General features: G+C 43.3%; 1 protein-coding gene across 1 annotated transcript; it reads right to left on the bottom strand.

The window, feature by feature from the left end:
* Positions 1-61702: 61702 nt before the first annotated feature.
* Positions 61703-66002, bottom strand: LOC123190274 (auxin transporter-like protein 3). Its single transcript, XM_044602889.1, has 4 exons — positions 65492-66002; positions 64990-65384; positions 63400-63865; positions 61703-62388 (listed from the first exon to the last, which is right to left on the bottom strand). The coding sequence occupies exons 1-4, from the start codon at positions 65849-65851 to the stop codon at positions 62032-62034; spliced, it is 1578 nt and encodes a 525-aa protein (XP_044458824.1). The 5' UTR covers positions 65852-66002; the 3' UTR covers positions 61703-62031.
* Positions 66003-72089: the final 6087 nt, after the last annotated feature.

Genomic DNA, 72089 nt, shown 5'->3' with positions numbered 1-72089 from the left:
GCTCTTCGAGTATCGGGTATCGAGGTCCCGGGTGAAAACCATAGGACCTTCATTGATCTCATCTGGCAATGGCGGTGTGTATACTCCATGTTTTCTAGGAAGGCATTGCTTTGGAGATTGCTCTGACGTGCTCTCTGAGGTGAAAACTTATGATATGGCCTTCAGTGGTTAGATCTTAAGATGGCGGTGCTTGCCCATCATTTTCTTCCAGGATGCATTACATCCAGGGAAATTTCTTGTAATTTGTGTATTGTCAAAGACGATGAATAATGTTGTTGTCTATTTGATTTGCATGGTTGGTTGTATCTACTTTTGTTGGTTCTTCTTTCTTCAATTTAGCTCTTTGGTTCTGTGCATCCCCAATGTCTTGACTACATCTTCTATTTAGCTCTTTGGTTCTGTGTAAGGTTACTTGTTGCTTAGTTTTATGTCCCGTCTTTCTTTAATTTTTTACAGGTTTTAATTCATGGGTGCTTATTAAAATTCGTGAACATTAAAAAGAAAAAAAATACATTTTTAGCTTCATTAATATTTATTACATCCATGAATATTTTGTAGTTCAAGAACATTTTTAAAGTTTATGATTTTTTTTAAATTTGAAACTTGTTTAATTTGCAAACATTTTTAATCCATGAATATAATTTAGATTCATGAACATTTTCTATAATTCAAGGTTTTGTAAATTCACAATATTTTTTAAAAATACTTGAATATATTTTAATTAAACTAATCCATTTAAAAATATTTCATTTTTCTGAGCGAGCAGTGGGGCGAGCGGAAAAAAAACTAACCGGCCAAGAGGAATAGGGAGTCAAGCTAAGCAAGTAAGAGCTTGTGGGCTGATCCATGTGAGTGTTATAGCAGCAATTCAACGATTTTAGCGTGGAATAAGACCTCTCAACAGGCTCAAACGACAACCACCAGCTGGCACCAAGACCGACACGTGTAAGGACACCACAACGACGCACCAAAAAGCTTTAGATACTAAGCTCCCATGATTTGAAGCTCTCTGGTGCTTCGGGGATTGTGGGATCACTGTGGAACACGCATGTAAGATTATTTGTTGCTCAGTTTTATTTCATGTCTCTCTTTAATTTTTCATAAGTTTTAATTCATGAGTGCTTATTAAAATTTGTGAACATTAAAAATGAAAAAAATACATTTCTACCCTCATTAATATTTATTACATCCATGAATATTTCGTAGTTCATGGACATTTTTAAAGTTTGTGAACATTTTTAAAATTTGAAACTTGTTTAATTTGCAAACATTTTTAATCCATGAATGTATTTTAAATTCATGAACATTTTCTATAATTCATGATTTTGTAAATTCACAATATTTTCTTTAAATACTTGAACATATTTTAATTAAACTAATTCATTTAAAAATATTTCATTTTTCTGAGCTAGCAGTGGGGCGAGCGGAAAAAAGCTAACCGACAGAGGAATAGGGAGTCAAGCTAAGCAAGTAAGAGCTTGTGGGCTGATCCCTGTGAGTGTTATAGCAGCAATTCAACAATTTTAGTGTGGAATAGGACCTCTTAAAAGGCTCAAACGACAACCACCAGCTGGCACCGAGACTGACATATGTAAAGACACCACAACGATGCACCAAAAAACTTTAGATACTAAGCTCCGATGATTTGAAGCGCTCTGGTGCTTCGGGGATTGTGGGGTCACTGTGGGACCCGCATGTATGGTTATTTGTTGCTTAGATTTATTTCCCGTCTCTCTTTAATTTTTTACAGGTTTTAATTCATGAGTGCTTACTAAAATATGTGAACATTAAAAAGAAAAATAAAATACATTTTTATCTTCATTAATATTTATTACATCCATGAATATACTATAGTTCACGGACATTTTTAAAGTTTGTGAATATTTTTAAAATTTGTAACTTGTTTAATTTGCAAACATTTTTTAATCCATAAATATATTTTAAATTCATGAACATTTTCTATAATTCATGGTTTTGTAAATTCACAATGTTTTTTTAAATACTTGAACATATTTTAATTAAACTAATCCATTTAAAAAATATTTCATTTTTCTGAGCGAGCAGTGGGGCGAGCGGAAAAAAAAGCTAACCGACCAAGAGGAATAGGGAGTCAAGCTAAGCAAGTAAGAGCTTGTGGACTGATCCATGTGAGTGTTATAGCAGCAATTCAACGATTTTAGCGAGGAATAAGACCTCTCAAAAGTCTCAAACGACAACCACCAACTGGCACCGAGATCGACACGTGTAAGGACACCACAACGATGCACCAAAAAGCTTTAGATACTAAGCTCCCATGATTTGAAGCGCTCTAGTGCTTCGGGGATTGTGGGGTCATTGTGGGACCCGCATGTATGGTTATTTGTTGCCTAGATTTATTTCCCGTCTCTCTTTAATTTTTTACAGGTTTTAATTCATGAGTGCTTACTAAAATATGTGAACATTAAAAAGAAAAAGAAAATTCATTTTTAACTTCATTAATATTTATTACATCCATGAATATTTTGTAGTTCACGGACATTTTTAAAGTTTGTGAATATTTTTAAAATTTGTAACTTGTTTAATTTGCAAACATTTTTTAATCCATGTATATATTTCAAATTCATGAACATTTTCTATAATTCATGGTTTTGTAAATTCGCAATTTTTTAAAAAAATACTTGAACATATTTTAATTAAACTAATCCATTTAAAAAAATCATTTTTCTGAGCGAGTAGTGGGGCGAGTGGAAAAAAATCTAACCGGTCGAGAGGAATAGGGCGTCAAGCTAAGCAAGTAAGAGCTTGTGGGCTGATTCATGTGAGTGTTATAACAGCAATTCAACGATTTTAGCGTGGAATAGAACCTCTCAAGAGGCTCAAACAACAACCACCAGCTGGCACCGAGACCGACAAGTGTAAAGACACCACAACGACACACCTAAAAACTTTAGATACTAAGCTCCCATGATTTGAAGCGCTTTGGTGCTTCGGGGATTGTGGGGTCGCTGTGGGACCCGCATGTAAGGTTATTTGTTGCTTAGTTTCATTTCCCGTCTCTCCTTAAAAAAATTTACAGGTTTTAATTCATGAGTGCTTATTAAATTTTGCGACCATTAAAAAGATCCTTTTTACATTTTTAGCTTCATTAGTATTTATTACATCCATGAATATTTTGTAGTTCACGGACATTTTTAGAGTTTGTGAACATTTTTAAAATTTGCAAACATTTTTTAATCCATGAATATATTTTAAATTAATGCACATTTTCTATAATTCATGGTTTTGTAAATTCACAATATTTTTTTAAAATACCTAAACATATTTTAATTAAACTAATCTATTAAAAAATTATTTCATTTTTCTGAGCGAGCAGTGGGGCGAGCGGAAAAAAAAGCTAACCGACCGAGAGGAATAGGAGTCAAGCTACGCAAGTAAGAGTTTGTGGGCTGATCCGTGTGAGTGTTATAGCAACAATTCAACGATTTTAGCGTGGAATAGGACCTCTCAAGAGGCTCAAACGACAACCACCAGCTGACACCGAGACCGACACGTATAAAGACACCACAACAACACATCAAAAAACTTCATTCCCATTTAGAGAATATATTGTCTCCAACAAGAACGTGACACGACATACAAACGAAAAAACACCTTCATAACGTAATTAAAACACAAGTCAGCACGGATAAAATCCAAACAAAACAACCGACCATAACAATCACTAGACAGATACTCCCTTCGTTCCTAAATATTTGTCTTTTTAGATATTTCAAATGGACTACCACATACGAATGTATATAGACATATTGTAGAGTGTAGATTCACTCATTTTGCTTCGTATGTAGTCATTTGTTGAAATGTCTAGAAAGACAAATATTTAGGAACAAAGGGAGTATAGAAGAATTAATCCCACGAGTGAAGAACGGCGCGGCGAAGCGCGCGTTAGGCTCTAGACACAGTTGATGGTCCACCGGACTGAACCACGGATAGAGATTACACCCTGGATCCGAGATCTTAAGCATCATGTAAGCTTAGCTAGGGGACCCCATGGATTTTGCTAATTGATGGAACCCAACAAGTAGTTGCATACCATCATGAATTCGCTACGTCGAATGTGTAGAACACCCTTCAATAATTCTCCTCATGACCAAATGCCAGGGCAAGTGATCTAGCCTATTGGACAACGGGTCACCCCCTAGATGACTAGTTTTGAGATCAGTTTGATGATCGAGGGTCCTTGTTGTAATAATGTTAAATGAGCTTTGGGCATTGACCAAGAGGAGGTGAACCTACGTATTGTGAATGATTGGTGACACTAAGAAAGGATAACACGCGGGGTGAGCGCAATTCTATGGGCGATGGCTCTCGTCAAAACTGAAGGAAATATGCCCTAGAGGCAATAATAAAGTTATTATTTATTTCCTTATATCATGATAAATGTTTATTATTCATGCTAGAATTGTATTAACCGGAAACATAATACATGTGTGAATACATAGACAAACAGTATGTCACTAGTATGCCTCTACTTGAATAGCTCGTTGAATCAAATATGGTTAAGTTTCCTAGCCATAGACATGAGTTGTCATTTGATTAACGGGGTTACATCATTAGAGAATGACATGATTGACTTGACCCATTCCGTTAGCTTAGCACTTGATCGTTTAGTATGTTGCTACTGCTTTCTTCATGACTTATACATGTTCCTATGACTATGAGATTATGCAACTCCCGTTTACTGGGGGGAACACTTTGTGTGCTATCAAACGTCACAACGTAACTGGGTGATTATAAAGGTGCTCTACAGGTTCTTCCAAAGGTACTTGTTGGGTTGGCGTATTTCGAGATTAGAATTTGTCACTCCGATTGTCGGAGAGGTGTCTCTGGGCCCACTCAGTAATGCATATCACTATAAGCCTTGCAAGCATTGTAACTAATGAGTTAGTTGCGGGATGATGTATTATGGAACGAGTAAAGAGACTTGCCGGTAACGAGATTTAACTAGGTATTGAGATACCGACGATCGAATCTCGGGCAAGTAACATACCGATGACAAGGGGAACAACGTATGTTGTTATGCGATTTGACCGATAAAGATCCTCGTAGAATATGTGGGAGACAATATGAGCATCCAGGTTCCGCTATTGGTTATTGACCGGAGACGTGTCTCGGTCATGTCTACATTGTTCTCGAACCCGTAGGGTCCACACGCTTAAAGTTTGATGACGATTATATTATGAGTTTATGTCTTTTGATGTACCGAAGGTAGTTCGGAGTCCCGGATGAGATCGGGGACATGATGAGGAGTCTCGAAATGGTCAAGACGTAAAGATCAATATATTGGACGACTATATTCGGACATCGGAAAGGTTCCGAGTGATTCGGGTATTTTTCAGGGTACCGGAGAGTTACAGGAATTCATATTGGACCTTAATGGGCCATACGGGAAAGGAGAAAAAGGCCTCAAAGGGTGGCCGCACCCCTCCCCATGGACTGGTCCGAATTGGACTAGGGAGGGGGGCACCCTCCTTCCTTCCTTCTTCTTTTTTCCTTCCCTTCTCCTACTCCAACAAGGAAAGGAGGAGTCCTACTCCCGGTGGGAGTAGGACTCCCCCCTTGGCGCGCCCTCCTTGGCCGGCCGCCTCTCCCCCCTTGCTCCTTTATATACGGGGGCAGGGGGCACCTCTAGACACAACAATTGATCAAGTTAATCTTTTAGCCGTGTGCGGTGCCCCCCTCCACCATAGTCTACCTCGATAAAACTGTAGCGGTGCTTAGGCGAAGCCCTGCGTCGGTAGAACATCAACATCGTCACCATGCCGTCGTGCTGACGAAATTCTCCCTCAACACTCGGCTGGATCGGATTTCGAGGGACGTCATCGGGCTGAACGTGTGCTGAACTCGGAGGTGCCGTAGGTTCGGTACTTGATCGGTCGCATCGTGAAGACGTACGACTACATCAACCGCGTTGTGCTAACGCTTCCGCTTTCGATCTACGAGGGTACGTACACAACACTGTCCCCTCTCGTTGCTATGCATCACCATGATCTTGCGTGTGCGTAGGATTTTTTTTTGAAATTACTACGTTCCCCAACAGTGGCATCCGAGCCTGGTTTTATGCGTAGATGTCATATGCACGAGTAGAACACAAGTGAGTTGTGGGCGATACAAGTCATACTGCTTACCAGCATGTCATACTTTGGTTCGGCGGTATTGTTGGATGAAGCCGCCCGGACCGACATTACGCATACGCTTACGTGAGACTGGTTCTACCGACGTGCTTTGCACAAAGGTGGCTGACGAGTGTCAGTTTCTCCAACTTTAGTTGAACCGAGTGTGGCTACGCCCGGTCCTTGCGAAGGTTAAAATAGCACCAACTTGAAAAACTATCGTTGTGGTTTTGATGCGTAGGTAAGAACGGTTCTTGCTAAGCCCAGTAGCAGCCACGTAAAACTTGCAACAACAAAGTAGAGGACGTCTAACTTGTTTTTGCAGGGTGTGTTGTGATGTGATATGGTCAAGACATGATGCTAAATTTTATTGTATGAGATGATCATGTTTTGTAACCATGTTATCGGCAACTGGCAGGAGCCATATGGTTGTCGCTTTATTGCATGCAATGCAATCACCCTGTAATGCTTTACTTTATCACTAAGCGGGAGCGATAGTCGTAGAAGCATAAGATTGGCGAGACGACAACGATGCTACGATGGAGATCAAGGTGTCGCATCGGTGACGATGGTGATCATGGAGGTGCTTCGGAGATGGAGATCACAAGCACAAGATGATGATGGCCATATCATATCACTTATATTGATTGCATGTGATGTTTATCTTTTATGCATCTTATCTTGCTTTGATTGATGATACGTCTCCAACGTATCTATAATTTTTGATTGTTCCATGTTGTTATATTATCTGTTTTGGATGTTTATGGGCTTTATTATACACTTTTATATTATTTTTGGGACTAACCTATTAACCTAGAGCCCAGTGCCAGTTTCTATTTTTTCCTTGTTTTAGAGTATCACAGAAAAGGAAAATCAAACGGAGTCCAATTGACCTAAAACTTCATGGAACTTATTTTTGGACCAGAAGAAGCCCATGGAGTACCGGAGTTGCACGAGGAGACTCCCGGGCTGCCCACGAGGGTGGAGGGCGCGCCCCCCTACCTCGTGGGCAGTCCGGAAGACCACCGACGTACTTCTTCCTCCCATATAAACCCATATACCCTAAAACGATCAGGAATCACAATAGATCGGGAGTTCCGCCGCCAGAAGCCTCCGTAGCCACCGAAAGCCAATCTAGACCCGTTCCGGCACCCTGACGGAGGGGGGAATCCCTCTCTGATGGCCATCTTCGTCATCCCGGTGCACTCCATGACGAGGAGGGAGTAGTTCTCCCTCGGGGCTAAGGGTATGTACCAGTAGCTATGTGTTTGATCTCTCTCTCTCTCTCTCATGTTCTTGAGGTGATACGATCTTGATGTATCGCGAGCTTTGCTATCATATTTGGATCCTATGATGTTTCTTCCCCCCTCTACTCTCTTGTAATGGATTGAGTTTCCCCTTTGAGGTTATCTTATCGGATTGAGTCTTTAAAGATTTGAGAACACTTGATGTATGTCTTGCCGTGCGTATATGTGGTGACAATGGGATACCACGTGATTCACTTGATGTATGTTTTGGTGATCAACTTGCAGGTTCCACCCACGAACCTATGCATAGGGGTTGGCACACGTTTTCGTCATGATTCTCCGGTAGGAACTTTGGGGCACTCTTTGAGATTCTATGTGTTGGTTGAATAGATGAATCTGAGATTGTGTGATGCATATCGTATAATCATACCCATCGATACTTGAGGTGACATTGGAGTATCTAGGTGACATTAGGGTTTTGGTTGATTTGTGTCTTAAGGTGTTATTCTAGTACGAACTCTAGGGTTGTTTGTGACACCTATAGGGATAGCCCAACGGATTGATTGGAAAGAATAACTTTGAGGTGGTTTCGTACCCTACCATAATCTCTTCGTTTGTTCTCCGCCATTAGTGACTTTGGAGTGACTCTTTGTTTTATGTTGAGGGATAGTTATGTGATCCAATTATGTTATTATTGTTGAGGGAACTTGCACTAGCGAAAGTATGAACCCTAGGCCTTGTTTCAACACATTGCAATACCGTTTACGCTCACTTTTATCAATAGTTACCTTGCTGTTTTTATAATTTCAGATTACAAATACCTTTATCTACTATCCATATCGCACTTGTATCACCATCTCTTCGCCGAACTAGTGCACCTATACAATTTACCATTGTATTGGGTGTGTTGGGGACACAAGAGACTCTTTGTTATTTGGTTGCAGGGTTGCTTGAGAGAGATCATCTTCATCCTACGCCTCCTACGGATTGATAAACCTTAGGTCATCCACTTGAGGGAAATTTGCTACTGTCCTACAAATCTCTGCACTTGGAGGCCCAACAATATCTACAAGAAGAAGGTTGTGTAGTAGACATCAAGCTCTTTTCTGGCGCCGTTGCAGGGGAGGTGAGTGCTTGAAGGTATATCTTTAGATCTTGCAATCGAGTCTTTTAGTTTCTTATTTTATCACTAGTTTAGTTTATAAAAGAAAACTATAAAAAATGGAATTGAGTTTGTCTCATACACTTCACGTTTCTAATATCTTTCGTAAGTATGATGGAAAGGATAATTGTGCTCAAATGCTAGAAGAAGAAATCTATAAAATGTTTGGCACTAAATATTTGAATGATGAGCATGATTGCAATGTTGTTTGTATGAATTCCTTGAATATCCATGATGCTAATGATATGCAAAGCCACAAGTTTGGGGAAGCTATGTTTGATGAAGATGATATTTTTGTTCCCCATGTTTTGATGAACAAATTTATTATGATGAAATCATGCCTCCTATTTATGATGATTATATTGATGAAAGTGGATTTGGAGAGGTCATGACTTTATTTTGTGATGAATCCACTATTTCGGAAGAGGTTCCAATTGATTATGAGAACAAAGTTGCTATCTATGATGATTATTGTGATGACTTGTATGCTATAAAGAATAATGATATCCATGAATCTTGTCATCATGATTTTAGTTTTCAATTGGATTATGCCTCACATGATAATTATTTTGTTGAGTTTGCTCCCACTATTATTCATGAGAAGAATTTTGCTTATGTGGAGAATAATAAAATTTCTATGTTTGTAGATCATTAAAAGAATGATTTAGGTGTTGGTTATATTGTTGAGGGAGGAACATATGCTTGTAGGAATTGCAATAATATCAAGTTTCCTCCCTATGTGCTTAAAGTTTTGAAGTTATGCTTGTTTTACCCTCCTATGCTAGTTGATTATTGTTCCCACAAGTTGTTTGCTCACAAAATCCCTATGCATAGGAAGTGGGTTAGGCTTAAATGTGCTAGTCATATTCTTCATGATGCTCTCTTTATGTTTCAATTCTTATCCTTTATGTGAGCATCATTGAAATCATCATGCCTAGCTAGGGGCGTTAAATGATAGCGCTTGTTGGGAGGCAACCCAATATTATTTTTGTTCCTTGCTTTTTGCTCCTGTTTAGTAATAAATAATTCAGCTAGCCTCTGCTTTATTCTTTTAATTAGTGTTTGTGGCAAGTAGAACCTTTGGGAAGACTTTGGGAAAGTCTTGTTGATCATGCTGTAAAAAACAGAAACTTTAGCACTCACGAGAATTGCTGTCATTTTTATTTGGAGAGTGTTATTTAGTTAATTCTTTTTGAATATGATTAATAGATAAATTCCTCAGGTCCAGGAATTTATTTGAGAATTTTATGAGTTCAATAAGTATACGCTTGATCCAGATTACTACAGACTGTTCTGTTTTTGACAGATTCTGTTTTCGATGTGTTGTTTGCTTATTTTGATGAATCTATGAGTAGTATCGGAGGGTATGAACCATAGATAAGTTGGAATACATTATATATTACACCAATATGAATTTAAAATGAGTTCACAACAGTACCTAAGTGGTGATTTATTTTCTTATACTAACGGAGGTTACGAGTTTTCTGTTAAGTTTTGTGTTGTGAAGTTTTCAAGTTTTGGGTAAAGATTCGATGGACTATGGAATAAGGAGTGGCAAGAGCCTAAGCTTGGGGATGCCCAAGGCACCCCAAGGTAATATTCAAGGACAACCAAAAGCCTAAGCTTGGGGATGCCCCGGAAGGCATCCCCTCTTTCGTCTTTGTTCATCGGTAACTTTACTTGGAGCTATATTTTTATTTACCACATGATATGTGTTTTGCTTGGAGAGTCAATTTATTTTGTTAGGGTTTGCTTTATGTTATTTATAAAAATGATTTGCATCTTTTATTTCAATAAAAGTGGCATTGATAGCCTTTACTATGCCTATTTTAGAAGTCCACATGTTGCTGTTTGAAAACAGAAAGTTTACCGCTGTTGCAATAATTCCCTAGAAAAGTAAGAATGTGATAAAATGTTGAAACATTTTGCATATTAAGCTATAATAAATTTACTACAGTGGGAATTTTATTTCATAATTTTTGGATTTAGGGAAGTATGGATCTTGCTGCACTCTCTACAGACTATCCTGTTTAGGCAGATTGCTGTTATGTTTGCATTGTTTGCATATGTTTGCTTCTTTAATGATTCTATTTGAGGATAGGACTATTAAATATGCAGAGGCATTTAGTATGCAATGTTGAATAATAATTTTAGTGATTTTCTACAGTAGAGTATGATAAGGTTTTGGCAATGGTTTATACTAACTTATCTCACGAGTCCTTGTTGAGTTTTGTGTGGATAAAGCTTTTGAGATTTAGGGAGACCGTGATATGAGAGGAATTAAGGAGACACAAAAGCTCAAGCTTGGGGATGCCCAAGGCATCCCAAGATAATATCTCAAGAAGCCTCAATCGTCTAAGCTTGGGGATGCCCCGGTTGGCATCCCACCTTTCTTCTTCAACAACTATTGGTTAGTATCGGTTGATCCTAAGCTTTTGCTTCTTCACATGATGTTTGCTATTCTTAGAATGCCATTTTCTTTTGCTTTTCCCGCTGTTTGAATAAAATACCAAGATCTGAAATTATTAAATGAGAGAGAGTCTTCACATAGTTGCATAATTATTCAACTACTCATTGATCTTCACTTATATCTTTCGGAGTAGTTTGTCAATTGCTCTAGTGCTTCACTTAGATTATTTTGAGAGTCTTAATAGCATGGTAATTTGCTTAAAATCCTAATATGCTAGGTATCCAATAATAATAAAAACTTTCATATAAAGTGCATTGAATATTATGAGAAGTTTGATTCCTTCTGATTGTTTTGAGATATGAAGATGGTGATATTAGAGTCATGCTAGTTGAGTAGTTGTGAATTTGAGAAATACTTGTGTTGAAGTTTGTGATTCCCGTAGCATGCACGTATGGTAAACCGTTATGTGATGAAGTCGGATCATGATTTATCTATTGATTGTCTTCCTTATGAGTGGAGGTCGGGGACGAGCGATGGTCTTTTCCTACCAATCTATACCCCTAGGAGCATGCACGTAATACTTTGCTTTGATAACTAATAGATTTTTGCAATAAGTATGTGAGTTCTTTATGACTAACGTTGAGTCCATGGATTATACGCACTCTCACCCTTCCACCATTTCTAGCCTCTCTAATACCGCGCACCTTTCACCGGTATCATACACCTACCATATCCTTCCTCAAAACAGCCACCATACCTACCTATTATGGCATTTCCATAGCCATTCCGAGATATATTGCCATGCAACTTTCCACAGTTCCGTTATTATGACACGCTTCATCATTGTCATATTGCTTTGCATGATCATGTAGTTGACATCGTATTTGTGGCAAAGCCGCCGTTCATAATTCTTCCATACATGTCACTCATGAGTCATTGCACATCCCGGTACACCGCCGGAGGCATTCATGTAGAGTCATATTTTGTTCTAAGTATCGAGTTGTAATTCTTGAGTTGTAAGAAAAATAAAAGTGTGATGATCATCATTATTAGAGCATTGTCCCAGTGAGGAAAGGATGATGGAGACTATGATTCCCCCACAAGTCGGGATGAGACTCCGGATGAAAATAAATAAATAAAAGAGGCCAAAGAAGCCCAAAAAAGAGAAAAGAGGCCATAAAAAAGAAAAAAGAGAAGGCCCAAATAAAAAATGAGAGAAAAAAAGAGAAGGGGCAATACTACTATCCTTTTACCACACGTGTGCTTCAAAGTAGCACCATGATCTTCATGATAGAGAGTCTCCTATGTTGTCACTTTCATATACTAGTGGGAATCTTTCATTATAGAACTTGGCTTGTATATTCCAATGATGGGCTTCCTCAAAATGCCCTAGGTCTTCGTGAGCAAGCGAGTTGGATGCACACCCACTAGTTTCTTTTGTTGAGCTTTCATACATTTATAGCTCTAGTGCATCCGTTGCATGGCAATCCCTACTCACTCACATTCATATCTATTGATGGGCATCTCCATAGCTCGTTGATACGCCTAGTTGATGTGAGACTATCTTCTCCATTTTTGTCTTCTCCACAACCACCATTCTATTCCACCTATAGTGCTATGTCCATGGCTTACGCTCATGTATTGCGTGAATATTGAAAAGGTTTGAGAACATCAAAAGTATGAAACAATTGCTTGGCTTGTCATCGGGGTTGTGCATGATTTAAATATTTTGTGTGGTGAAGATAGAGCATAGCCATACTATATGATTTTGTAGGGATAACTTTCTTTAGCCATGTTATTTTGGGAAGACATAGTTGCTTAGTTAGTATGCTTGAAGTATTATTGTTTTCATGTCAATATTAAACCTTTGTCTTGAATCTTATGGATCTGAATATTCTTGCCACAATAAAGAGAACTACATGGATAAATATGTTAGGTAGAATTCTACATCAAAAATTCTGTTTTTATCATTTACCTACTCGAGGACGAGCAGGAATTAAGCTTGGGGTTGCTGATACGTCTCCAATGTATCTATAATTTTTTATTGTTCCATGCTATTATATTATCTGTTTTGGATGTTTATGGGCTTTATTATACACTTTTATATTATTTTTGGGACTAACCTATTAACCTAGAGCCCAGTGCCAGTTTTTGTCTTTCCTTATTTTAGAGTATCACAGAAAAGGAAAATCAAACGGAGTCCAATTGACCTGAAACTTTATGGAACTTATTTTTGGACCAGAAGAAGCCCACGGAGTACCGGAGTTGCACGAGGAGAGTCCCGGGCTGCCCACGAGGGTGGAGGGCGCGCCCACCCCCCGGGCGCGCCCCCTACCTCGTGGGCAGCCCGGAAGTCCACCGGCGTACTTCTTCATCCCATATATACCCATATACCCTAAAACAATCGGGAAGCACAATAGACCGGGAGTTCCGCCGCCAGAAGCCTCCATAGCCACCGAAAGCCAATCTAGACCCGTTCTGGTACCCTGTCAGAGGGGGGAATCCCTCTCCGGTGGCCATCTTCATCATCCCGGTGCACTCCATGACGAGGAGGGAGTAGTTCTCCCTCGGGGCTGAGGGTATGTACCAGTAGCTATGTGTTTGATCTCTCTCTCTCTCTCTCTCTCTCTCTCTCTCTCTCGTGTTCTTGAGGTGATACGATCTTGATGTATCGCGAGCTTTGCTATCATATTTGGATCCTATGATGTTTCTCCCCCCTCTACTCTCTTGTAATGGATTGAGTTTCCCCTTTGAGGTTATCTTATCGGATTGAGTCTTTAAAGATTTGAGAACACTTGATGTATGTCTTGCCGTGTGTATCTGTGGTGACAATGGGATACCACGTGATTCACTTGATGTATGTTTTGGTGATCAACTTGCGGGTTCCGCCCACGAACCTATGCATAGGGGTTGTCACACGTTTTCGTCGTGATTCTCCGGTGGGAACTTTGGGGCACTCTTTGAGGTTCTATGTGTTGGTTGAATAGATGAATCTGAGATTGTGTGATGCATATCGTATAATCATAGCCACGGATACTTGAGGTGACATTGGAGTATCTAGGTGACATTAGGGTTTTGGTTGATTTGTGTCTTAAGGTGTTATTCTAGTACGAACTCTAGGGCTGTTTGTGACACCTATAGGAATAGCCCAACGGATTGATTGGAAAGAATAACTTTGAGGTGGTTTCGTACCCTACCATAATCTCTTTGTTTGTTCTCCGCTATTAGTGACTTTGTAGTGACTCTTTGTTGCATGTTGAGGGAGAGTTATGTGATCCAGTTATGTTATTATTGTTGAGGGAACTTGCACTAGCGAAAGTATGAACCCTAGGCCTTGTTTCAACACATTGCAATACCGTTTACGCTCACTTTTATCAATAGTTACTTTGCTGTTTTTATAATTTCAGATTACAAATACCTTTATCTACTATCCATATCGCACTTGTATCACCATCTCTTCGCCGAACTAGTGCACCTATACAATTTACCATTGTATTGGGTGTGTTGGGGACACAAGAGACTCTTTGTTATTTGGTTGCAGGGTTGCTTGAGAGAGACCATCTTCATCCTATGCCTCCTACGAATTGATAAACCCTAGGTTATCCACTTGAGGGAAATTTGCTACTGTCCTACAAACCTCTGCACTTGGAGGCCCAACAATGTCTATAAGAAGAAGGTTGTATAGTAGACATCAATTGATGGTAGCATTATAAGATGATCTCTCACTAAAATTTCAAGATAAAAAGTGTTCTCCCTAAGTATGCACTGTTGCCAAAGTTCGTCGTGCCCAGACACCACGTGATGATCGGGTGTGATAAGCTCTACGTCCATCTACAACGGGTGCAAGCCAGTTTTGCACACGCAGAATACTCGGGTTAAACTTGACGAGCCTAGCATATGCAGATATGGCCTCGGAACACTGAGACCGAAAGGTCGAGCGTGAATCATATAGTAGATATGATCAACATAGTGATGTTCACCATTGAAAAAATACTCCATTTCACGTGATGATCGGTTATGGTTTAGTTGATTTGGATCACGTGATCACTTAGATGATTAGAGAGATGTCTATCCAAGTGGGAGTTCTTAAGTGATATGATTAATTGAACTTTAATTTATCATGAACTTACTCCTGGTAGTATTAGCATATCTATGTTGTAGATCAATAGCTCCCCTGTTTTATTTTTGATATGTTCCTAGAGAAAACTAAGCTGAAAGATGTTAGTAGCAATGATGCAGATTGGATCCGTGATCTGAGGTTTATCCTCATTGCTGCACAGAAGAATTATGTCCTTGATGCACCGCTAGGTGACAAACCTATTGCAGGAGCAGATGCAGATGTTATGAATGTTTGGCTAGCTCAATATGATGACTACTTGATAGTTTAGTGCACCATGCTTAAACGGCTTAGAATCGGGACTTCAAAAACGTGTTGAACTTCATGGACCATATGAGATGTTCCAGGAGTTGAAGTTAATATTTCAAGTAAATACCCGAGTTGAGAGATATGAAGTCTCCAACAAGTTCTATAGCTAAAAGATGGAGGAGAATAGCTCAAGCAGTGAGCATGTGCTCAGATTGTCTGGGTACTACAATCGCTTAATCAAGTGGGAGTTAATCTTCCAGATAAAATAGTGATTGGCAGAATTCTCTAGTCACCATCACCAAGTTAGTAGAACTTCGTGATGAATTATAATATGCAAGGGATAACGGAAACGATTCCCAAGCTCTTCGTGATGCTGAAATCGACGAAGGTAGAAATCAAGAAAAGCATCAAGTGTTGATGGTAAACAAAACCACTAGTTTCAAGTAAAGGGACAAAGGGAAGAAAGGGGAACTTCAAGAAGAATGGCAAGCAAGTTGCTGCTCAAGTGAAAAAACTCAAGTCTGGACCTAAGCCTGAAACTGAGTGCTTCTACTACAAAGGGACTGGTCACTGGAAGCGGAACTACCCCAAGTAATTGGCGGATAAGAATGATGGCAAAGTGAACATAGGTATATTTGATATACATGTTATTGATGTGTACTTTACTAGTGTTTATAGCAACCCCTCGGTATTTGATACTAGTTCAGTTGCTAAGAATAGTAACTCGAAATGGGAGTTGCAAAATGAATAGAGACTAGTTAAGGGTGAAGTGACAATGGGTATTGGAAATGGTTCCAAGATTGATATGATCATCATCGCACACTCCCTATACTTTCGGGATTAGTGTTAAACCTAAAATAAATGTTATTTAGTGTTTGCGTTGAGCATGAAGATGATTGGATCATGTTTATTGCAATACGGTTATTCATGTAAGTTAGAGAATAATTATTGTTCTGTTTACATGAATAAAACCTTCTATGGTCATACACCCAATGAAAATGGTTTTTCGGATCTCAATCGTGGTGATACACATTTTCATAATATTTAAGCCAAAAGATGCAAAGTTAATAATGATAGTGCAACTTATTTGTGGCACTGCCGTTTAGGTCATATTGATGTAAAGCGCATGAAGAAAATCCATGCTGATGGGCTTTTGGAATCACTTGATTATGAATCAGTTGATGCTTGCGAACCATGCCTCATGGGCAAGATGACTAAGACTCCGTTCTACGGAACAATGGAGCGAGCAAAAAATTTGTTGGAAATCATACATACTGATGTATGTGGTCCGATGAATACTGAGGCTCGCAGCAGGTATCATTATTTTCTGATCTTCACAGATGATTTGAGCAGATATGAGTATATCTACTTGATGAAACACAAGTCTGAAACATTTGAAAAGTTCAAAGAATTTCAGAGTGAAGTGGAGAATCATCGTAACAAAAATAAAAAGTTTCTACGATATGATCGCAGAAGTAAAATATTTGAGTTACGAGTTTGGCCTTCAAACAATGTGAAATAGTTTCACTACTCACGCCACCTAGAACACCATAGTGTAATGGTGTGTCCGAACGTCGTAACCATACTTTATTAGATATGGTGCGATCTATGATGTCTCTTACCGATCTACCACTATCGTTTTGGGGTTATGCATTAGAGACAGCTACATTCACGTTAAATAGGGCACCATCTAAATCCATTGAGACGACACCATATGAACTATGGTTTGGCAAGAAACCTAAGTTGTCATTTCTTAAAGTTTGAGGTTGCAATGCTTATGTGAAAAAGTTTCAACCTGATAAGCTCAAACCCAAATCGGAGAAGTGCGTCTTCGTAGGATACCCAAAAGAAAATGTTGGGTACACCTTCTATCACAGATCCGAAGGCAAGACATTCGTTGCTAAGAATGGATCCTTTCTAGAGAAGGAGTTTCTCTCGAAAGAAGTGAGTGGGAGGAAAGTAGAACTTGATGAGGTAAATGTACCTGCTCTCTTATTGGAAAGTTGTTCATCACAGAATTCTGTTCCTGTGACTACTACACCAATTAGTGAGGAAGCTAATGATGATGATCATGTAACTTCAGATCAAGTTACTACCGAACCTTGTAGGTAAACCAGAGTGAGATCCGCATCAGGGTGGTACCGTAATCCTGTTCTGGAGGTCATGTTACTTGACCATGATGAGCCTACGAACCATGAGGAAGCGATGATGAGCCCAGATTCCGCGAAATGGCTTGAGGCCATGAAATCTGAGATGAGATCCATGTATAAGAACAAAGTATGGACTTTGATTGACTTGCCCAAAGATCGGTGAGCCATTGAGATTAAATGGATCTTCAAGAGGAAGATGGACGCTGATAGTAGTGTTACTATCTACAAAGCTAGAATTGTCGCAAAAGGTTTTCGACAAGTTCAAGGTATTGACTACGATGAGAGTGTCTCACTCGAATCTATGCTTAAGTCTGTCCGAATCATGTTAGCAATTGCCACATTTTATGAAATCTGGCAAATGGATTAACAAAACTACATTCCTTAATGGATTTATGATGACCCTCAAGTATAGGGGATCTATCGTAGTCCTTTCGATAAGTAAAGAGTGTCGAACCCAACGAGGAGAAGAAGGAAATGATAAGCGGTTTTCAGCAACGTATTCTCTGCAAGTACTGAAATAAGTGGTAACAGATAGTTTTGTGATAAGATAATTTGTAACGAGCAACAAGTAACAAAAGTAAATAAAGTGCAGCAAGGTGGCCCAATCCTTTTTGTAGCAAAGGACAAGCCTGGACAAACTCTTATATAAGGAAAAGCGCTCCCGAGGACACCTGGGAATATCGTCAAGCTAGTTTTCATCACGTTCATATGATTCACGTTCGGTACTTTGATAATTTGACATGTGGGTGGACCAGTGCTTGGGTGATGTTCTTACTTGAACAAGCATCCCACTTATGATTAACCTCTATTGCAAGCATCCGCAACTACAACAAAAGTATTAAGGTAAACCTAACCATAGCATGAAACATATGGATCCAGATCAGCTCCTTACGAAGCAACGCATAAACTAGGGTTTAAGCTTCTGTCACTCTAGCAAACCATCATCTACTTATTACTTCCCAATGCCTTCCTCTAGGCCCAAATAATGGTGAAGTGTTATGTAGTTGACGTTCACATAACACCACTTGAGGCTAGACAACATACATCTCATCAAAATATCGAACGAATACCAAATTCACATGACTACTAATAGCAAGACTTCTCCCTTGTCCTCAGGAACAAACGTAACTACTCACAAAGCATATTCATGTTCATAATCAGAGGGGTAATAATATGCATAAAGGATCTGAACATATGATCTTCCACCAATTAAACCAACTAGCATCAACTATAAGGAGTAATCAATACTACTAGCAACCTACTAGCACCAATCCCGGACTTGGAGACAAGAATTGGATACAAGAGATGAACTAGGGTTTTGAGATGAGATGGTGCTGATGAAGATGTTGATGGAGATTGCCCTCTCCCGATGAGAGGAGCGTTGGTGATGACGATGGTGATGATTTCCCCCTTCGGGAGGGAAGTTTCCCCGGCAGAACAACTCTGCCGGAGCTCTAGATTGGATCCGCCAAGGTTCCGCCTCGTGGCGGCGGAGTTTCACCCCGAAAGGTTGCTTGCTATTTGTTTCCCGATGAAAGACTTCATATAGGAGAAGATGGTCATCGGAGAGCCACCAGGGGGGCCATGAGGTAGGGGGGCGCGCCCTAGGGGGGGATGCCCCCACCCTCGTGGAAAGGGTGTGGCCCCCCTGGTCTTCATCTTTGGCGAGGATTTTTCATTATTTATTATAAGGTATTCCGTGGAGTTGTGCAGAATAGGCCTATAATATTTGTTCCTTTTCCAGCCTAGAATTCCAGCTGCCGGCATTCTCCCTCCTTATGTAAACCTTGTAAAATAAGAGAGAATAGCCATAAGTATTGTGACATAATGTGAAATAACAGCCCATAATGCAATAAATATCGATATAAAAGCATGATGCAAAATGGACGTATCAACTCCCCCAAGCTTAGACCTCGCTTGTCCTCAAGCGAAAGCCGATAACAATAAATATGTCCCCATGTTTAGAGCTAGAGGCGTCGATAAAAATAAAATACGGACATGAAGGCATCATGATTATTCTCATAACAGCAACATACATAGATATTGTCATATGATTACTTATGTTCAAGTGATGATCTATTCACAATGCAAAAGTATGAATCAGAAACCTTATTGAGAACCAACAAACTATAACCTCAGTCATTGAAGCAATTGCAATTTATCATAACATCAGAAAGAGTCTATGTCAGAGCTAAAAAGCAAGTCCACATACTCAACTATCATCTAGTCTTTCATAATTGCTAACACTCGCGCAATACTTGTGGTTATGGAGTTTTAATCGGACACAGAGAAAGATAGGGGCTTATAGTTTTGCCCCACAACCTGATGACCCACAAGTATAGGGGATCGCAACAGCTTTCGAGGGTAGAGTATTCAACCCAAATTTATTGATTCGACACAAGGGGAGCCAAAGAATATTCTCAAGTATTAGCAGCTGAGTTGTCAATTCAACCACACCTGGAAACTTAGTATCTGCAGCAAAGTGTTTAGTAGCAAACTAATATGATAGTGATGGTAACGGTAACAAAAGAGTAACAAAAGCAAAGTAATGTTTTTGGTATTTTGTAGTGATTGTAACAATAGCAACGGGAAAGTAAATAAGCGTAAACCAGTATATGGAAAGCTCGTAGGCATTGGATCAATGATGGATAATTATGCCGGATGTGGTTCATCATGTAACAGTCATAACATAGGGTGACACAGAACTAGCTCCAATTCGTCAATGTAATGTAGGCATGTATTCCGAATATAGTCATACGTGCTTATGGAAAAGAACTTGCATGACATCTTTTGTCCTACCCTCCCGTGGCAGCGGGGTCCTAATGGAAACTAAGGGATATTAAGGCATCCTTTTAATAGAGAACCGGAACAAAGCATTAGCACATAGTGAATACATGAACTTCTCAAACTACGGTCATCACCGGTAAGTATCCCGATTATTGTCACTTCAGGGTTAACGGATCATAACACATAATAGGTGACTATAGACTTGCAAGATAGGATCTAGAACTCTCATATATTGGTGAAAACATAATAGGTTCAGATCTGAAATCATGGCACTCGGGCCCTAGTGACAAGTATTAAGCATAGCAAAGTCATAGCAACATCAATCTCAGAACATAGTGGATACTAGGGATCAAACCCTAACAAAACTAACTCGATTACATGATAAATCTCATCCAACCCATCACCGTCCAGCAAGCCTACGATGGAATTACTCACGCACGGCGGTGAGCATCATGAAATTGGTGATGGAGGATGGTTGATGATGACAATGGCGACGAATCCCCCTCTCCGGAGCCCCGAACGGACTCTAGATCAGCCCTCCCGAGAGGTTTTAGGGCTTGGCGGCGGCTCCGTATTGTAAAACGTGATGATTTCTTCTCTATTATTTTTTCTCCCCGAAAGCAGTTATATAGAGTTGGAGTTGGAGTCGGGAGGTATCTAGGGGGCCCACGAGGTAGGGGGCGCGCCCTAGGGGGGGCGTCCCCCACCCTCGTGGCAAGGGTGTGGGCCCCCTGGTCTTCATCTTTGGCGAGGATTTTTTTATTATTTATTGTAAGATATCCCGTGGAGTTTTAGGTCATTCCGAGAACTTTTGGTTTTTGCACATAAAACAACATCATGGCAATTCTGCTGAAAACAGCGTCAGTCCGGGTTAGTTCCATTCAAATCATACAAGTTAGAGTCCAAAACAAGGGCAAAAGTGTTTGGAAAAGTAGATACGTTGGAGACGTATCAACTCCCCCAAGTTTAAACCCTTGATTTTTCCTCAAGCAATTCAGTTGACAAATTGAAAGATCTAAAGAAAAACTTTTACAAACTCTGTTTGCTCTTGTTGTTGTAAATATGTCAAGCTAGCATTCAAGTTTTCAGCAAAGATTATAACTAACCATATTTGCAATAATTCTCAGGTCTCATGATTACCCATATCAATAGCATAATCAACTAGCAAGCCATAATAATAAATCTCGGATGACAACACTTTCTCAAAACAATCATAATATTATATAACAAGATGGTATCTCGCTAGCCCTTTCTGACACCGCAAAACATAAATGCAGAGCACCTTTAAAGATCAAGGACTGACTAGACATTGTAATTCATGGTAAAAGAGGGTGATGACTCAACATAAAAGTAAATGGATAGGCCCTTCGCAGAGGGAAGCAGGGATTTGTAGAGGTGCCAGAGCTCGGTTTTGAAATAGAGGTGAATAATATTTTGAGCGGTATACTTTCATTTTCAACATAACAACCAAGAGATGGTGATATCTTCCATGCTACACACATTATAGGCGGTTCCCAAACAGAATGGTAAAGTTTATACTCCCCCTCCACCAACAAACATCAATCCATGGCTTGCTCAAAACAATGAGTGCCTCCAACATACATCAGGTCCCAGGGGGAGTTTTGTTTGCAATTATTTTTGATTTAGTTTGCATAAAGCATGGGACTGGGCATCCCGGTGACCAGCCATTTATCTCGTGAGTGAGGAGTGGAGTCCACTCCTCTTGAGAATAACCTGCCTAACATGGAAGATACGGACAACCCTAGTTGATACATGACCTATTCGAGCATACAAAATAGGATAATTATTTGAAGGTTTAGAGTTTGGCACATACAAATTTACTTGGAACGGCAGGTAGATACCGCATATAGGAAGGTATAGTGGACTCATCTGGAATAACTTTGGGGTTTAAGGGATTGGATGCACAAGCAGTATTCCCGCTTATTACAAGTGAAGGCTAGCAAAAGACTGGGAAGCGACCAACTAGAGAGCGACAACAGCCATGTACATGCATTAAAATTAATAAACATTGGATGCAAGCATGAGTAGGATATAATCCACCATGAACATAAATATCGTGAAGGCTATGTTGATTTGTTTCAACTACATGCATGAACATGTGCCAAGTCAAGTCACTTAAATCATTCAGAGGAGGATACCACCCTATCATACCACATCATAACCATTTTAATAGCATGTTAGCACGCAAGGTAAACCATTATAACTCATAGCTAATCAAGCATGGCACAAGCAACTATGATCTCTAATTGTCATTGCAAACATGTTTATTCATAACAAGCTGAATCAAGAACGATGAACTCATCATATTTACAAAAACAAAAGAGGTCGAGTTCATACCAGCTTTTCTCATCTCAGTCAGTCCATCATATATCATCATAATTGCCTTTCACTTGCACGACCGAACGATGTGAATAATAATAAGAGTGCACGTGCATTGGACTAAGCTGGAATCTGCGAGCATTCAATAAACACAAGAAGACAAGGTAATATGGGCTCTTGGTTAAATCAACAATAAAGCATATGAGAGCCACTTCAACAATTTAATCATGGTCTTCTCCTATCGACCCCCAAAGAAAAGAAATAAAACTATTTACACGGGAAAGCTCCTAACAAGCAAAAGAAGAACGGGAAATATTTTTGGGTTTTCTTTTTAATTACTACTACAAGCATGGAAAGTAAATTAATTAAAAACTACAACTAATTTTTTTGGTTTTTTCTTAAGGTTTATTAGACACACAAGAAGAAAGCATAGAAGGAAATAAACTAGCATGGATGATACAATGAAAAAGTATGAGCACCGACATCTAGCAATGAGTGTGTGTGAACATAAATGTAATGTCGGTGAGAAATACGTACTCCCCCAAGCTTAGGCTTTTGGCCTAAGTTGGTCTATGGCCACGGCTGGCCTGGCTGATATCCATAATAATAGTTGTTGGGGTCGTACTGTGATGCAGCAACTATCGCCTGCCGAGCTGCAGCGTGGCAACGAGCAGCCTCTTCTCTCCTCTCGTACTCATCTGCCTCCTCTCTGGTAATAGTATATCCTCCTCTTGCCTGATAATCAAAGAAAGCAGGAGCAGGGAGAGTAATACGGACAGCATGGCGTCTGTCAAAGATTAGTCGGTACTGGAGAGGTGATTCGTTCCCCTCGACAAAATGGTGAGAAACCATAGAATCAAAATCTAAATAAGAAGGAGGCAACTCCATGTCTCCTTCATGAACGTCTATCTCAAGAAATTTAGCTAAGCGGGTTGCATAAATTCCTCCAAAGAAATCTCCATTATATCTATTATGATGCAACCTACGAGCTACAATGGCTCCCATATGATAAGATTGGTCTCCTGACATAGCACTCCTGAGAATGCTAAGTTCAGGGACACACATGTGACATGCTTCATCCTTAGCATTTATGCACCTACCTATGAAGAGAGCAAAATAATGTATAGCAGGAAAGTGAATGCTCCCTATGGTAGCTTGCGTTATATCTCTAGATTCCCCTACAGTTATACTAGCAAGAAAGTTTCTAAATTCAGATTTAGGGGGATCCCTAACACTACCCCATTGTGGAAGTTTGCAAGCAAAAGTGAAATCCTCTAAGTCCATGGTATAAGATTTGTCATAAAGATCAAACATGACTGAAGGAGAATTACGCGAAGATGAATACTCAAACCTCCTCACAAAAGAGCTTGTGAGATCATGATACTGGGGGCATGTGTCTGCCTCAATGTCCTCAAGACCGGCATTACGCAAATATGCGTTAAATTCTTCTTTAATTCCCGCTCGATCCATAAAATTTTCAGAAGGCCACTCACAAGGACGCACTGGAGCGTCTCTTGGTGGCTCTTCGTCAGCATCACGCATTGCAAGCCTGGGTCCTTGCTTCCTTGAGGAACCACCTTGGAACATTTTCCTAAGCATTTTTCTTCCTCTGAAAAATTCTGAATTTTTTTAGTAACTTCAAAATAAAAGTAAACCAAACTCAATAATATTGATAGCAACTACTCCTACAAGTGCCTAGGGCCTATATCATGCATCAAAACTACTTTTGACCATATAAATTTGACATGCAAGCAAGAACAGGGTCACCTAAGCAACACAAATTTGCAATGAATAAAGCACTAGAACAAAAACTAATTGGACCAATGGAGGAGTCACATACCAAGGAACAATCTCCCCAAGCAGTTTTGTGAGAGGTGCTTTGAGCAAGGAGATCGAAAATGACAACAAAGAGGGCTGGAACTCGTGCTTGAGTTGGTTTTTCGTGTTTGTAGGAGGAAGAAGAAGAAGAAGATGGGTGCAGAAATAAGTGGAGGAGGGCCACCATGGGCCCACAAGGCAGGGGGCGCTCCCTAGGGAGGTGGGCACGCCCTCCACCCTCGTGGCAAGGTGGTTGGCCCCCTAGTGTGTTCTTTGTTCCATAAATCCTCAAATATTCTAGAAAAAATCATATTTAATTTTCAGGGCATTTGGAGAACTTTTATTTTCGAGGTATTTTTATATTGCACGGATAATCAGATAACAGATAGAAAAGTATTTATTTTCACTTTATTTCAACTAAATAACAGGAAGTATAGAGAGGGTACAGAAGGTTGTGCTTCTAGTTTCATCCATCTCATGCTCATCAAAATGAATCCACTAACAAGGTTGATCAAGTCTTGTTAACAAACTCATTCCGATTAACATGAAACCGGAGAAATTTCGAATAACACTAGGTTACCTCAATGGGGATATGCACATCCCCAATAATAAGTATATCATATTTCTTCTTGACAGTAGGAAGAGGAAATTCAAAACCTCCAAATATAATCGATGGAATTTTTCCGATAGAGTTGATACTATGAACTTGATGTTGTTTCCTCGGAAAGTGTACCGTATGCTCATTACCATTAACACAAAAAGTGACATTGCCTTTGTTGCAATCAATAACAGCCCCTGCAGTATTAAGAAAAGGTCTTCCAAGAATAATAGACATACTATCGTCCTCAGGAATATCAAGAATAACAAAGTCCGTTAAAATAGTAATGTTTGCAACCACAACAGGCACATCCTCACAAATACCGACAGGTATAGCAGTTGATTTATCAGCCATTTGCAAAGATATTTTAGTAGGTGTCAACTTATTCAAGTCAAGTCTACGATATAAAGAAAGAGGCATAACACTAACACCGGCTCCAAGATCACATAAAGCAGTTTTAACATAGTTTCTTTTAATGGAGCATGGTATAGTAGGTACTCCTGGATCTCCAAGTTTCTTTGGTATTCCACCCTTGAAAGTATAATTAGCAAGCATGGTGGAAATTTCAGCTTCTGGTATCTTTCTTTTATTTGTAATAATATCTTTCATGTACTTAGCATAAGGATTGGTTTTGAGCATATCAGTCAATCACATACGCAAAAAGATAGGTCTAATCATTTCAGCAAAGCGCTCAAAATCCTCATCATCCTTTTTCTTGGATGGTTTGGGAGGAAAAGGCATGGGTTTCTGGACCCAAGGTTCTCTTTCTTTACCATGTTTCCTAGCAACAATGTCTTTCTTATCATAACGTTGATTCTTTGATTGTGGGTTATCAAGATCAACAGCAGGTTCAATTTCTACATCATTATCATTACTAGGTTGAGCATTATTATGAACATCATCATTAACATTTTCATTAGGTTCATGTTCATTGCTAGATTGTGTTTCAGCATCAGACATAGAGATATCATTTGGATTATCAGGTGGTTCAGCAATAGGTTCACTAGAAGTTTGCACAGTTCTATCATTTTTCTTTTTCTTCTTTTTAGAAGAACTAGGTGCATCAATTTTATTTCTCTGAGAATCTTGCTCAATTCTCTTAGGGTGGCCTTCAGGATACAAAGGTTCCTGAGTCATTCTACCAGTTCTAGTAGCCACTTTAACAGCATAATCATTTTGCTTACTATTCATCTCATTGAGCAATTCCTTTTGAGCTTTAAGTACTTGTTCTACTTGAGTGGTAACCATAGAAGCATGTTTACTAATAAGTTTAAGTCCACCTTTAACATTAGCCATATAATCACCCAAGTGTCCAAGCATATTTGAATTGTATTTTAATTGTCTACCAAAATAAGCATTAAAGTCTTCTTGCTTAGCCATAAATTTATCAAACTCATCTAAGCATGCGCTAGCAATTTTAGTAAATGGGATTACAGCTTTATCATATCTATAGAGAGAGTTTACCTTTACTACCTGTGTCGGGTTATCGAGGTCTGGAGGTTTGAGGGAGTCCTGGATTAGGGGGTGTCCGGACAGCCAGATTATATCCTTTGGCCGGACTATTGGACTATGAAGATACAAGATTGAAGACTTCGTCCCGTGTCCGGATGGGACTCTACTTGGCGTGGAAGGCAAGCTAGGCAATACGGATATGTATATCTCCTCCTTTGTAACCGACCTTGTGTAACCCTAGCCCCCTCCGGTGTCTATATAAACCGGAGGGTTTTAGTCCGTAGGACGACATACAATCATACCATAGGCTAGCTTCTAGGGTTAGCCTCTCCGATCTCGTGGTAGATCAACTCTTGTACTACTCATATTATCAAGAATAACCAAGCAGGACGTAGGGTTTTACCTCCATCAAGAGGGCCCGAACCTGGGTAAAACATCGTGTCCCCTGCCTCCTGTTACCATCCGCCTTAGACGCACAGTTCGGGACCCCCTACCGAGATCCGCCGGTTTTGACACCAACAAGGTTCTTCAATAAATAAAGGATTAAGATCATATGTTTCTTCGGCAGGCGGTAAATTAAGACCATGTATTTCTTCAATAGGAGGTAAATTCTTAACATCTTCAGCTTTAATACCTTTTTCTTTCATAGATTTCTTTGCCTCTTGCATATCTTCGGGACTGAGAAATAGAACACCTCTCTTCTTCGAAGTTTGTTCAGGAATAGGATCATTAATTGGAGCAGGAGCTGGCTCAAGAGGTGCCCAATTATTTTCATTTGTCAACATATTATTCAATAAGATTTCAACTTCATCCGGTGTTCTTTCCCTGAAAAGAGAACCAACACAACTATCCAGGTAATCTCTGGAAGCATCGGTTAGTCCATTGTAAATATATCAAGTATTTCATTTTTCTTAAGAGGATGATCAGGCAAACCATTAAGTAACTTGAGAAGCCTCCCCCAAGCTTGTGGGAGATTCTCTTCTTTAATTTGCACAAAGTTGTATATTTCCTTTAAAGCAGCTTGTTTCTTATCAGCAGGGAAATATTTAGCAGAGAAGTAGTAGATCATATCCTGGGGACTACGCACACAACCAGGATCAAGAGAATTAAACCATATCTTATCATCACCCTTTAATGAGAACGGAAATATTTTAAGGATATAAAAGTAGCGAGATCTCTCATCATTAGTGAACAGGGTTGCTATATCATTTAATTTAGTAAGATGTGCCACAATAGTTTCAGATTCATAGCCATGAAAAGGATCAGATTCAACCAAAGTAATTATATCAGGATCAATAGAGAATTCATAATCCTTATCAGTAACACAGATAGGTGAAGTAGCAAAAGCAGGATCAGGTCTCATCCTAGCATTTAGAGATTGCTTATTCCATTTAGCTAATAACCTTTTGAGTTCATATCTATCTTTGCAAGCTAAAATAGCTAAAGAAGCTTCTTGATCAAATAAATAACCCTCAGGAATAACAAGTGATTCTTCATCACCACTTTCATCCTCATAATCAGATTCAATATTTTCAATCTCTCTAGCCCTAGCAAGTCGTTCCTCGAGAAAATCACTAAGTGGCATAGTAGTATCAGGCATAGAGGTAGTTTCATCATAAGTATCATGTATAGCAGAAGTAGCATCATCAATAACATGCGACATATCAGAACAAATAGCAGAAGCAGGTTTAGGTGTCGCAAGCTTACTCATAACAGAAGGTGAATCAAGTGTAGAGCTAGATGGCAGTTCCTTACCTCCCCTCGTAGTTGAGGGATAAATTGTTGTCTTAGCGTCTTTCAAATTCTTCATAGTGTCCAACAGATATAAATCCCAAGTGACTCAAAGAATAGAGCTATGCTCCCCGGCAACGGCGCCAAAAATTAGTCTTGATGACCCACAAGTATAGGGGATCGCAACAGCTTTCGAGGGTAGAGTATTCAACCCAAATTTATTGATTCGACACAAGGGGAGCCAAAGAATATTCTCAAGTATTAGCAGCTGAGTTGTCAATTCAACCACACCTAGAAACTTAGTATCTGCAGCAAAGTGTTTAATAGCAAAATAATATGATAGTGATGGTAACGGTAACAAAAGAGTAACGAAAGCAAAGTAATGTTTTTGGTATTTTGTAGTGATTGTAACAATAGCAACGGGAAAGTAAATAAGCGTAAACCAGTATATGGAAAGCTCGTAGGCATTGGATCAATGATGGATAATTATGCCGGATGTGGTTCATCATGTAACAGTCATAACATAGGGTGACACATAACTAGCTCCAATTCATCAATGTAATGTAGGCATGTATTCCGAATATAGTCATACGTGCTTATGGAAAAGAACTTGCATGACATATTTTGTCCTACCCTCCCGTGGCAGCGGGGTCCTAATGGAAACTAAGGGATATTAAGGCCTCCTTTTAATAGAGAACCGGAACAAAGCATTAGCACATAGTGAATACATGAACTCCTCAAACTACGGTCATCACTGGTAAGTATTCCAATTATTGTCACTTCGGGGTTAACGGATCATAACACATAATAGGTGACTATAGACTTGTAAGATAGGATCTAGAACTCTCATATATTGGTGAAAACATAATAGGTTCAGATCTGAAATCATGGCACTCAGGCCCTAGTGACAAGCATTAAGCATAGCAAAGTCATAGCAACATCAATCTCAGAACATAGTGGATACTAGGGATCAAACCCTAACAAAACTAACTCGATTACATGATAAATATCATCCAACCCATCACCGTCCAGCAAGCCTACGATGGAATTACTCACGCACGGCGGTGAGCATCATGAAATTGGTGATGGAGGATGGTTGATGATGACGACGGCGACGAATCCCCCTCTTCGGAGCCCCGAACGGACTCCAGATCAGCCCTCCCGAGAGGTTTTAGGGCTTGGCGGTGGCTCCGTATCGTAAAACGTGATGATTTCTTCTTTCTTATTTTTTCTCCCCGAAAGCAGTTATATAGAGTTGGAGTTGGAGCCGGGAGGTCTCTAGGGGGGCCACGAGGTAGGGGGCGCCCTACGGGAGGGGGGCGCCCCCCACCCTCATGGCAAGGGTGTGCCCCCCTGGTCTTCATCTTTGGCGAGGATTTTTTATTATTTATTGTAAGATATCCCGTGGAGTTTCAGGTCATTCCGAGAACTTTTGTTTTCTGCACATAAAACAACATCATGGCAATTCTGCTGAAAACAGCGTCAGTCCGGGTTAGTTCCATTCAAATCATACAAGTCTCCAAGATATATCTAATTGGATGTAGGAGGGCATGAGTTATTATTGTTGGCATTACCCTCGAGGTAAAAGGTTGTGATACGTCTCCAACATATCTACTTTTCCAAACACTTTTTCCCTTGTTTTGGACTCTAACTTGTATGATTTGAATGGAACTAACCCGGACTGACGCTGCACATACAAGTTAGAGTCCGGATTATTGTTGACATATATATATATATCAGGTTCTTTCCAACATGCTGGTCTTGCGAAAGGATAAAATGAAAAAGGGAGAGGTGAAGATCACCATGACACTTGCAGAAGGTAGAAGATAATAATAAAAGATAGGCCCTTCGCAGAGGGAAGCAGAGGTTGCCATGCACTTTCATGGTTGGATGCACAAATTCTTAATGCGAAAGAACGTCACTTTATATTGCCCCTTGTGATATGAACCTTTATTATGTAGTCCGTCGCTTTTATTACTTCCACATCACAAGATCATATAAAGCTTATTTCTCCCACGCTAATCATACATATTTAGAGCAATTTTTATTGCTTTGCACCGATGAGAACTTACTTGAAGGATCTTACTCAATCCATAGGTAGATATGGTGGACTCTCATGGCAAAACTGGTTTAAGGGTATTTGGAAGCACAAGTAGTATCTCTACTTGGTGCTGAGAATTTGGCTAGCATGAGGGGGAAAGGCAAGCTCAACATGTTGGATGATCCATGACAACATACTTTATCTCAGATATAAGAAAACATAACCCATTACGTTGTCTTCCTTGTCCAACATCAACTCTTTAGCATGTCATATTTTGATGAGTGCTCCCAATCATAAAAGATGTCAATAATAGTATATTTATATGTGAAACCTCTCTTTCCTTATTACTTCCTATTAATTGCAATGATGACCAAAGCTATGTCTGCCAACTCCCAACAACTTTTAATCATCACACTCTTTCTATGTGAAGTCATTACTATCAATAAGATCGATATGAACTTTTGTTTCTTCTTATTCTTTTTCTCTTTTCTTTTATTCCTTTAGGATCATGGCAAAATAATCAAGCCCTTGACTCAACATTAATCTTTATTATATAGCTCACGGACTCGATTACATAGAGAGATCATAAAGCAAAACTTAAAACTAGATAATGCCATAAACTTTATTCTAGTAGATCAAAATACTACTAATGGGATCGAACTAAGGAAAACGGTAAAGAGAGGAGTTGTGATTGTGATACGATACCGAGGCACCTCCCCCAAGCTTGGCAGTTGCCAAGGGGAGTGCCCGTACCCATGTTATTATATCTCCTTGGTTGGTGAAGAAGGAGGTGATGGATAGTCACACATCGAGCGTAAGAGGTCCTCTAGCTTGCGAATAATGCCCTTGAGTGCAAAGATATGCTCCTTCAACAAAATATTTTCACTTGTGAGATACTTGTTTTGAATACGAGTTAACTCAATCATCTGGAAAGCTTCGATCTTAGTTGGGGTAAGAAGGTTGTGATCAAGTTGAAGGATGTCTTCTGTTGCCGGAGCTTGGTTCTCCGTGGCCTTCTTGATCCCTTCATCCTTGTTGATCTCCATGGGTTCTTCCCTCTTCAGCTCTATCTTCATTAGCCAGACATCTTTGTCACCGTTGTTGGAGGAGGGGGACGACATGATGCCTGGCCTTGACAACCCTGACAGAGAACAGCCCAAAACAAGAATAGAGGATATTTGCGTGATACGGGAGTCAAAACCTTCGGGAGAATATATAGTGAATTTTTACCGACCGAAATACGTATCATGCAAGAAAACGGAGTCCGGAAGGCACACGAGGAGCTCACGAGGTAGGGGGGCGCGCCCAGGGGGTAGGGCGCGCCCAGGGGTAGGGCGTGCCCTCCACCCTCGTGGGGCCCTCGTGTCCTTCCCGGACTGCTACTTAATTTTCTATTTTTCTAAATATTCCAAAACTGAGAAATATTGCCTTAAAAATTGTTTTGGAGTCGGTTTACTTACCGTACCACATACCTATTCCTTTTCGGAGTCTGAAACGTTCTGGAAAGTGTCCCTTATGTATTCCTCCGGGGTTACGGTTTCAATAATGTTGGTTTCAACATTTATGGGATTACCTGAGATATAATGTTTAATTCTCTGACCGTTTACCACCTTCGGATTTGTGCCTTCGAAGTTGTTGATTTTTATGGCACCGGAACGACAGACCTCCTCGATAACATAGGGTCCTTCCCATTTAGAGAGAAGTTTTCCTGCAAAAAATCTTAAACGAGAGTTGAATAGCAATACATAATCACCTACATTAAACTCACGCTTTTGTATCCTTTTGTCATGCCATCTTTTAGCCTTTTCTTTAAACAACTTGGCATTTTCATAAGCTTGGGTTCTCCATTCATCAAGTGAGCTAATATCAAATAACCTCTTTTCACCGGCAAGTTTAAAATCATAGTTGAGCTTTTTAATAGCCCAATATGCCTTATGTTCTAGTTCGAGAGGTAAGTGACATGCTTTTCCATATACCATTTTATATGGAGACATACCCATAGGATTTTTATCTGCAGTCCTATAGGACCATAATGCATCATCAAGTTTCTTGGACCAATTCTTTCTAGACCTGTTGACAGTCTTTTGCAAAATTAATTTGAGTTCTCTATTACTCAATTCTACTTGACCACTAGACTCTGGGTGATACGGAGATGCAATTCTATGATTGACGTCATATTTAGCAAGCATTTTACAGAAAGCACCATGAATAAAATGTGAACCACCATCAGTCATTAAATATCTAGGGACTCCAAACCTCGGAAAAATAACTTCTTTAAGCATTTTAATAGAAGTGTTATGATCAGCACTACTAGTTGGAATAGCTTCTACCCACTTAGTTGTTGGGGAACGTAGCAGAATTTTAAAATTTTCTACGCATCACCAAGATCAATCTATGGAGTCATCTAGCAACGAGGGGGAGGGGAGTGCATCTACATACCCTTGTAGATCGCGAGCGGAAGCGTCCAAGAGAACGGGGTTGATGGATTCATACTCGTCGTGATCCAAATCACCGATGACCGAGCGCCGAACGGACGGCACCTCCGCGTTCAACACACGTACGGTTGGGGAAGACATCTTCTCCTTCTTGATCCAACAAGGGGAAGGAGAGGTTGATGGAGATCCAGCAGCACGACGGCGTGGTGGTGGAAGCAGCGGTTATCTCGGCAGGGCTTCGCCAAGCTCCAATGAGAGGGAGAGGTGTTACGAGGGGAGAGGGAGGCGCCAGGGACTTGGGTGCGGCTGCCCTCCCCCCCACTATATATAGGGCCCCTAGGGGGCGCCGGCCCTAGGATATCCCATCTCCAAGGGGGGATGGCGGCCAAGGGGGGACTTGCCCCCCAAGTCAGGTGGGGCGCCCCCACCCCTAGGGTTTCCAACCCTAGGCGCAGGGGGAGGCCCATGGGGGCGCACCAGCCCACCAGGGGCTGGTTCCCCTCCCACTTCAGCCCATGGGGCCCTCCGGGATAGGTGGCCCCACCCGGTGGACCCCCGGGACCCTTCCGGTGGTCCCGGTACAATACCGATTACCCCCAAAACTTTCCTGATGGCCGAAACTGGACTTCCTATATGTAAATCTTCACCTCCGGACCATTCCGGAACTCCTCGTGACGTCCGGGATCTCATCTGGTACTCTGAACAACTTTCGGGCTATCGCATACTAATATCTCTACAACCCTAGCGTCGCCGAACCTTAACTATGTAGACCCTACGGGTTTGGGAGACACGCAGACATGACCGAGACGACTCTCCGGTCAATAACCAACAACGGGATCTGGATACCCATGTTGTCTCCCACATGTTCCACGATGATCTCATCGGATGAACCACAATGTCGAGGATTCAATCAATCCCATATTCAATTCCCTTTGTCAATCGGTACGTTACTTGCCCAAGATTCGATCGTCGGTATCCCAATACCTCGTTCAATCTCGTTACCAGCAAGTCACTTTACTCGTACCGTAATGCATGATCCCGTGACCAAACACTTGGTCACATTGAGCTCATTATGATGATGCATTACCGAGTGGGCCCAGAGATACCTCTCCGTCATACGGAGTGACAAATCCCAGTCTCGATCCGTGTCAACCCAACAGATACTTTCGGGGATACCTGTAGTATACCTTTATAGTCACCCAGTTACGTTGTGACGTTTGGTACACCCAAAGCACTCCTACGGCATCCGGGAGTTACACGATCTCATGGTCTAAGGAAATGATACTTGACATTGGAAAAGCTCTAGCAAACGAACTACACGATCTTGTGCTATGCTTAGGATTGGGTCTTGTCCATCACATCATTCTCCTAATGATGTGATCCCGTTATCAATGACATCCAATGTCCATAGTCAGGAAACCATGACTATCTATTGATCAACGAGCTAGTTAACTAGAGGCTCACTAGGGACATGTTATGGTCTATGTATTCACACATGTATTATGATTTCCGGATAACACAATTATAGCATGAATAATAGACAATTATCATGAACAAGGAAATATAATAATAATCATTTTATTATTGCCTCTAGGGCATATTTCCAACAGTCTCCCACTTGCACTAGAGTCAATAATCTAGTTACATTGTGATGAATCGAACACCCATAGAGTTCTGGTGTTGATCATGTTTTGCTCGCGGAAGAGGTTTAGTCAACGGATCTGCGACATTCAGATCCGTATGTACTTTGCAAATATCTATGTCTCCATCTTGAACATTTTCACGAATGGAGTTGAAGCGACGCTTGATGTGCCTGGTCTTCTTGTGAAACCTGGGCTCCTTGGCAAGGGCAATAGCTCCAGTGTTGTCACAGAAGAGAGTGATCGGCCCCGACGCATTGGGTATGACTCCTAGGTCGGTGATGAACTCCTTCATCCAGATTGCTTCATGCGCTGCCTCCGAGGCTGCCATGTACTCCGCTTCACATGTAGATCCCGCCACGACGCTTTGCTTGCAACTGCACCAGCTTACTGCCCCACCATTCAAAATATACACGTATCCGGTTTGTGACTTAGAGTCATCCAGATCTGTGTCGAAGCTAGCGTCGACGTAACCCTTTACGACGAGCTCCTCGTCACCTCCATATACGAGAAACATATCCTTAGTCCTTTTCAGGTACTTCAGGATGTTCTTGACCGCTGTCCAGTGTTCCATGCCGGGATTACTTTGGTACCTTCCTACCAAACTTACGGCAAGGTTTACATCAGGTCTGGTACACAGCATGGCATACATGATAGACCCTATGGCTGAGGCATAGGGGACGACACTCATCTTTTCTCTATCTTCTGCCGTGGTCGGACATTGAGCTGAGCTCAATTTCACACCTTGCAACACAGGCAAGAACCCCTTCTTGGACTGATCCATATTGAACTTCTTCAATATCTTATCAAGGTATGTGCTTTGTGAAAGACCTATGAGGCGTCTCGATCTATCTCTATAGATCTTGATGCCTAATATGTAAGCAGCTTCTCCAAGGTCCTTCATTGAAAAACACTTATTCAAGTAGGCCTTAATACTGTCCAAAAGTTCTATATCATTTCCCATCAAAAGTATGTCATCCACATATAATATGAGAAATGCTACAGAGCTCCCACTCACTTTCTTGTAAACGCAGGCTTCTCCATAAGTCTGCATAAACCCAAACGCTTTGATCATTTCATTAAAGCGAATGTTCCAACTCCGAGATGCTTGCACCAGCCCATAGATGGAGCGCTGGAGCTTGCATACCTTGTTAGCATTCTTAGGATCGACAAAACCTTCCGGCTGCATCATATACAATTCTTCCTTAAGAAAGCCGTTAAGGAATGCCGTTTTGACGTCCATTTGCCATATCTCATAATCATAGTATGCGGCAATTGCTAACATGATTCGGACGGACTTCAGCTTCGCTACGGGTGAGAAGGTCTCATCGTAGTCAACCCCTTGAACTTGTCGATAACCCTTAGCGACAAGTCGAGCCTTATAGATGGTAACATTACCATCCGCGTCCGTCTTCTTCTTAAAGATCCATTTATTCTCTATCGCTCGCCGATCATCGGGCAAGTCTGTCAAAGTCCATACTTTGTTTTCATACATGGATCCTATCTCGGATTGCATGGCTTCAAGCCATTTGTTGGAATCTGGGCCCGCCATTGCTTCTTCATAGTTCGAAGGTTCACCGTTGTCTAACAACATGATTTCCAGGACAGGGTTGCCATACCATTCTGGTGTGGAACGTGTCCTTGTGGACCTTCGAAGTTCAGTAGCAACTTGATCCGAAGTACCTTGATCATCATCATTAACTTCCTCTCTAGTCGGTGCAGGCACCACAGGAACATCTTCCTGAGCTGCGCTACTTTCCGGTTCAAGAGGCAGTACTTCATCGAGTTCTACTTTCCTCCCACTTACTTCTCTCGAGAGAAACTCTTTCTCCAGAAAGGACCCGTTCTTGGCAACAAAGATCTTGCCTTCGGATCTGAGGTAGAAGGTATACCCAATGGTTTCCTTAGGGTATCCTATGAAGACGCATTTTTCCGACTTGGGTTCGAGCTTTTCAGGTTGAAGTTTCTTGACATAAGCATCGCATCCCCAAACTTTTAGAAACGACAGCTTAGGTTTCTTCCCAAACCATAATTCATACGGTGTCGTCTCAACGGATTTAGACGGTGCCCTATTTAAAGTGAATGTAGCTGTCTCTAGAGCGTATCCCCAAAATGATAGCGGTAAATCAGTGAGTGACATCATAGATCGCACCATATCCAATAGAGTGCGATTACGACGTTCGGACACACCGTTACGCTGAGGTGTTCCAGGCGGCGTGAGTTGTGAAACGATTCCACATTTCCTTAAGTGCGTACCAAATTCGTGACTTAAATATTCTCCCCCACGATCTGATCGTAAGAATTTTATCTTTCGGTCACGTTGATTCTCTACCTCATTCTGAAATTCCTTGAACTTTTCAAAGGTCTCAGACTTGTGTTTCATCAAATAGACATACCCATATCTACTTAAGTCATCAGTGAGAGTGAGAACATAACGATAGCCACCGCGAGCCTCAACGCTCATTGGACCGCACACATCAGTATGTATAATTTCCAATAAGTTGGTTGCTCGATCCATTGTTCCGGAGAACGGAGTCTTGGTCATTTTACCCATGAGGCATGGTTCGCACGTGTCAAATGATTCGAAATCAAGAGACTCCAAAAGTCCATCTGTATGGAGCTTCTTCATGCGTTTGACACCGATGTGACCAAGGCGGCAGTGCCACAGATATGTGGGACTATCATTATCAATCTTACATCTTTTGGTATTCACACTATGAATATGTGTAACATCACGTTCGAGATTCATTAAGAATAAACCATTGACCAGCGGGGCATGACCATAAAACATATCTCTCATATAAATAGAACAACCATTATTCTCGGATTTAAATGAGTAGCCATCTCGTATTAAACGAGATCCAGATACAATGTTCATGCTCAAAGCTGGCACTAAATAACAATTATTGAGGTTTAAAACTAATCCCGTAGGTAAATGTAGAGGTAGCGTGCCGACGGCGATCACATCGACCTTGGAACCATTCCCGACGCGCATCGTCACCTCGTCCTTCGCCAGTCTCCGCTTATTCCGCAGCTCCTGTTTTGAGTTACAAATATGAGCAACCGCACCGGTATCAAATACCCAGGAGCTACTACGAGTACTGGTAAGGTACACATCAATTACATGTATATCACATATACCTTTAGTGTTGCCGGCCTTCTTGTCCGCTAAGTATTTGGGGCAGTTCCGCTTCCAGTGTCCCTTTCCCTTGCAATAAAAGCACTCAGTCTCAGGTTTGGGTCCATTCTTTGGCTTCTTCCCGGCAACTGATTTACCGGCCGCGGCAACTCCCTTGCCGTCCTTCTTGAAGTTCTTCTTACCCTTGCCTTTCTTGAAACTAGTGGTTTTATTGACCATCAACACTTGATGTTCCTTTTTGATTTCCACCTCCGCTGATTTCAGCATTGAAAATACTTCAGGAATAGTTTTCACCATCCCCTGCATATTGTAGTTCATCACAAAGCTCTTGTAGCTAGGTGGGAGCGACTGAAGGATTCTGTCAATGACCGCCTCGTCCGGGAGGTTAATGTCCAGCTGGGACAAGCGGTTGTGCAACCCAGACATTTTGAGTATGTGCTCACTGACAGAACTATTTTCCTCCATCTTACAACTGTAGAACTTGTCGGAGACTTCATATCTCTCGACCCGGGCATGAGCTTGGAAAACCATTTTCAGCTCTTCGAACATCTCATATGCTCCGTGTTGCTCAAAACGCTTTTGGAGCCCCGGTTCTAAGCTGTAAAGCATGCCGCACTGAACGAGGGAGTAATCATCAGCACGTGACTGCCAAGCGTTCATAACGTCTTGGTTCTCTGGGATGGGTGCTTCACCTAGCGGTGCTTCTAGGACATATGCTTTCTTGGCAGCTATGAGGATGATCCTCAGGTTCCGGACCCAGTCCGTATAGTTGCTGCCATCATCTTTCAGCTTGGTTTTCTCTAGGAACGCGTTGAAGTTGAGGTTGACATGAGCGTTGGCCATTTGATCTACAAGACATTTTGCAAAGGTTTTTAGACTAAGTTCATGATAATTAAGTTCATCTAATCAAATTATTTAATGAACTCCCACTCAGACAGACATCCCTCTAGTCATCTAAGTGATACATGATCCGAGTCAACTAGGCCGTGTCCGATCATCACGTGAGACGGACTAGTCATCATCGGTGAACATCTTCATGTTGATCGTATCTTCTATACGACTCATGTTCGACCTTTCGGTCTTCCGTGTTCCGAGGCCATGTCTGTACATGCTAGGCTCGTCAAGTCAACCTAAGTGTATTGCGTGTGTAAATCTGGCTTACACCCGTTGTATTCGAACGTTAGAATCTATCACACCCGATCATCACGTGGTGCTTCGAAACAACGAACCTTCGCAACGGTGCACAGTTAGGGGGAACACTTTCTTGAAATTATTGTGAGGGATCATCTTATTTAAGCTACCGTCGTTCTAAGCAAATAAGATGTAAAACATGATAAACATCACATGCAATCAAATAGTGACATGATATGGCCAATATCATTTTGCTCCTTTTGATCTCCATCTTCGGGGCGCCATGATCATCATCGTCACCGGCATGACACCATGATCTCCATCATCGTGTCTTCATGAAGTTGTCTCGTCATCTATTACTTCTACTACTATGGCTAACGGTTTAGCAATAAAGTAAAGTAATTACATGACGTTTATGTTGACACGCAGGTCATAAATAAATTAAGACAACTCCTATGGCTCCTGCCGGTTGTCATACTCATCGACATGCAAGTCGTGATTCCTATTACAAGAACATGATCAATCTCATACATCACATATATCATTCATCACATCCTTTTGGCCATATCACATCACATGGCACATGCTGCAAAAACAAGTTAGACGTCCTCTAATTGTTGTTGCAAGTTTTTACGTGGCTGCTATAGGTTTCTAGCAAGAACGTTTCTTACCTACGCCAAAACCACAACGTGATATGCCAATTTCTATTTACCCTTCATAAGGACCCTTTTCATCGAATCCGATCCGACTAAAGTGGGAGAGACAGACACCCGCTAGCCACCTTATGCAACTAGTGCATGTCAGTCGGTGGAACCAGTCTCACGTAAGCGTACGTGTAAGGTCGGTCCGGGCCGCTTCATCCCACGATGCCGCCGAATCAAGATAAGACTAGTAACGGCAAGTAAATTGACAAAATCAACGCCCACAACAACTTGTGTTCTACTCGTGCATAGAAACTACGCATAGACCTAGCTCATGATGCCACTGTTGGGGAACGTAGCAGAATTTTAAAATTTTCTACGCATCACCAAGATCAATCTATGGAGTCATCTAGCAACGAGGGAGAGGGGAGTGCATCTACATACCCTTGTAGATCGCGAGCGGAAGCTTTCAAAAGAACGGGGTTGATGGAGTCGTACTCGTCGTGATCCAAATCACCGATGACCGAGCGCCGAACGGACGGCACCTCCGCGTTCAACACACGTACGGTTGGGAAAGACGTCTCCTCCTTCTTGATCCAGCAAGGGGAAGGAGAGGTTGATGGAGATCCAGCAGCACGACGGCGTGGTGGTGGAAGCAGCGGTGATCTCGGCAGGGCTTCGCCAAGCTCCAACGAGAGGGAGAGGTGTTACGAGGGGAGAGGGAGGCGCCAGGGACTTGGGTGCAGCTGCCCTCCCCCCCCCACTATATATAGGGCCCTAGGGGGGGCGCCGGCCCTAGGAGATCCCATCTCCAAGGGGGGGGGGCAAGGGGGGACTTGCCCCCCAAGTCAGGTGGGGCGCCCCCACCCCTAGGGTTTCCAACCCTAGGCGCAGGGGGAGGCCCATGGGGGCGCACCAGCCCACCTGGGGCTGGTTCCCCTCCCACTTCAGCCCATGGGGCCCTCCGGGATAGGTGGCCCCACCCGGTGGACCCCCGGGACCCATCCGGTGGTCCCGGTACAATACCGATTACCCCCGAAACTTTCCCGATGGCCGAAACTGGAATTCCTATATATGAATCTCTACCTCTGGACCATTCCGGAACTCCTCGTGAAGTCCGGGATCTCATCCGGGACTCCGAACAACTTTCGGGTTACCGCATACTAATATCTCTACAACCCTAGCGTCACCGAACCTTAAGTGTGTAGACCCTACGGGTTCGGGAGACACGCAGACATGACGAGACGACTCTCCGGTCAATAACCAACAACAGAATCTAGATACCCATGTTGGCTCCCACATGTTCCACGATGATCTCATCGGATGAACCACGATGTCGAGGATTCAATCAATCCCGTATTCAATTCCCTTTGTCAATCGGTACGTTACTTGCCCGAGATTCGATCGTCGGTATCCCAATACCTTGTGCAATCTCGTTACCGGCAAGTCACTTTACTCGTACCGTAATGCATGATCCCGTGACCAAACACTTGGTCACATTGAGCTCATTATGATGATGCATTACCGAGTGGGCCCAGAGATACCTCTCCGTCATACGGAGTGACAAATTCTAGTCGCGATCCGTGTCAACCCAACAGATACTTTCGGGGATACCTGTAGTATACCTTCATAGTCACCCAGTTACGTTGTGACGTTTGGTACACCCAAAGCACTCCTACGGCATCCGAGAGTTACATGATCTCATGGTCTAAGGAAATGATACTTAACATTGGAAAAGCTCTAGCAAACGAACTACATGATCTTGTGCTATGCTTAGGATTGGGTCTTGTCCATCATATCATTCTCCTAATGATGTGATCCCGTTATCAATGACATCCAATGTCCATAGTCAGGAAACCATGACTATCTGTTGATCAACGAGCTAGTTAACTAGAGGCTCACTAGGGACATGTTATGGTCTATGTATTCACACATGTATTATGATTTCCGGATAACACAATTATAGGATGAATAATAGAAAATTATCATGAACAAGGAAATATAATAATAATCATTTTATTACTGCCTCTAGGGCATATTTACAACATTAGTAACATAATCAACAACAACCAAAATATGTGTATATCCATTAGAGGCAGGAAAAGGTCCCATACAATCAAAGCCCCAAACATCAAAAGGTTCAATAACAAGTGAATAGTTCATAGGCATTTCTTGACGTCTACTAATATTACCAATTCTTTGACATTCATCACAAGATAGGACAAACTTATGGGCATCCTTGAAGAGAGTAGGCCAATAAAAACCGGATTGCAATACCTTATGTGCAGTTCTATCTCCCGCGTGGTGTCCTCCATAAGTTTCGGAGTAGCACTTGCGTAGGATCTGTTCCTGTTCATGCTCAGGTACACAACATCTAATAACACCATCTACTCCTTCTTTATAAAGATGTGGGTCATCCCAAAGTAATGTCTCAAATCATAGAAGAACTTTTTCTTTTGTTGGTATGTGAAGCTAGGTGGTATAAATTTAGCAACAATGTAATTAGCATAATCAGCATACCAAGGGGTACTACGAGAAGTACTTATGACATTTAATTGTTCATCAGGAAAGCTATCATCAATAGGTAGTGGGTCATCAAGAACATTCTCTAACCTAGATAAATTGTCTGCAACGGGGTTCTCAGCTCCTTTTCTATCAACAATATGCAAATCAAATTCTTGTAGCAAGAGAACCCATCTAATAAGTCTAGGTTTAGCATCTTTCTTCTCCATAAGATATTTAATAGTAGCATGATCAGTGTGGATAATTACTTTAGAATCAACAATATAAGGTCTGAACTTATCACAAGCAAATACAACTGCTAAAAGTTCTTTCTTAGTAGTAGCATAATTTCTTTGAGCATTGTCTAGAGTCTTACTAGCATAATGGATAACATTTAATTTCTTATCAACTCTTTGCCCTAGAACAGCACCTACAGCATAATCGCTAGCATCACACATAATTTCAAAGGGTAAATTCCAATCAGGTGGCTGAAAAATAGGTGCAGAGACTAATGCTTTCTTAAGTATTTCAAATGCTTCTACACAATCATCATCAAAGACAAATGGTATATCTTTTTGTAATAATTTTGCAGAGGCCAAGAAATTTTTGAGAAGTCCTTAATGAACCTCCTATAAAATCCAGCGTGACCAAGGAAACTTCTTATACCTTTGATGTCCTTAGGACATGGCATCTTTTCAATAGCATCAACCTTGGCTTTATCAACTTCAATACCTTTTTCAGAAACTTTATGCCCCAAGACAATACCTTCATTAACCATAAAGTGGCACTTTTCCCAATTCAAGACAAGATTAGTTTCTTCACATCTCTGCAAAACTCGATCAAGATTGCTCAAGCAATCATCAAAAGAAGATCCATAGACGGAAAAATCGTCCATGAAAACCTCACAAATCTTTTCACAAAAGTCAGAGAATATAGCCATCATGCATCTTTGAAAGGTAGCAGGTGCATTACATAAACCAAAAGGCATACGTCTATAAGCAAAAGTACCAAAAGGGCATGTAAAAGTAGTCTTTGATTGATCTTTAGCCGACACAGGTATTTGAGAGAAACCAGAATAACCATCTAGAAAGCAGTAATGTGTATGTTTGCATAATCTTTCTAGCATTTGATCTATAAAAGGTAAGGGGTAATGATCTTTCTTAGTAGCCTTATTTAATTTGCGGAAATCAATTACCATCCTATAACCTGTAATAATTCTTTGTGGAATCAATTCATCTTTCTCATTAGGAACAACAGTAATACCTCCCTTCTTAGGGACACAATGAACAGGACTTACCCACTGACTATCAGCAACGGGATAAATTATACCTGCCTCCAGAAGCTTTAGTATTTATTTTCTTACCACTTCTTTCATTTTAGGATTCAGACGTCGTTGAGGATCACGAACTGGTTTGGCATCTGCTTCCAAATTTATTTTATGTTGACATAGAGTGGGACTAATGCCCGTAAGATCATCAAGAGTATATCCAATAGCAGCACGGTGCTTCTTCAGAGTTTTCAATAATCTTTCTTCTTCATGCTCTGAAAGGTTAGCACTAATAATAACAGGATATATCTTCTTTTCATCAAGATAAGCATATTTAAGATTATCAGGCAACGGTTTAAGCTCAAACACGGGATCACCCTTAGGTAGAGGGGGATCCCCTAGGATTTCAACAGGCAAATTGTGTTTCAGAATAGGTTCCTGTTTAAAGAATACTTCATCTATTTCCCTTCTTTCATTCATAAACATATCATTCTCATGGTCTAGCAAATATTGTTCTAAAGGATCACTAGGAGGTACGGCAATAGAAGCAAGACTAGGCAATTATTCTTCACGGTGTTGTTTACTAAATTTAGAGAAATTAAACTCATGAGTCATATCATCTAAGCCGACAGTAACAACATCCCTTGTGCAATCTATGGTAGCATTAACAATATTTAAGAAGGGTCTACCAAATATAATGGGACAAAAGCTATCTTGTGGGGAACCAAGAACAAGAAAATCAGCAGGATATTTAGTTTTCCCACACAAGACTTCAATATCTCTAACAATTCCCATTGGTGAAATAGTATCTCTATTAGCAAGTTTAATAGTAACATCAATTTCTTCTAACTCAACAGGTGCAATGTCATGCATAATTTCTTTGTATAGGTCAATAGGTATTGCACTAGCACTAGCACCCATATCACATAAGCCATGATAACAATGATCTCCTATTTTAACAGAAATAAAAGGCATGCCTACCATAGGTCTAGGTTTATCTGTATCACGAGGTTTAGCAATTCTAGCAGTTTCATTACAGAAGTAAATAACATGCCCATCTATATTATCAGACAAGAGATCTTTAACAATAGCAATATTAGGTTCTACTTTAACTTGCTCAGGAGGTGTATATGTTTTAATATTGCTTTTATGAACCACAGTTGAAGCTTTAGCATGACCCTTTATCCTAACAGGGAAAGGTGGTTTCTCAACATAACAAGTAGGAACAATAGGATCATTATAAGTGACCGTCTTTTCTTCAACTTTAATAGGTGGAGCTACTTTTACTTCTATGGGAGGATGATATTTAAACCACTTCTCCTTAGGGAGATCAACATAAGTAGCAAAAGATTCACAGGAAGAAGCTACTATCTCAGAATCAAGTCCATATTTAGTGCTAAACTTACGGAAAATATCGGTATCAATAAAAGATTTAACACAATCAAACTTAGGTGTCATACCTGACTCCTTACCTTTGTCGAGATCCCAATCTTCATAGTTGCGTTTAATTCTATCCAATAAATGCCATCTAAATCCAATAGTCTTCATCACAAAAGAGCCAACACAAGAGGTGTCGAGCATGGTGCGATTATTTTCAGAAAGCCGAGCATAAATTTTTTGAAGAATTGTTTCTCTTGGGAGCTCATGATTGGGGCATGAATATAACATTGATTTAAGCCTCCCCCAAGCTTGAGCGATGCTTTCTCCTTCGCGAGGCCAAAAATTATATATATAATTGCGATCACGATGAACAAGATGCATAGGGTAATACTTTTGATGAAATTCCAATTTCAATCTTCTATAGTTCCATGATCTCGTATCATCACATAACCTATACCATATCAATGCGTCTCCCTTCAAAGATAAAGGGAAGACCTTCTTCTTAGCAACATCATCGGGTATACCTGCAAGCTTAAATAATCCACAAACTTTATCCACATATATTAGGTGTTCATCAGGATGCTTTGTTCCATCTCCTGTAAAAGGATTAGCTAGCAGTTTTTCTATCATACCTGAAGGATACTCATAAGGAATTTCATTTTCAATAGGTTCAGTAGGTTAAGGAGCAACTCTTTGATCTATTGGTCGGGGTGAAGATACCCCGAACAAGCCCCTCAGAGGATTACTTTCCATAGTAACAAGTGACAGTAAATTTCAGCACACTATATAAATTTTTCCTTACCAAATTCCACCTACCAAAGGCGCTTCACTCCTCGGCAACGGCGCTAGAAAAGAGTCTTGATGACCCACAAGTATAGGGGATCTATCATAGTCCTTTCGATAAGTAAAGAGTGTCGAACCCAACAAGGAGCAGAAGGAAATGATAAGCGGTTTTCAGCAAGGTATTCTCTGCAAGTACTGAAATAAGTGGTAATAGATAGTTTTGTGATAAGATAATTTGTAACGAGCAACAAGTAACAAAAGTAAATAAAGTGCAGCAAGGTGGCCCAATCCTTTTTGTAGCAAAGGACAAGCCTGGACAAACTCTTATATAAGGAAAAGCACTCCCAAGGACACCTGGGAATATCGTCAAGCTAGTTTTCATCACGTCCGTATGATTCGCGTTCGGTACTTTGATAATTTGACATGTGGGTGGACCGGTGCTTGGGTGTTGTTATTACTTGAACAAGCATCCCACTTATGATTAACCTCTATTGCAAGCATCCACAACTACAACAAAAGTATTAAGGTAAACCTAACCATAGCATGAAACATATGGATCCAAATTAGCTCCTTACGAAGCAACGCATAAACTAGGGTTTAAGCTTCTGTCACTCTAGCAACCCATCATCTACTTATTACTTTCCAATGCCTTCCTCTAGGCCCAAATAATGGTGAAGTGTTATGTATTCGACGTTCACATAACACCACTTGAGGCTAGACAACATATATCTCATCAAAATATCGAACGAATACCAAATTCACATGACTACTAATAGCAAGACTTCTCCCTTGTCCTCAGGAACAAACGTAACTACTCACAAAGCATATTCATGTTCATAATCAGAGGAGTAATAATATGCATAAAGGATCTGAACATATGATCTTCCACCAATTAAACCAACTAGCATCAACTACAAGGAGTAATTAACACTACTAGCAACCTACTAGCACCAATCCCGGACTTGGAGACAAGAATTGGATACAAGAGATGAACTAGGATTTTGAGATGAGATGGTGCTGATGAAGATGTTGATGGAGATTGCCCTCTCCCGATGAGAGGAGCGTTGGCGATGACGATGGCGATGATTTCCTCCTCCGGGAGGGAAGTTTCCCCGGCAGAACAGCTCTGCCGGAGCTCTAGATTGGATCCGCCAAGGTTCCGCCTCGTGGCGGCGGAGTTTCGTCCCGAAAGGTTGCTTGCTATTTTTTTATCAATGAAAGACTTCATATAGGAGAAGATGGTCATCGGAGAGTCACCAGGGGGCCCACGAGGTAGGGGGGCACGCCCTAGGGGGGGTGCCCCCACCCTCGTGGAAAGGGTGTGGGCCCCCTGGTCTTCATCTTTGGCGAGGATTTTTCATTATTTATTATAAGGTATTCCGTGGAGTTTTAGGACTTTTGGAGTTGTGCAGAATAGGTCTCTAATATTTGCTCCTTTTCCAGCCCAGAATTCCAGCTGCCGGCATTCTCCCTCCTTATGTAAACCTAGTAAAATAAGAGATAATAGCCATAAGTATTGTGACATAATGTGAAATAACAGCCCATAATGCAATAAATATTGATATAAAAGCATGATGCAAAATGGACGTATCAATTCATTAAAGAAGAGTTGTATATGATTTAACAAGAATGTTTTGTCAATCCTAAAGGTGCTAACAAAATATGCAAGCTCCAGCGATCCATCTATGGACTGGTGCAAGCATCTCGGATCTGGAATATACATTTTGATAAGTTGATCAAAGCATATAGTTTTATACAGACTTGCGGTGAAGCCTGTATTTACAAGAAAGTGAGTGGGAGCACTACATCATTTCTGATAAATATATGTGAATGGCATATTGTTGATCAGAGATAATGTAGAATTATTCTGCAAAGCAAAAAGGAATGTTTGAAAGGAGTTTTTCAAAGAAAGACCTCGGTGAAGCTGCTTACATATTGAGTATCAAGATCTATAGAGGTAGATCAAGACGATTGATAAGTTTTTCAATGAGTACATACCTTGACAAGATTTTTAAGTAGTTCAAAATGGAACAGTCAAAGAAGGAGTTCTTGCCTGTGTTACAAGGTGTGAAGTTGAGTAAGACTCAAAACCCGACCACGACAGAAGATAGAGAGAGAATGAAAGTCATTCCCTATGCCTCAGCCATAGGTTCTATAAAGTATGCCATGCTGTGTAGCAGACCTATTGTATACCCTGCCCTGAGTTTGGCAAGGGAGTACAATAGTGATCTAGGAGTAGATCACTGGACATTGGTCAAAATTGTCCTTAGTGGAATAAGGATATGTTTCTCAATTATGGAGGTGACAAAAGGTTCATCGTAAAGGGTTACGTCGATGCAAGTTTTGACACTGATCCAGATGACTCAAAGTCTCAATCTGGATACATATTGAAAGTGGGAGCAATTAGCTAGAGTAGCTCCGTGCAGAGCATTGTTGACATAGAAATTCGCAAAATACATCGGATCTGAATGTGGCAGATCCATTGACTAAACTTCCCTCACAAGCAAAACATGATCACACCTTAGTACTCTTTGGGTATTAATCACATAGTGATGTGAACTAGATTATTGACTCTAGTAAACCCTTTGGGTGTTGGTCACATGACGATGTGAACTATGGGTGTTAATCACATGATAATGTGAACTATTGATGTTAAATCACATGGCGATGTGAACTAGATTATTGACTCTAGTGCAAGTGGGAGACTGAAGGAAATATGCCCTAAAGGCAATAATAAAGTTATTATTTATTTCCTTATATCATGATAAATGTTTATTATTCATGCTAGAATTGTATTAACCGGAAACATAATACATGTGTGAATACATAGACAAACAGTATGTCACTAGTATGCCTCTACTTGACTAGCTCGTTGAATCAAATATGGTTAAGTTTCCTAGCCATAGACATGAGTTGTCATTTGATTAACGGGGTCACATCATTAGAGAATGATGTGATTGACTTGATCCATTCCGTTAGCTTAGCACTCGATCGTTTAGTATGTTGCTACTGCTTTCTTCAAGACTTATACATGTTCCTATGACTATGAGATTATGCAACTCCCGTTTACCGGAGGAACACTTTGTGTGCTACCAAACATCACAACGTAACTGGGTGATTATAAAGCTGCTCTACAGGTGTTTCCAAAGGTACTTGTTGGGTTGGCGTATTTCGAGATTAGGATTTGTCACTCCGATTGTCGGAGAGGTATATCTGGGCCCACTCAGTAATGCATATCACTATATGAAGGAAATATGCCCAAGAGGCAATAATAAAGTTATTATTTATTTCCTTATATCATGATAAATTTTTATTATTCATGCTAGAATTGTATTAACCGGAAACATAATACATGTGTGAATACATAGACAAACAGAGTGTCACTAGTATGCCTCTACTTGACTAGCTCGTTAATCAAAGATGGTTATGTTTCCTAACCATGAACAAAAGAGTTGTTATTTGATTAACGGGAGCACATCATTAGAAGAATGATGTGATTGACATGACCCATTCCATTAGCTTAGCACCCGATCGTTTAGTATGTTGCTATTGCTTTCTTCATGACTTATACATGTTCCTATGACTATGAGATTATGCAACTCCCGTTTGCCGGAGGAACACTTTGTGTGCTACCAAACGTCACAACGTAACTGGGTGATTATAAAGGAGCTCTACAGGTGTCTCCAAAGGTACATGTTGGGTTGGCGTATTTCGAGATTAGGATTTGTCACTCCGTTTGTCGGAGAGGTATCTCTGGGCCCTCTCGGTAATGCACATCACATAAGCCTTGCAAGCATTGCAACTAATGAGTTAGTTGCGAGATGATGTATTACGAAACGAGTAAAGAGACTTGCCGGTAACGAGATTGAACTAGGTATTGAGATACCGACGATCGAATCTCGGGCAAGTAACATACCGATGACAAAGGGAACAACGTATGTTGTTATGCGGTCTGACCGATAAAGATCTTCGTAGAATATGTGGGAGCCAATATGAGCATCCAGGTTCCGCTATTGGTTATTGACCGGAGACGTGTCTCGGTCATGTCTACATTGTTCTCGAACCCGTAGGGTCCGCACGCTTAAGGTTTCGATGACAGTTATATTATGAGTTTATGAGTTTTGATGTACCGAAGGAGTTCGGAGTCCCGGATGAGATCGGGGACATGACGAGGAGTCTCGAAATGGTCGAGACGTAAAGATCGATATATTGGACGACTATATTCGGACATCGGAAAGGTTCCGAGTGATTCGGGTATTTTCGGAGGTACCGGGGAGTTACGGGAATACGAGGAAGAAGCAATGGGCCTTAATGGGCCATAGTGGAAAGGACCAGGAAGTGGCGCGCGCCCCTCCCAAGCCCAGTCCGAATTGGACAAGGGGTTTGGGGCGCGGCCCCTCTCTCCCTTCCTTCCCCTCTTCCCCCCTCTTCCCCCCTTCTCCTAGTTGGACTAGGAAAGGAGGAAACCTACTCCAACTAGGAGTAGGAATCCTACTCCCTGGCGCGCCCCTCCTAGGGCCGGCCTCCTCCCCCTTGCTCCTTTATATACGGGGGCAGGGGGGCACCTCTAAACACACAAGTTGATCTTCGTGATCGTTCTCTTAGCCGTGTGCGGTGCCCCCTCCACCATAATCCTCGATAGTATTGTAGCGGTGCTTAGGCGAAGCCCTGCGACAGTAGAACATCAAGATCGTCACCACGCCGTCGTGCTGACGGAACTCTTCCCCGACACTTTGCTGGATCGGAGTCCGGGGATCGTCATCGAGCTGAACGTGTGCTAGAACTCGGAGGTGCCGTAGTTTCGGTGCTTGATCGGTCGGGCCGTGAAGACGTACGACTACATCAACCGCGTTGTCATAACGCTTCCGCTGTCGGTCTACGAGGGTACGTAGATCACACTCTCCCCTCTCATTGCTACGCATCACCATGATCTTGCGTGTGCGTTGGAAATTTTTGAAATTACTACGTTCCCCAACAGTGGTATCAGAGCCTAGGTTTTATGTGTTGATGTTATATGCACGAGTAGAACACAAGTGAGTTGTGGGCGATATAAGTCATACTGCTTACCAGCATGTCATACTTTGGTTCGGCGGTATTGTTGGATGAAGCGGCCCGGACCGACATTACGCGTACGCTTACGCGAGACTGGTTCTACCGACGTGCTTTGCACACAGGTGGCTGGCGGGTGTCAGTTTCTCCAACTTTAGTTGAACCGAGTGTGGCTACGCCCGGTCCTTGCGAAGGTTAAAACAACACCAACTTGACAAACTATCGTTGTGGTTTTTGATGCGTAGGTAAGATTGGTTCTTGCTTAAGCCCGTAGCAGCCACGTAAAACTTGCAACAACAAAGTAGAGGACGTCTAACTTGTTTTTGCAGGGCATGTTGTGATGTGATATGGTCAAGACGTGATGAGATATAAGTTGTTGTATGAGATGATCATGTTTTGTTGAAGTTATCGGCAACTGGCAAAAGCCTTATGGTTATCTCTCTATTGCATAAGATGCAAGCGCCAAATAATTGCTTTACTTTATCGCTATGCGATAGCAATAGTTGCAAGAGCAATTGTTGGTGAGACAACCATGTGACGACACATTGATATAGATCAAGATGATGGAGATCATGGTGTCATGCCGGTGACGATAGAGATCATGACAGTACTTTGGAGATGGAGATCAAAGGCGCAAGATGATGATGGCCATATCATGTCACATATTTTGATTGCATATGATGTTTATCTTTTTATACATCTTATTTTGCTTAGTTTGACGGTAGCATTTTAAGATGATCTCTCACTAATTATCAAGAAGTGTTCTCCCTGAGTATGCACCGTTGCGAAAGTTCTTCGTGCTGAGACACCACGTGATGATCGGGTGTGATAGGCTCTACGTTCAAATACAACGGGTGCAAAACAGTTGCACACGCGGAATACTCAGGTTATACTTGACGAGCCAAGCATATACAGATATGGCCTCGGAACACGGAGACCGAAAGGTCGAGCGTGAATCATATAGTAGATATGATCAACATAGTGATGTTCACCATTGAAACTACTCCATCTCACGTGATGATCGGACATGGTTTAGTTGATTTGGATCACGTGATCACTTAGAAGATTAGAGGGATGTCTTTCTAAGTGGGAGTTCTTAAGTAATATGATTAATTGAACTTTAAATTTATCATGAACTTAGTCCTGGTAGTATTTTGCAAATTATGTTGTAGATCAATAGCTCGCGTTGTTGCTTCCCTGTGTTTATTTTGATATGTTCCTAGAGAAAATTGTGTTGAAAAATGTTAGTAGCAATGATGCGGATTGGATCCGTGATCTGAGGTTTATCCTCATTGCTGCACAGAAGAATTATGTCCTTGATGCACCGCTAGGTGACAGACCTATTGCAGGAGCAGATGCAGACGTTATGAACGTTTGGCTAGCTCAATATGATGACTACTTGATAGTTTAGTGCACCATGCTTAACGGCTTAGAATCGGGACTTCAAAGACGTTTTGAACGTCATGGAACATATGAGATGTTCCAGGAGTTGAAGTTAATATTTCAAGCAAATACCCGAGTTGAGAGATATGAAGTTTCCAACAAGTTCTATAGCTAAAAGATGGAGGAGAATCGCTCAACTAGTGAGCATGTGCTCAGATTGTCTGGGTACTACAATTGCTTGAATCAAGTGGGAGTTAATCTTCCAGATAAAATAGTGATTAACAGAATTCTCTAGTCACCATCACCAAGTTAGTAGAACTTCGTGATGAACTATGATATGCAAGGGATAACGGAAACGATTCCCAAGCTCTTCGTAATGCTGAAATTGACGAAGGTAGAAATCGAGAAAAACATCAAGTGTTGATGGTAGACAAGACCACTAGTTTCAAGAAAAGGGCAGAGGGAAGAAGGGGAACTTCAAGAAGAACAGCAAGCAAGTTGCTGCTCAAGTGAAGAAGCCCAAGTCTGGTCCTAAGCCTGAGACTAAGTGCTTCTACTGCAAAGGGACTGGTCACTGGAAGCGGAACTACCCCAAGTGATTGGCGGATAAGAAGGATGGCAAAGTGAACATAAGTATATTTGATATACATGTTATTGATGTGTACTTTACTAGTGTTTATAGCAACCCCTCAGTATTTGATACTAGTTCAGTTGCTAAGATTAGTAACTCGAAACGGGAGTTGCAGAATAAACAGAGACTAGTTAAGGGTGAAGTGACGATGTGTGTTGGAAGTGGTTCCAAGATTGATATGATCATCATCGCACACTCCCTATAATTTCGGGATTAGTGTTGAACCTAAATAAGTGTTATTTGGTGTTTGCGTTGAGCATGAATATGATTTGATCATGTTTATTGTAATACGGTTATTCATTTAAGTAAGAGAATAAATTGTTGTTCTGTTTACATGAATAAAACCTTATATGGTTACACACCCAATGAAAATAGTTCGTTGGATCTCGATCGTAGTGATACACATAATCATAATATTGAAACCAAAAGATGCAAAGTTAATAATGATAGTGCAACTTATTTGTGGCACTGCCGTTTAGGTCATATTGGTGTAAAGCGCATGAAGAAACTCCATGCTGATGGGCTTTTGGAATCACTTGATTATGAATCAGTTGATGCTTGCGAACCATGCCTCATGGGCAAGATGACTAAGACTCTGTTCTTCGGAACAATGGAGCGAGCAACAGATTTGTTGGAAATCATACATACTGATGTATGTGGTCCGATGAATATTGAGGCTCGCGACAGGTATCATTATTTTCTGATCTTCACAGATGATTTGAGCAGATATGAGTATATCTACTTGATGAAACATAAGTCTGAAACATTTGAAAAGTTCAAAGAATTTCAGAGTGAAGTGAAAAATCATCGTAACAAGAAAATAAAGTTTCTACGATCTGATCGTAGAGAAGAGTATTTGAGTTACGAGTTTGGCCTTCAGTTAAAAACAATGTGAAATAGTTTCACTACTCACGCCACCTGGAACACCACAATGTAATGGTGTGTCCGAACGTCATAACCGTACTTTATTAGATATGGTGCGATCTATGATGTCTCTTACCGATCTACCACTATCGTTTTGGGGTTATGCATTAGAGACAGCTGCATTCACGTTAAATAGGGCACCATCTAAATCCGTTGAAACGACACCGTATGAACTATGGTTTGGCAAGAAACCTAAGCTGTCGTTTCTTAAAGTTTGAGGTTGCAATGCTTATGTGAAAAAGTTTCAACCTGATAAGCTCAAACCCAAATCGGAGAAGTGCGTCTTCATAGGATACCCAAAAGAAAATGTTGGGTACACCTTCTATCACAGATCCGAAGGCAAGATATTCGTTGCTTTGAATGGATCCTTTCTAGAGAAGGAATTTCTCTCGAAAGAAGTGAGTGGGAGGAAAGTAGAACTTGATGAGGTAACTGTACCTGCTCCCTTATTGGAAAGTAGTTCATCACAGAAATCTGTTCCTGTGACTACTACACCAATTAGTGAGGAAGCTAATGATGATGATCATGTAACTTCAGATCAAGTTACTACCGAACCTCGTAGGTAAACCAGAGTGAGATCCGCACCAGAGTGGTACGGTAATCCTGTTCTGGAGGTCATGTTACTTGACCATGACGAGCCTACGAACTATGAGGAAGCGATGATGAGCCCAGATTCCGCGAAATGGCTTGAGGCCATGAAATCTGAGATGAGATCCATGTATGAGAACAAAGTATGGACTTTGATTGACTTGCCCAATGATCGGCGAGCCATTGAGATTAAATGGATCTTCAAGAGGAAGACGGACGCTGATAGTAGTGTTACTATCTACAAAGCTAGAATTGTCGCAAAAAGGTTTTCGACAAGTTCAAGGTGTTGACTACGATGAGAGTTTCTCACTCGTATCTATGCTTAAGTCTGTCCGAATCATGTTAGCAATTGCCGCATTTTATGAAATCCGGCAAATGGATAAACAAAACTGCATTCCTTAATGGATTTATTAAAAAAGAGTTGTATATGATACAACCAGAAGGTTTTTTCAATCCTAAAGGTGCTAACAAAATGTGCAAGCTCCAGCGATCCATCTATGGACTGGTGCAAGCATCTCGGAGTTGGAATATATGCTTTGATGAGATGATCAAAGCATATAGCTTTATACAGACTTGCGGTGAAGCCTGTATTTACAAGAAAGTGAGTGGGAGCACTACAACATTTTTGATAAGTATATGTGAATGACATATTGTTGATCGGAAATAATGTAGAATTATTCTGCAAAGCATAAAGAAGTGTTTTGAAAGAAGTTTTTCAAAGAAAGACCTCGGTGAAGCTGCTTACATATTGAGCATCAAGATCTATAGAGATAGATCAAAAGGCTTGATAAGTTTTTTCAACGAGTACATACCTTGACAAAATTTTGAAGTAGTTCAAAATGGAACAGTCAAAGAAAGAGTTCTTGGCTGTGTTACAAGGTGTGAAATTGAGTAAGACTCAAAGCCCGACCACGGCAGAAAATAGAAAGAGAATGAAAGTCATTCCCTATGCCTTGGCCATAGGTTCTATAAAGTATGCCATGCTATGTACCAGACCTATTGTATACCCTACACTAATTTTGGCAAGGGAGTACAATAGTGATCTAGGAGTAGATCACTGGACAGCGGTCAAAATTATCCTTAGTGGAATAAGGATATGTTTCTCGATTATGGAGGTGACAAAAGGTTCGTCGTAAAAAGTTACGTCGATGCAAAATTTGACATAGATCTGGATGACTCTAAATCTCGATCTAGATACATATTGAAAGTGGGAGCAATTAGCTAGAGTAGCTCCGTGCAGAGCATTGTAGACATAGAATTCGCAAAATACTTACGAAGCTGTATGTGACAGACCCGTTGACTAAAATTATCTCACAAGCAAAACATGATCACACCTTAGTACTCTTTGGGTGTTAATCACATAAATGATGTGAACTAGATTACTGACTCTAGTGAACCCTTTGGGTATAGGTCACATGACGATGTGAACTATGGATGTTAATCACATGGTGATGTGAACTATTAGTGTCGAATCACATGGCGATGTGAACTAGATTATTGACTCTAGTGCAAGTGGGAGACTGAAGGAAATATGCCCTAGAGGCAATAATAAAGTTATTATTTATTTCCTTATATCATGATAAATGTTTATTATTCATGCTAGAATTGTATTAACCGGAAACATAATACATGTGTGAATACATAGACAAACAGAGTGTCACTAGTATGCCTCTACTTGAGTAGCTCGTTAATCGAAGATGGTTATGTTTCCTAACCATGAACAAAAGAGCTGTTATTTGATTAACAGGATCACATCATTAGAAAAATGATGTGATTGACATGACCCATTCCATTAGCTTAGCACCCGATCGTTTAGTATGTTGCTATTGCTTTCTTCATGACTTATACATGTTCCTATGACTATGAGATTATGCAACTCCCGTTTGCCGGAGGAACACTTTGTGTGCTACCAAACGTCACAACGTAACTGGGTGATTATAAAGGAGCTCTACAGGTGTCTCCAAAGGTACATGTTGGGTTGGCGTATTTCGAGATTAGGATTTGTCACTCCGTTTGTCGGAGAGGTATCTCTGGGCCCTCTCGGTAATGCACATCACATAAGCCTTGCAAGCATTGCAACTAATGAGTTAGTTGCGAGATGATGTATTACGAAACGAGTAAAGAGACTTGCCGGTAACGAGATTGAACTAGGTATTGAGATACCGACGATCGAATCTCGGGCAAGTAACATACCGATGACAAAGGGAACAACGTATGTTGTTATGCGGTCTGACCGATAAAGATCTTCGTAGAATATGTGGGAGCCAATATGAGCATCCAGGTTCCGCTATTGGTTATTGACCGGAGACGTGTCTCGGTCATGTCTACATTGTTCTCGAACCCATAGGGTCCGCACGCTTAAGGTTTCGATGACAGTTATATTATGAGTTTATGAGTTTTGATGTACCGAAGGAGTTCGGAGTCCCGGATGAGATCGGGGACATGACGAGGAGTCTCAAAATGGTCGAGACGTAAAGATCGATATATTGGACGACTATATTCGGACATCGGAAAGGTTCCGAGTGATTCGGGTATTTTCGGAGGTACCGGGGAGTTACGGGAATACGAGGAAGAAGCAATGGGCCTTAATGGGCCATAGTGGAAAGGACCAGGAGGTGGCGCGCGCCCCTCCCAAGCCCATTCCGAATTGGACAAGGGGTTTGGGGCGCGGCCCCTCTCTCCCTTCCTTCCCCTCTTCCCCCCTTTCCCCCCTTCTCCTAGTTGGACTAGGAAAGGAGGAAACCTACTCCAACTAGGAGTAGAAATCCTACTCCCTGGCGCGCCCCTCCTAGGGCCGGCCTCCTCCCCCTTGCTCCTTTATATACGGGGGCAGGGGGGCACCTCTAGACACACAAGTTGATCCTCGTGATCATTCTCTTAGCCGTGTGCGGTGCCCCCTCCACCATAATCCTCGATAATATTGTAGCGGTGCTTAGGAGAAGCCCTGCGACAGTAGAACATCAAGATCGTCACCACGCCGCGTGCTGACGGAACTCTTCCCCGACACTTTGCTGGATCAGAGTCCGGGGATCGTCATCGAGCTGAACGTGTGCTAGAACTCGGAGGTGACATAGTTTCGGTGCTTGATCGGTCGGGCCGTGAAGACGTACGACTACATCAACCGCGTTGTCATAACGCTTTCGCTGTCGGTCTATGAGGGTACGTAGATCACACTCTCCCCTCTCGTTACTATGCATCACCATGATCTTGCGTGTGCGTAGGAAATTTTTAAAATTACTACGTTCCCCAACACTATAAGCCTTGCAAGCATTGTAACTAATGAGTTAGTTGCAGGATGATGTATTATGGAACGAGTAAAGAGACTTGCCGGTAACGAGATTGAACTAGGTATTGAGATACTGACGATCGAATCTCGGGCAAGTAACATACCGATGACAAAGGGAACAACGTATGTTGTTATGCGGTTTGACCGATAAAGATCTTCGTAGAATATGTGGGAGCCAATATGAGCATCCAGGTTCCGCTATTGGTTATTGACCGGAGACGTGTCTCGGTCATGTGTACAATGTTCTCGAACCTGTAGGGTCCGCACGCTTAAAGTTTGATGACGATTATATTATGAGTTTATATGTTTTGATGTACCAAAGGTAGTTTGGAGTCCCGGATGAGATCGGGGACATGACGAGGAGTCTCGAAATGGTCGAGACGTAAAGATCGATATATTGGATGACTATATTCGGACATCGGAAAGGTTCCAAGTGATTCGGGTATTTTTCGGGGTACCAGAGAGTTACGGGAATTCGTATTGGGCCTTAATGGGCCATACGGGAAAGGAGAAAAAGGCCTCAAAGGGTGGTCGCACCCCTCCCCATGGACTGGCCCGAATTGGACTAGGAAGGGGGGGGGGCGCCCCCTTCCTTCCTTCTTCTTTTTCCTTCCCTTCTCCTACTCCAACAAGGAAAGGAGGAGTCCTACTCCTGGTGGGAGTAGGACTCCCCCCCTTGGCGCGCCCCCCTTGGCCGGCCGCCTCTCCCCCCTTGCTCCTTTATATACGGGGGCAGGGGGCACCTCTAGACACAACAATTGATCAAGTTGATCTTTTAGCCGTGTGCGGTGCCCCCCTCCACCATAGTCTACCTCGATAAAACTGTAGCGATGCTTAGGCAAAGCCCTGCGCCAGTAGAACATCAACATCGTCACCACGCTGTCGTGCTGACGAAACTCTCCCTCGACACTCGGCTGGATCGGAGTTCGAGGGACGTCATCGGGCTGAACGTGTGCTGAACTCGGAGGTGTCGTACGTTCGGTACTTGATTGGTCGGATCGTGAAGACGTACGACTACATCAACCGCGTTGTGCTAACGCTTCCGCTTTCGGTCTACGAGGATACGTAGACAACACTCTCCCCTCTCGTTGCTATGCATCACCATGATCTTGCGTGTGCGTAGGAATTTTTTTGAAATTACTATGTTCCCCAACAAAAACAGCCGAGGCCTACGACACCGGGTGAGCGCAATTCTATGGGCGGTCGCTCTTGTCAAAACAATCGAGGCCTACGACACCGGATTCGAGATGGTTTGACCCAGGTGATCATGCCATGGTTACTTTGGCATCCCTAGTAGGCTCAGTTAGCTAGACGATCCGCTCCACATATGGTTCCCAGGGGCAACTTGGTGTTGAGGTAAGCTAACTGGGTCCAACAGGTGAAAACCATGGGAGTTAACCACATAGCCTCATTTCAGGTTGGCTTACGCCAAGCTAGGAAAGACACATAACCCTTCCCGCGTCGGCCAACGTACACATGTTCGACCACTGACAATAGAACCACCACTAGGGAAAACCCTAGTAGTAGCGCGGGATAATTGCTAGTAGTAGCGTGGGGGCTGCGCTACTGCTAGGGCGCTACAGCTAACTTTTAGCAGTAGCGCGGGTGGTACCCGCGCTACTGCTACTTCTAGTAGTAGTAGCGTTGTTGCCACCCGCGCTGCTACTACTTAGTTGTAGCGCGGGTCAGCGCCCCGCGCTACTACTAACTAATTCAGAATTAAAAAAATTAATTGCAGCCATGGCGGCTGCTTCTGCTTGGCATCATCGTCCTCTCCATTCATGGCTACTACTAGTCTTGGAGGGGATGAAGTTGTTCGTGGTCATGGTGCTTCCCCACCCAACTTGTGCCCGCAGCTCTCGTCTACTGCTGCTACAAAAGAAGAGAAAATTATTAGAAAGGGAAGAGAGAGATAGAGAGCAGTAGGAGGAGTAACTCACCGGTGGCCGCCGGAGTTGGTGTCGATGCCCGAAACCCTAGATGGAGCTCGGGGACCTGCTGCTTGTCGTGGGACCCTTGACCCGGCGAGGAGGTGCAAGTGGTTGTGTCCATGCATGGATCTGGCCGCCCTCATGTGGACGACGCTCTGCTGGTTTCCCTCTCCTTCCAACAGCGGAGAAGGAGAAGGATGGAGGGGGAGGGGAGGGGTCTACGAGAGGAGGTCGCCGGATTTGTGAGTGACGCCGAGGTGCGAGGCCGGCAGTGGTGCTGGGCGAGGAAGGGAATGGCGAGTGGGAGGAGAAGGGGAATCAGAAGAGTATGGGTTTGGATTTGGGCCTCCGCGCGTAGGGGAAAGGGAGAGGAGGGGGAGGGGGAGGACGGGTGGGGAAAAGGTGGTGGGTGCGGATTAGCAGTAGCGCGGTACGTAAAACGCGCTGCTGCTAAGAAAGTAGCAGCAGCGCGCTTTCGGTACAAGCGCTACTGCTAACTGGGACCAAAAATGTGCCCGATTTGAAAATTAGCAGCAGCGACCTCAGAAAAACCGCGCTACTGCTACAACTATAGCAGTAGCGCGGCTCGCGGCACCGCGCTGCTGCTAAATGGAGTTGGGTGGGCATTGTCGGTCGATATTTGTAGCAGCGCGGGTTACGCCGAGCGCGCTACTGCTAAGCACTTGTCAGTAGCGGGTTTTCTACACCCGCGCTACTGCTAATTAGCAGCAGCGCTCCTTTTTGAGCCGTGCTGCTACTAAGATTCTGTGTATAGGGTTTTCCCTAGTAGTGAACCAGCATAAGAAAAACACATGAGCCAACCACAAAGCCCCATTTTGGGTGGTGGGCTTATGCTAAGCCAGGAAAGGCACCTACCCCCATCCCTAGCACACACATGTCTGGGCACTGATAAGGGGTCCAACAGGTAGAAAAATACAGTAGTGAACCGCAAAGCCCCATATTGGGTTGGCTTGCGCTATGCCAGTAAAGACACGTACGTCTCCTGCTATAGCATACATGCGTTAGGGCACCCAATGAGGGCCCAACATGCGGAGAACACATAGTTCAACCACAAAGCCCCATTTTGGGTGGGCTTTCCTGAAGCCAGTAAAGTGAGCCCAACTGGCAAAGAACACATGACTGGACTACAAAGACCGATTTGGGCTTATGTTGTGGAGTGACAATTTGTAAGCAACATTTTTTATTATGAAATGTGAAATTGTCATCATTTGCATAACTATCAACAATTATATCTTATTTCTATTGTGTTTTTAGACCATGTATGTATTTGATGATAAACAGAAGCAAAATATTAGTTGCATCCATTAATTAAGAAGAACATAGTTGCTCAGGTAGTCACGGAAAATAGATGAAAAGTGACACAATCTACTGAGCGGCACACAGAAGATATTCCTCTCACACACCACCGTGAATGAAGCCTCGTCGAGGTAACACAAAAGACATCATCGTCATCCCTTCTCCTCGAGCCAGCGTCATCGCATCCCTGCTCTATGAGAAAGCGACTCTACCTCGCCGTAGATGACACCCAGCCCACTCCAAAGTGGCTAGGCGAAGCCACATGAAACTCCATGCCAATCAATCAACCACCCGCGACGGGCACACGTCACAAACTTCGATTCTGAAGGAGACCTACAAGAAAAAATATGCAAGGCTGGCAACATGGAAGATCAAAGCAGTACCATCTACTCATATCAATAAGAAATTCCTTTCTTTCTGGTACCCATTCGGAGAGGACTCCAAAGTTAAGTGTGCTCAGCTTTGAGCAATTTCATGGTGGGTGATCAACTAGGAAGTTGCCCAGATGCGCACGAGTGAGGACAAAGTGCGCAGGAAAGACTAGAGTTGATCTGCAGGGCTAGTTTACATCCCGCCAGGAGTAACAACCAGTAACCAGTCGGTGTGTCCGGGGCATTAAAGCCACATGAAACTCCATCCAAATCAATCAACCACCGGCGACGGGCACATCACAAACTTCGATTATGAAGGAGACCCACGAGAAAAACTTTACAAGGTCCGCAACATGGATGATCACAACGGTACCACCCGGGACTCGTCATCGTTGCCACCCGGGCCCGCCGTTGTGGCTTCGACTTTGCACCAACGGATAACCCTAGGCGAACCTATGGACACAGAAGAAGAGCCGACTACCGCAACCATTATGTGACCTCAACATCACTCACCTACCGTCGACGTTGTCATACATTGAACCGGTGCTTACTTACATTGACAATTGTGCTTGATTACCCAAAGCAAATGTCATTGTGAATAAAAAAGCATGTCTAGGATGAAAACCGTGCCGCTTATCGCTGATAAGAATGCCCATAGGCGTATCAAAGTGGAACCACGTGGACCTAGCCATGTCACAAACTGGATTACACTGGACACGCTGCAGGGTGCATGCCTATCACACTGTGTGTGTGGGCGCGCGCATGTAAACCCTAGACTGAAAATTGAAAATGCAGACACGACACGAGCCTGTTGTGCGCACACATTATGATGGCTTGTGTTTTTCATTCGAAACTGCTCTGAGCACACATTATGATGGCTGATTTTCACTTTTTCAGACGACACTTAGATCCAGCGGCTATACGAGCGCTGCTCATACCCATGTCATACATGGTTGGATGCGTCCAAAGATCGGCCGGATACTGTCGTCCCTATAACTTTTTCATTCAGCAAAAATCCATCCAAGAACAACGGCACTTTAAAATCGACCTTGATAGGCAGCAAGAGGCGTGAATTTATTATTGAGAAAAACTTGCAGGAGCAGGAGCAGGAGCATCTCCCTTCTTGGGGTTACATTCTTCTTTCTGCCTGAAAAGCAGCTCCATACACACATACACACACAGAGGGCAGCCTCGCACTAGCTGCCGACTAATAGCAAGCCTTGCCACCAGCACAAGAAGAGAACAAGAGAGGCACAACAACAGAAAAGATTTTACTAGGGCTAATCGAGGTAACACTGCTGATTAACTAGCTAGCTAGAAACTACGTAGATCGAGCTCCGGGCGATCGAATCATCCATCGTGCGCGTCGTCCCTCCTTGCGATCACAGACCGTGGCGGTGGTGCCGGTGGTGGTGGTGAAGCGACCCGAGATGCATCGGGGCCGGGGCCGGAGCCGGAGACGGGGCGGACATCGGGGCGAACATGCCGGTCATGTTGAAGCCGAACGGCATGGACGGGCTCGGGGCCATGGGCGACGGCGACGCGAGGGCCGGGTGGGGCGGGCACTGGTAGCACTTGGCGAAGAGGCCGAAGGTGGACACCTGCTGCACGAAGTTGGTGATGCTGGCCCACCCGCCGAAGCCGAAGCCGACGACGAGCACCCACGCCACCACGAACGAGTTGATCACGTACGCCCCCGTCCAGCCTCCGGCGAACCGCGGCGGCCGCTCCACCGCGTTCTGCATTTTTGCATCCCTCGTCAGAGAAACATAAATTCATAGTAGTACTGTATTTACCATGACAAAACGGCATGGGAATGTGAGAATGGCGGTAATAATGATGTCACAGGTGAAGGGGGCATCTGGTGCGTGGAGCTGACAGCCCCAAGCCCCCAAGCGCTCAAGTGGCGGAGTACTCTACTCTACTGCTGCTGCTGCTTTTGTTGCTTTCTAGACATGGCGGCATCAGTGTCCGGACGGACAGAATTATGCGCAGACTGCCTGCGCGCCTGCTGCGTGCTCCATCCATCGATCGATGCCAATGGCTCCCCGACAGCAGATGATACAAAACCACGCTCGCGTTTCACCGCACTTTCCCCTCAACTTTGCGCTACTGTGCACGATGGTGAGTGGTGGGTGTACTTTTTTTGAAGTTATCATCGCTGGTGCTGAAAGGAATTGGCTGACACTCGATCACTTCACTGCTAAGCTAGCTGGATGCTTGCATGCTGCGGTTTTGTCTTGCATTCAGCGAGACATCATAACATGCTGCAGCAGGAGCAGCAGATACGCAGACAATGTATACTCCAACGGAGTGGATTATACTACAATAGTACTACTCAAACTACTGAAGTATTACTGTATTTTTTATGGAATGTTTTTGTGTCACCAGTTAACTGCTCGATAGACATATCTGGCAGCGACGAGCCAGCAATTGTGAAGGAGGCTAGTTTACCTGAGTGACAGGTCATGTTCCCCCTAGTGTTCACAGTTTACACTGTGCGCAAGCAGATTCACTATTCACAGACATGTACTACATCATCTGCAGCAATGGCGACTAGCTAGCTAGCTGGTGCTGGGAGCAGCTGTAAGCATATGGAGCCCAGGTGTGTAGCCATGCACAAACAAAAACCCATGCATGCATGTCGATAAATCTCACCGGCATCTAGATCAATCCATCAATATCTCGTACTACAGTGTTTAGATTATTAGAAAAAAGAAAGTGATGCAAGCAAGGATAATATGACGAACCTCGCGGGACTGTGGTGAGCGGAAGGTGACCATGTGCGCCATGGCGGGGATGATGTAGACGGTGAAGCTGACGAGGAGGGAGCCGACGGCGGAGTTGATGGGGCCGAAGAAGGGGAAGATGATGGCGAGGAACCAGATGGGGATGACGACGGGGAGCCTGGCGGCGGCGCGCTTGCAGAGGCTGCGGCAGTCGTGGAGGCCGATGAGCTTCTCCCACACGAAGTAGAGCGGGGTGCAGGCGAAGCCGAAGGTGATGAACTGGTGGATGAGCATGAGGATGACGGCGGCGTCGCGCCAGGCGTCGCGCGGGAGCAGCGAGAGCGCGTTGGAGTGCGTGAGCAGCTCGTCGCCGAACGCCCAGTACGCCGCCGACGCCGACGGCAGCGTCAGGGTGAGCACGTACAGCGTCGCCAGCAGGTAGATGGCCTTGAACTTCTGCGGCCGCCACATCGCGTGCATCACCTCCCTGCACACACACACACACACACACACAAACACGGATCAGACGGCGTACATTCTTGCCCGCGTGCTGTAAGATTCGTGCTATCCTCACTAGCTAGCGATGCGTGTACAGTCTACCGCGACACAAACAAAGCGAGATGGAGATGGACTTGGACGTGGTTGGGCTTTGCTGTGACAAGGTAGCATGAACATGGCGACGGGGCCCACGTGTCGGGGGCAGCTCGCTGTGCCACAGCAAGTGGACCCGCCTAGCTGATGTACTATCATGCATGCAATGGTGTTTTCTTTGTCGAGGGAAAATAGTACTGCTGCGCAAGAGATGCAAATGCAAATGGGCATGCATGCTGCGCTAGCTGTGGTGAAAAAAGCAGGGAGGGAGGCTTCAAAGCCTCAAAGCTCCAGCACTTTGCAGTAGCAAGCACCGGTACTCAGTCTTGCATTCAGCACTTTGCAGCACTACTCTGAAACAGTGTGGTTCTTTGCAGATGCCTGATGATGTTCCAAACTCCAACGTGAACACTGCTGGTACGAAAAAGTTGTACGAAATGAATAATCTTGTGCTAGACCTACAAGCTATACGTAGTACTACCATAAGAACACTGTTGGTAGGAGTACGAATAATCTTGTGCTAAACCTACAAGCTGGCTGGTAGTACCACAAATATGAACCCTAAATTCTTTTTTGAGGGTAACGAAAATCGTAGATAGATATATTATCCTGCTAGCTCAGGTTTCAACTTTGTTTATGTTGAAAATTCAGAAACGTATATGTTCCGCTCCAGCATCCACGAGCATTGTGCTCGGTTGATGTGTGGGTAGCACGTGTGTGCTCTTGGGATATACTGCATGTACGCATATGGGCACCGTGCGTGCATGTCTAGGTCTAGGTGGTCCCCAGGTGACGCCCGTTGCTTATACACAGGACGGCCCCGCATGTCAGACGACATTCCCGTTGCACGTGACCCCGAGCTGGGCAGTAGTAGCGTGCACGCTCCGTGACCAGTGACCGTTACAACATTGTATATATACGACGGATAAACTAGATGATCAGCTTTGGAAAAAGATTAGGGCATGCAAGTGAAAAGTGAGCAGGTGGGACGATGGGGCGGGGTGGGGCGTGTCGGCTTACACGGTGACAGCGTGCCCCCCGAAGGTGTAGAGGATGTTGGTGGCGCCGGTGAAGTAGAGCATGATGGTGGTGGGGCCGGAGTGCTTGACGGCGTCGGCCTGGCCGTGCATGAGGGAGGCGACGGCGATGTACCAGGCGGTGTAGGTGGTCATGAGGAGGCCGAGGAAGGACCAGACGCGGTAGTTGTGGAAGGAGGGGATGAAGACGGTGGTGGCGCAGCAGGCGCCGAAGATGTAGGTCCACGTCCGCTTGTCCAGGTGGTCGTTCACGTAGTAGATGTTGCTAGCGCAGCCGATGAGCTGGATCACCGACCCGAACAGCAGGAACGTGCAGTTGAAGGCCAGCCCCACGTTCCGCCAGTGCCGCCCCAGCAGCCCGTCCAGCACCTCGAACCACTGCATGCATGCAAACCAAGATCAACAACAATGGTGGCTACTGGTTATGGTTAGAGAGCTTGGAAGGCAGCAGCAACAATGGAGGGAGGAGGGAGGCACGTACGTACCTGGATGACGTGGTTGCGGAAGTCGACCTTGTCCTTCTCCTTGCGGGTGCGGTACTCGAGGTAGAGGATGCTGATGAGGTAGGCGGTCCAGCTGCCGAGGAGGCCGTAGAAGAGCTGGAACAGGATGCCGCTCACCATGCCCAGCTGCGCGAACGAGTAGGGCAGCGTCAGCAGGACCTGCGCGACCTGGTTCGACGCGCAGCTGAACCACGCGTCGTACGCCGACCCGCCGTGCCACAGCAGGCCGGACAGCCGGGACTTTTCGTCGCCGCCGCCCTCCTGCCCGTCCTCCGCGTCCGCCTCGTAGCGGCTCAGCCCAGCGGGCGCCTTCTCGTCGGCGACGCTCGTCTCGGACGCCATCCTTCGTTGCTCTGGCTTGGCTCACTACCTGTCGCTTAGCACTACTGATCTTGGCGAGCTTTTCTTGCTCACAGGAGGTCACTTTAGCTACCTAGCTGGCCGTTGGTTTATAATGGTGGTGACTGGTGATAGGTTGGGGTGTGCAGGGGAGGGGGGAGAGGTCGTATATATATGCAGAGGCCGCCGGCCGGAGGCGCTGAGGAGGCAGCACTCCAGCAGCTCAGGCATAAAGAAAATAAAGCTAAGCCGGCTCCCGCCCCCACACGGCCTCACTTTTCTCTCTCTACATGTGCATTTTTCTGATAAAAGGAAAACAAAAGGCTCAAAAGGCGGGGGTGGTTTGTTGAAAAATCCTGAGGAAAGTGGTACCTGAGTGTGGGACATTCATGTCAGGGGAACACATGAAAGATGATTTGCGTGGTGGAGGTTGTGCGTTCTGAAGAAGCAAGGGAGATTGGGTTTTAGAGACTTGCACAGTTTTAATCTTGCTATGTTAGCAAAACAGTGCTGGCAACTAATCCAAAACCTAGACTCTTTGTGTGCGCAAGTTCTGAGGGCAAAATATTACCCAGATGGTGACATATTGAAAGCTGGACACAGAAAAGGCTCTTCTTATACTTGGTAGAGTATTGTTGCAGGTATTCAGACCTTTAAACGGGGTTGCATTTGGCGTGTTGGAAGTGGAGGTCAAATCGATATCTGGCAATGATCCATGGATTCCATCAAGTGTCACAGGGAAACTAATCACAAATAGGGGTGCAACAATGCTTTCAAAGGTTGATGAGTTAATAAACCCGTACACAAGCCAGTGGGATGAGGATCTAACTCGTGATGTTTTCTCTCCTGTCGATGTTCATAGGATATTACAAATCCCTTTGAACCATCACTTGACGGAAGACTTCGTGGCTTGGGATCAGGCACATTTTCCGTGCGATCGGCTTATCATAAGGAGTTTGAACATCAACATGGTGCACGGTGGGTGTGATATAATGGGCAAGGTACAAAACATATTAACTCAGCTTGGAAGGATATGTGGAAGCTGAAAATACCAGGGAAGATAAAACATTTTGCATGGATATTTTTGCATGGCACCCTTCCATGCTTTGGTGTATTAGCAAATCGACACATCCCATGCTAAGCTCAATGTCCAGTTTGTTCAGTCGGGGCGAAAGACATTCAACACTGCTTATTTAAGTGCCGACAAGTGACGAAAATTTGGGAGCAACGGGGCTTCTTACAAGTCATATGGGAAGCTGTCGCCGAGGACGGATCAGGGTCTATTACGATGGAAATTCTATCAAAGCTTCAGGGGAATGATGCGGAGGTACCAACGAAGGAGCTTGCAGTTGTGGTAGCATGGTATATATGGTGGCAGCGCCGACAGATATTAAAGGGAGTCAAAGTCCAAACGCCGGAAAAAACTGCACTAGCCATCAAGGTTTTGACGACAAATTACCTCAGATCAACTATACCCAACGGTCCAATAAGGAAGAATGATCACATGTGGAGGAAACCAGGACATGGGATAGTGAAGATAAATGTTGATGCTTCCTTTCAGTATGAAACACTTTCAGGTGCTTGTGGTGTTGTGGCTCGTGATGCCGGGGTCATTTTATTGCGGCAACAAAGTTGGTTTGTTCGAAACATAGTGGAGTTGACTCAGCTGAGCTAACTGCCATCAGGAACGGGCTGTACTTGGCAGCTCACATTGGATGCAACAATATAGAAGTTGAATCAGATTGTTCCTTCGCGGTGGACTCGGTGAACCAATTTGATGATTACTTAGGCCCGGAGGTAGCTATCATCATAGAATGTAAACAATTTATGATGGACTTTGCGTCCATTTCCTTCAAACATTGCTATAGAGAGGCCAATCAGGTGGTAGATGGATTAGCAAAGAACTCTTTTACTACTGGACTCTCTAGTTCTTGGGATGATGAGATTCCCGATTTTATTTCTCATCTGCTTGTAAATGACATGTCTATTATTTGAGAATAAAGTCTAGTTGCGGTCCAAAAATAAACACATGAAAGATGATGGTGCCTGAATGCATACTCTACATCAATCTTTCATGCTACATTCGCCTAAGAGCTACTCTAGCAGAGTTGTCATCGTTATTATGTTGATTTTGATGAAAGTATGCATTCTTGCGGAGTCGCCATCTTATCAGGAATCATCAAATTTTATGGAGCTATAGCAGAGTCGCTATACCCGCCTGGTCATCATTAAGGATGACAATTTTACTCATGGGTACGGATACCCACGGATACCGTACCCATATGGGCAGGTTATGGGTGCAATTTTATACACATCGGTAGTACCAATTTTAAAAGGGAAATAATAGAATTCCACTTACTCGTTTCTTGGCTTTTGTTCACCGCTTCTCCCTTGCGACATGTGTCCCGCTTGACAGTGGTCTCGCTGGCTCCTCACCATATTCCCCTGCCTTATCCAAGCTCCACCCGACACTCCTTATCCCCCAAGTGCGCCTTGGTACACAGTACACACAGATCCTGGAGACAACCCTGCTGCAAATGATGGCGGAGATGCAATGGCGACAGATTGCAACATGGACCATGTTGCAATGGGTGATCGCGACATGGACCATGTTGCAATGGCCACACTGCAATGGGCGACAAAAGGCCGGCATCACACAAGTGGAGGTGAACGCAACCTGGACCATGTTGCAATGGTAACCGCGACATGCTCCCTGTTGCAATGAGCCGACGGTCGAGACATAGTGTGAAATAAAGGAAAAGAAACAGCTCGTATTGCAAAGCGCTAAGCCCAACACGAGCCTTGTTGCAAAGGTTGACGCACCTCAGCGGCTCATGGTCGAGAGATGAGGCAGCTAGCTGTCTTGCGATCCGTCCAACAGCTGCCTGTGTAGTCGATCTTATATTATCATCACCAGAACAACGCGTACCGCTGCTCTTTCTAAAATCCTAATCACAATTTGTTGCTATTTACTCTCGTTAATCTTAATGTAAAGCTTGTCCCCCCGATCGCAAAAGAAATAAATAAGTCTATGTACACTATATTCTCTCCGTTGTGTATCCTCGTAGGCCTCTAGAGTGCAGTTGCCATCGCAAATGCGAGTATGCGACAAACGAATGTGCTCCATCCCCCGCCCTTCTCATTCCCGTTCCCGTGTCCCGTTGCAGCACGGGTTCCGCATATACTCTAGTCTATCGTCACCCCTCCCAGCGCCGTGTATCGGTCGTGTGCGCGTGTGCGGTGCGAGGGCACGGCGCGGCATCGGACACCGTATAAGAAAACCCAACGGCGCGCGGGCACCGCACCTCAGGCGGTCGGGCTGCGCGCCGGCGTGGTCTGCGACGCCGCACGGGCGGCGGCCTCGGCCCCGGGTCTCGTCGCCGCCGCGTGCCCCGAGCAAAGAGACGCAGAGCTTCCGGCTCCGCGCCCGCGCCGGCAATCCGTGACAGCCGGTAATTTTCTTTAGCCATTTTGCTACAGCGAACGCTGCTCAGCAAAAGGAATTACGGCGCGGCAAAGGGATCTCCGGAGGAGGATACGTGCGCGTGGGCTGTTGATCAGCCAAGAAAAGCATGTTGGTTTTTGCTGCCGCGGCGCGGCACCGCACGTGATGAGGCAAACGGCCTGTTTTGTTAAAGTGTGTGTGCTCTGCTGCAGGGTGCCCCTCCCGGGTTTTGCCGACGGTAAAGCGCTGGCCTGTGATCTGGATCCTGATACGGTGGTGGTTTTGTATGAGCGGAAGGCCGGCGCCAAGCGTTGTTGTATTCGTATGTGTTCGCTTGTTTATTCAGCCTCACATGAACTTTTCCTGCTCCCGCCGTTGAGAGAAGCAGACATTGATCTGAACGCCCACCAGGGGCTGCAAGTCTCTTCAAAGGTGGACTGGCGGATCCGAGGACCAGAAGGAGGCCGGGAGGACGGACACTGTCTGGCACCAACACCGTCAATACGTGGGTCATCAGTGTGTCAAGTTGTCTCTGGGTCGACCTCTGATGCGAGAAGGCTCCCGATCTTCACAAACTGAAAATAGTTAGCCCAGCAAGCATGAGGTCTAAGAGCAACTCCAATGGACCAACCCAAATGGATGATGATTTCGTCCGCTTTTTGTCCGTTTGGGTCGGCCGCCCGCCCAGTGTCCGTCCTGTTTTTCATATGGGTCGGCATCACGCCCAACGCGTCGACCCATATGTGCAGGCGTGGCCGGCTGGCCGCCCAATTTTGCATTGCATTCAACGTATGGTGAAATAAAAATTTAACAAACAAAATGGTCCGTCCAAATAAATAATATAGTTTACAGGCCAAATGAAAATAAAAATATTTCACATAGTTTTGCAAACGAATAAAAAAAGATATATCTATTGGTTGCCAACATGAGTCCACATATACTCAACCAAATCATTTTGCAGTTGCACGTGAGTTTCCCAATCACGCATGTCTTCATGAAACTGAGTGGACTGCTCAAATGTTGCCGCTACTCCATGCTCAGGTACAATATTCTCACCCTGAAACTGAAAGCCTTGATCGTACAGACGTTCCGGACGCTCGTCTTCTACGATTATATTGTGCATGATTACACAAGCAGTCATCACCTCCCATAGTTTCTGCGTGCTCCAAGTATTAGCAGGATACCGAACGATGCCCCATCGAGATTGCAAAACACCAAAGGCACGTTCGACATCCTTTCTAGCACTCTCTTGCTCTTGGGCAAATCTTTTCATTTTCTCTCCGACAGGGTTGAGTATTGTCTTGACAATAGTGGTCCACTGAGGATAGATACCGTCACTCAGATAATACCCTTTGTCGTAGGTGTGGCGGTTGACAGTAAAGTTCACCGGTGGGTTGTTGCCTTCGGCAAGCCTAACAAACACCGGCGAGCGCTGAAGCACGTTGATATCATTGTGTGATCCAGCCATGCCAAAGAAAGAGTGCCAGATCCAGAGATCTTGAGACGCCACGGCCTCTAGTATGACAGTGCAAGCCCTGACATGTCCCTTATACTGCCCTTGCCAAGCAGAAGGGCAGTTCTTCCATTCCCAGTGCATGTAGTCTATACTGCCAAGCATCCCTGGGAAGCCCCTGCTAGCATTCATCGCCAACAAACGGGCTGTATCTTCAGCTGTCGGCTCTCTCAAGTACTCAGGGCCAAACACAGCAATCACAGTCTTGCAGAACTTATACAGGGACTCTAGGCATGTAGACTCGCTCATACGGACGTACTCGTCAATGAGATCACCGGGCACTCCGTATGCAAGCATTCGGATGGCGGCAATGCATTTCTGATAAGAGGAGAAACCAATCTTGCCGACGGCATCCTCTTTGCACTCGAAGTAGTCATCATAGCCGACCACTCTCTCTCTAATACGGTTGAAAACATGCCTACTCATACGGAACCGGCGGCGGAATTTATGATGTTTGAACAACGGGTTTGTTGTATCAAAGTAGTCCTTCCAGAGAAGGAAATGCCCGCTCTCCCGGTTACGATTCAACGCTGGAAGGTAGCTCGGAATGGAACCACGAAACAACGGCCGCTGGTTGTTGAGGTGGTGATGGACCAACACGGCAGCCAATATCTCCTCCTCGTCGTCGGACGACGATCGTCGGAGTCGCAAAGGAAATTGTGGAAAAAGAACTCGTCAGCGGAGTCCATTTTCGTACCTTGGCAAACTATCGAACAGCTTGCGGGCGTCGGAGAAGGAGATGGACGGCGAGGGGAGACGCGGTGCCCACAGACCAGCTAGCTGCCCGGCCGATGTCCGACGAGTGTGACGGCGTCCGACGAGCGTGCCGGTCGTCTGTGGCTGGGGCGGCGAGGCGTCTACTTGGTCGCGGGGCGGCTGGGCGGTGGGGGAAACAGCGGACAAACGACAACGAACTGAAGAAAAGGAAAAGAAAACAAAATGAAGATGCTGCCCGACGAGAACACTGATGGCCTAAGTCTACCGCCACGGTCCGATCGCCGATGCGTGAGCTCCATGACAACACACCCAAGAAGGTCACGATGCAAAGCAACGCCACCGTCGAGTCAGACGGACCAGAGTGTTCTCCTGGAGCCCTGTTCTTCGGGAGGGACTCCGCTGCATGAGGTCTCACACGTCCAAGATCCCATCCCCTTGCCCTCCTCCACTTGACTCCCCTTGTCATCATCGGACTCCGCCGTTGGCCAAAGCAACTATGGCTGAAAGCGGTGTCGAGGATTGGGGAGGCTCCACCGTGTCATCTGCTGCAATGGTAACATTTGGCG

The sequence above is a fragment of the Triticum aestivum genome, chromosome 1A, assembly GCF_018294505.1.
Source record: "Triticum aestivum cultivar Chinese Spring chromosome 1A, IWGSC CS RefSeq v2.1, whole genome shotgun sequence".
In the NCBI taxonomy this organism is placed as follows: domain Eukaryota; kingdom Viridiplantae; phylum Streptophyta; class Magnoliopsida; order Poales; family Poaceae; genus Triticum; species Triticum aestivum.
This window is presented reverse-complemented; position numbering and strand designations above follow the sequence as displayed.

Bases quoted from the DNA above. Each gene is read 5' to 3' on its own strand.
- LOC123190274 (XM_044602889.1), bottom strand. From the start codon at position 65,851: ATGGCGTCCGAGACGAGCGTCGCCGACGAGAAGGCGCCCGCTGGGCTG. The intron at 65,385-65,491 runs GTACGTACGTGC...GCATGCATGCAG, and splicing joins TCCGCAACCACGTCATCCAG to TGGTTCGAGGTGCTGGACGG. The intron at 63,866-64,989 runs GTAAGCCGACAC...GTGTGTGTGCAG, and splicing joins GGGGGGCACGCTGTCACCGT to GGAGGTGATGCACGCGATGT.